General features: G+C 35.6%; 4 protein-coding genes across 7 annotated transcripts; 1 reads left to right on the forward strand and 3 right to left on the reverse strand.

Annotated features, from left to right (window-relative positions):
* Positions 1-13,641: 13,641 nt before the first annotated feature.
* On the reverse strand, positions 13,642-16,565 carry LOC145094066 (Cyclophilin-like peptidyl-prolyl cis-trans isomerase family protein). The gene is made up of 5 exons (XM_079032333.1): positions 16,427-16,565; positions 16,231-16,305; positions 15,811-15,972; positions 14,975-15,133; positions 13,642-13,934 (listed from the first exon to the last, which is right to left on the reverse strand). The coding sequence occupies exons 1-5, from the start codon at positions 16,427-16,429 to the stop codon at positions 13,851-13,853; spliced, it is 483 nt and encodes a 160-aa protein (XP_078888459.1). The 5' UTR covers positions 16,430-16,565; the 3' UTR covers positions 13,642-13,850.
* On the reverse strand, positions 16,434-22,072 carry LOC145094065 (uncharacterized). The gene is made up of 8 exons (XM_079032332.1): positions 21,659-22,072; positions 20,881-21,344; positions 20,386-20,500; positions 19,669-20,256; positions 18,151-18,228; positions 17,612-17,726; positions 17,458-17,540; positions 16,434-16,570 (listed from the first exon to the last, which is right to left on the reverse strand). The coding sequence occupies exons 1-7, from the start codon at positions 21,977-21,979 to the stop codon at positions 17,518-17,520; spliced, it is 1,704 nt and encodes a 567-aa protein (XP_078888458.1). The 5' UTR covers positions 21,980-22,072; the 3' UTR covers positions 16,434-16,570; positions 17,458-17,517.
* Positions 22,073-23,864: 1,792 nt separating this feature from the next.
* On the reverse strand, positions 23,865-40,528 carry LOC145094067 (vacuolar protein sorting-associated protein 53 A-like). Of its 3 annotated transcripts, none has more exons than XM_079032335.1 (27): positions 40,409-40,528; positions 40,137-40,223; positions 39,099-39,193; positions 38,853-38,909; positions 38,605-38,755; positions 37,746-37,816; positions 37,260-37,384; positions 36,021-36,181; positions 35,217-35,358; positions 34,217-34,280; positions 33,151-33,333; positions 33,006-33,047; positions 32,555-32,659; positions 32,410-32,469; positions 31,409-31,486; positions 30,376-30,483; positions 30,215-30,280; positions 29,558-29,635; positions 29,250-29,383; positions 29,008-29,101; positions 27,958-28,035; positions 27,792-27,854; positions 27,370-27,438; positions 27,016-27,111; positions 26,032-26,361; positions 24,680-24,743; positions 23,865-24,055 (listed from the first exon to the last, which is right to left on the reverse strand). In XM_079032335.1, exons 2-25 carry the CDS (start codon positions 40,189-40,191, stop codon positions 26,059-26,061), a joined length of 2,478 nt encoding a protein of 825 aa, XP_078888461.1. In that variant the 5' UTR covers positions 40,192-40,223; positions 40,409-40,528; the 3' UTR covers positions 23,865-24,055; positions 24,680-24,743; positions 26,032-26,058. The 3 variants fall into 3 exon arrangements, with proteins under 3 accessions (XP_078888461.1, XP_078888460.1, XP_078888462.1); XM_079032334.1 differs by having other exon boundaries at positions 23,865-24,115; XM_079032336.1 differs by lacking the exons at positions 38,605-38,755; positions 38,853-38,909; positions 39,099-39,193; positions 40,137-40,223; positions 40,409-40,528 and adding an exon at positions 37,909-37,998 and having other exon boundaries at positions 23,865-24,115.
* Positions 40,529-45,637: 5,109 nt separating this feature from the next.
* SIC (hydroxyproline-rich glycoprotein family protein) lies at positions 45,638-48,627 on the forward strand. Of its 2 annotated transcripts, none has more exons than XM_079032338.1 (3): positions 45,638-45,989; positions 46,772-47,087; positions 47,645-48,627. In XM_079032338.1, exons 2-3 carry the CDS (start codon positions 46,814-46,816, stop codon positions 48,373-48,375), a joined length of 1,005 nt encoding a protein of 334 aa, XP_078888464.1. In that variant the 5' UTR covers positions 45,638-45,989; positions 46,772-46,813; the 3' UTR covers positions 48,376-48,627. The 2 variants fall into 2 exon arrangements, with proteins under 2 accessions (XP_078888464.1, XP_078888463.1); XM_079032337.1 differs by having other exon boundaries at positions 45,639-45,989; positions 46,809-47,087.
* The last annotated feature ends 23,462 nt before the right edge of the window (positions 48,628-72,089 follow it).

Consider the following 72,089-nt stretch of genomic DNA (forward strand, 5'->3'; position numbering starts at 1 on the left):
AAAGTTGTTTTACTATAATTAAGGGAGAGGATATTATACTTCGTTCAAAATCTAAAGCTTAGATTGAGAAATTTTAGTAAATTTAGTCAAAGGATACATAGTGTGTTCTTAAATTTCGAATTATGATTACGGTATCCCTCTACATAGTTCGAATTGTAAGAACGTGACACATAAAATATTATGGCAGAAGATTGATAGAGTATCGTATCTTTATATAAGACATTATGCATCGTGTCCCATACGCTTCGGGTAAAGGATCGATTACAAGTGCTATAATATTTGACCATTCTAAAATTTTCCAAATGTCTAGCGCATTAAGAAGGGAAAAGGACAAGAATTGGCATTGAGTAAGATAATTAAACAACTATCAAAGGACGATTTAAAGTTCGCTGAGGATTAGTCACTTGTGAGTAGTTGGAAGTATGGTATTGAATGGACCATATCGACATTATTATGAATAGATAAGATTCTATTAAGAATGAGTTTTCATATGGTAAATATGGAAATGTTTCCATAATTGGGAGTTGAAAATTAAGAATTTATGTCTAGATTAGAAAATTTTATGCAAAAGGATGTTCAAAGGAATGTACTTTGAGTGAGAGACATCACATCTATAAAATTGTTCTGTAACAATTTTGATAGAGTACCTTGTGATTTCGTTGGCCGAGTCTTTGTGATTTTTGTGTCGTGACTTCACAAGAGGATCATTGCATAAAATATTAGAATTTGACATATTCTAAAAGGTGGCAAAATTTTGGTATTCTTACACTAATTATAAGGTTTGGGGATTGTGAAATGAGTTGCATTTGAAAAGTTTCAATTGATCTATTTCACAAAGTATGAACCATGGGAAACCAAAGTGTGCATGCTTTGAGCATGGGACAATTATAGTTATGATTCGAGTTATAAAGTTGATTATCTGAAACATTAAACAATGGATAATGAGTAATCGATATGGTGATAAATAAAAGGTGTTTTATTTATACTCAAAGGTTTGGGACCATATAGGACTAGTATTATTTTTGTGTTTCACTTGGCATGTTTTGACTTCCTGAATAATTAATTATTTCATAATAATCAAATTATTCGAATGGTCCACAGTCGTTCATATGTTGGAAGTAGGTATGAATGAAGACTGTCATGAATTGGTTTGTAGATTGTCTAAAGTGTATTAGACATAACAAAGGTTTGCTGCAACATTCATGAGTGCTTATGAATATGATTTTAAGCATTGGATTAAACCCACGCTCACTTGGATCGCTTCATGGATTTTATCACGACCGATTGGTGAGACGATAATATCTTGTATTCTTAAAACCGAGATGTGTGAGTTGTATCTTGCGAATCAGTTGCACATTGATAATATGTAAACGCACCAGTAACTTGGTGTTATAAAACTTATTGTTGTGTGTGATTTGGTGAGTGAGTGCAAGCAAACATTGAGTTGAAGTTTATCCGTTCCTTTTACCCAAAGTGGGATAAAAGCGATATATGTGAGCCCCTCGATGATTTAGTGATGACAAACGTAAATGCTCGGCCGGGCTAGGGCTAATTTGATTCGTTCAATTAGTCAGTCGTCATAAATCGTAAATCGAGAAACAACACATAGACTGAGAGAATGATTTCAATCCATGTCTCGTGTCTATACGATATCTAGAATGGAGGAATATACGATCCCTTATCTAAAGGACAGGTTACTGATAAGATCAGAGTTTGACAACGTCTTTGAGAGCTACGATTGCTAATCGAGTTGTACTTACATTTGTGGTTACTAGAATTATCCAAGTGCGAGACTGTTGGATTAGTGTCTAAGCCTGTAACCATATTTGGTAAGTACTTGACCCGATTGTGCATGGTCCTTTTGGGTTGCCTTCACTAAAGCAACTTGACTGGAGAAATAATAGAGAAAGAGGTTATTATGATTTATTAATATGTTATAAGAATAATATATTAAAGCAGAAATCATATTTGTTTAATTAATATTGGTCAATAATTAATTAGGAATTAATTTTGTGATCAAGTGTAATTAATTAAACTAGAGGGGTTGAATTGTAATTATATGATAGTTGCAAAGTAGGGTAAGGATTATCCTAGAATATGGCTGGACGAAATCTAAAGGATATGTATCCTTGAAATCGTCCAAAGGATAAGGATAAGGGTTTTCAAGGCTTATCTTATTGTTACTTGGTGGGCAAGCAACTAGATAAGGATAAGGACTGAAACCCTAATCTCTACACCTATATAAAGACCCCTAAGGCTCATGAATTCGTCCATGCCTTCCCAAGGGTTCCTAGGGACGAAATTCTATTCCTCTTCTTTCTCTCTATTAGCTCTCCATTTGCTCTTGGTGTTTGTGAGCCATTAGAGGTACTACATTTGTGGTACTTGCTTTCAAAGACAAGAAGATTCAAGATTTAAGTTGTTATTACAATATAACAACAAGAGGTATGTATTTCATCTTTCCTTGTGGATTTCGAAATTCCTAGAAGCCTTTTAGGGTTCTTCAAGTGTTTATAATGTTGTGTATCTAATAGTGAAAACATAGATCCAATTCTAAGGTTGCATGCACACATAGGATTGTTTGTACAAAATCCATCATGTTCAACCAACAAATCTACATCAATTCCATCAAGCTCCATATTTAATTACTTCATCCCCAAGGTTTCATCGTTCCATAGTTGATTGATCATTAGACTTCATTGATTTTATGATTCCAATTTGGTTTGTGAATTTTAGCATTAATTCCATTGTTTATATTGAAGTTGTGTGTTTTGTTAATCATATGGAAGGCTAAACCACCAAGGTTACTTCCGGGAACGTTGTAGGATGTTAGGATGAACACGTTTTGATTATTACTTTTATTCTAGTCAATTTCAGTTATTGTTTCGTTCTTAAAGTTATGATTTTTACTTATAGTAATTGGAGTTGGGTTTTCTTATTGTGATATTGCAACTAAGATAGTGTATTGTTAATTCACTAATCATTCTGAATTCAAATAGTCTAGGAACTAAGATGATCAGTTGAACCCACATACATTATTCTGAATTTGTAGTATTATATATTCAACATTGTAGTAGGTAATCGTAAGACACATTATCGCCAAACCACTAGTTGTTCCTAATCCAATTAGACATAGGGAGTAAGACAACTAGTTGGGATAACATATTGTGTGCTCAAAATTATTGGTTGCAAGTTAATCAACCTTAATTATGTCTAGGTAATAAAATTGGAATTTAAGAGAAGAAAAACGTGTAAGTCCAACCATTTAAACAACTGAATCGGAAGTATCTTGTTTTTTTCCTCTTTGATAGCAGTTTGTTTTAGTAGTTCTTGCATTACCAAGTTTTTAGCTTTTTCATCAACTTTTAGTTTAAATACTTTCGTGACAATTGCTAGTATTTTTTCATTAACTATTTTAACACAAAGTTTGACCACAACCTCCTCGTGGATTTGACCCTTACTTACCCTAGCTATCTAGTGTGTGTGAGGTTTATTTTTGACCGAGACAACGACCTCGATCAAAATTTGGCACCGTTGCCAGGGAGATTGTGCGGTTAAACTATTGTGTTGAAGTAGTCATTACATTTTTTTTAATTTTTTGTTTTGTTTTATTTTTAGTTCAGAATCGTCAATCTTTTTTTTTTTGCAGGGACGGTGGTGAGTGAAAGAATATACTTACATGAATAAAGATATGTGGTGGGAGAGAGAAAATTCGGACCAATATTAGTATTATAATGATCTCTACTATGAGTCATATAATTATGATACATGTGATGATCCATATGACGATGATTATTGGTGGACTGACGATTCAACTCAAAGCCAACACCATGAATCACCTTGTTTTCTGGAGGACCATGAATCAGATGAATCTTCATTTAGCAAAAAGTTGGATCAAATGTTGGACATATTGAATGAAACCTTCAACAAACAAGAAGACAACTCCAAGTCAATTTCAGTTATTGAAAAACAATTAGAACATATAGCTGAGCAACTAAATCAACAACCTTCAGACAATCTTTCAAACACTATGCTGGTTAATGAGGTAACTTTTCCATGTAGTGATAAATTATTTGATAACAAAGTGCATAAACTTACACCACCCGAACTAGAGCTTGTGGTGGAGGTTCATGTATCTTTAAATGATCAGGAGACTGAGAGTATTTCTAAAATCAAAGAAGTTGAAATTGAATTGGATAAGTATAATGAAGATTTTCATGAGTTGGAAGAGTCCAAAGTTGGGGAGGGGTTTGTGGAGGATAATACCATCCCTTACCCAATAATTTTGAAAAAACCCGAAACACAACTTTTTGTTCTAACCGATTGTAACAGCCCGGAATCCAGGTTAGCTTTATAACCCTTCTATTTTGGAGAATTGGCTAGTTGGTCCCTTAAAGTGAAAGAAGTAATGGGTGAGTACGCTGGGCGTACTGGGGGTACGCCGCGCGTACTCGCGCGCTTAATTTGTACGCGGGTCATCCGAGTATGCTGGGTGTACCCAAGGTTACGCCGGGCGTAACCGGCTGAGATGTAAAACCCTAATGTGTGCCCTTGAACTATAAAAGGAACATGTAGTCTTTTGCCCTAGCCACCATACACCCTTGAGAGAGCCTTTGAAGAGCTGAGATTCGTGCTTTAGCTTGTGTGTGAGTTTTTGAGCTTAAAGTTGTCTTTTCAAGGTGAAGAAGGAGAAGAAGGAGCCATTGTTGGAGCTAGAAGTTGAAGAACAAGTGTAGATCCGAGTTCTACAGTGGTTGGAGATCCTTCCTGACGTAAAAAGCTCAAAGATTTCCTTGTTCTTCATTAGTTTTTCTTTTTGGACCATTTTTAGGGTTTTTGGTTCAAAGTTGGAGACTTGTTGTGCAAAGAGTCTCCATAAGCTTAGATCTGACCTTTTCTAGTGTAATATATGTTGAGGAGTCATAAAAATTGAGTCTTAGACGTAGATCTTGTGGCATTCATGAGTTATAGTCTCATTATGGAAATAGGAAAGGTGTTTTGAGCTCAAAGTGACCTTTATATCCATGCAAAGGCTTAAAGGCTTCAACTTTATGGATTGAGTCATGTTAGAAGGGTCAGATCTGAATTTTGGATGAAAGTCTTAACCGTTTAAGATCTAAATGAGTTGGATGAGAAAGCAGGGCATTACGTTGGGCGTAATCCCAGTACACGCAGCGTAAGGGGCTGCGTACCCCGATTCTGTGAAGGCTCCGGGTACGCCCAGCGTAACCCGGAGGGTTGACTTTTCTTGACTTTTAGGGTTTGGTCAACTTTAGTGTATTTGAGCCAAGTAAGGGGTAAAATGGTATTTTACCTCTCCTGAGAGTGATTAGAGGAAATGGTCTAGCCTTGGGAATTATGTTGATGACAAGGGATTATTTCATATGATTAGGCAGAGGCTAGGTCTTATTTCCCCGAGTTTAAGATTCCCGAGTCACCGAGTTACACGAGGTGAGTCTTCTCAATATACGTTACCTAGAGTGGTATTATATGTTGACCAGAGGGTCTTATGTGTTATGTATGAGATTATGTGTTATGTGTTATATGTATGTTGTATGATGTTATAGACCGAACCGGAGGGTCCAACGATACAGACTGGGCCGGAGGATCCAACGAGATATGACCGGGCTGGAGGGTCCAACGAGCTACAGGACTGGAGGTTTCCGCTGAGACACATCGACCGGAGGGTCATATAATAGCCTCGAGTGACGTATGTGTTGTATGTTGTATTTTGGGGAACTCACTAAGCATTTATGCTTACAATTGTCGTGTTATGTGTTTCAGGTACTAGCAAGGACCGTGGAAAGGCGCCGGCGTGACCCGTACACACTAGAGAGAGGATTTGATTTTTGTGATCTTGGGATATGATATGATTTGATATCTATTGTTGGATACTTTTGAGAATATTTTCATATGAATTTGGTTGTTGAAAAATGAAAAATTTGTTTTGAAAATTTCGTTGTTACACGGATTCTAAAATAAATTCCAAATACAAACAAACAAATTTAATCATTGACTGTCCCTTATTGGAAACCATCTATGCTCAAATTGGTTGTCAGGAAGGTGCAATTGATATGCTATTTAGAAACCATAAGGTGAGATGTCTTGTTTTTGGACCTACTAATGATTCTCCAATCAGTGGTGATTTGTGTCTAATCAATAATATTCATGATTATGTCTATGAGCATACCGCAAATATGCTCTTCGACACCACCCTCGATTTGGAGAAAATTTTCTCATGTAACAGATCAAAATCATTGGATAATAGTGGGATTCAACACATGGAAAGAAAGTTGTGGAACAAAAAACATGATGCAACACATGCCCACAAATCAAAAATGAAAGTGTTACATGATATCAAGCATCGATTAAAGAAGTTTACCAGATGCAAAGATGCATGGCTCTGCAAAACAAGGTTTAAGCATCATCATGGAATGATTAAATGCAAAATAGTTGATTTGCACAAGGCCAAAAAAGGTTTGCCACATGATCCGGTTCCTCAAAGTAAGGTGAGCAACCTCATGGTTGGCTTTCAAGGAAGTCAACTAACATATGATCCTCCATAGACATCGGTCGAGGTAACCTGTCCCGCTAATGACGTTAAACTTGGCAAATTTTGGAACTTTGTGGGTAAGTTTACTTCAAACCCTCACGAGACTTCACTCGTCCACTAGGGGTAACCTAGGGGTTTAAAAGGCTTGTTGCACATGCCAAGTGCAATCGTGGACCCCGGCGAAATTGATGGCTAGTTAGTGTAGTTTATTTTTATTTGTTTTGATTTGTGTTATTGTAGTTTTTTTTTAATATTTTAGGAATTTGTCTTTGGATTCATCGATGACGAGGCAAGACTCAAAGTTGGGGAATAAGAAAACTGAAGATTGAAGAAAAAGTGAAAAATTAAAAAAAAATCATAATTTTTTTCGGTTTTCGTTCGGGTATAACAGAACATTATGAAAATGCCTCAAGTTAGTGAAGCTTTTCAAGAACCAAAACCTATTCTACCACCGGTACCATCAGGTGTGTCGTCCTCCTTATTTGTATTATTTTTATTAGTTTTGATGATTTTTATTATGTAATCATTTTGGGATAAATGAATGTTATCTTAATTTTTTAATTATCTTATTTTCCCGAGTTGGTCATCATGAAATATGTGGTGAGTTAGTAGCTTCTCTATATCTTGAATGTAACTCATCAAGATGGAAAATGATAGGAGTTTCGTACATCGAGTCATAACATCTAATTAATATTGATTTTGTGGGTTGCTCAGCCAGTTTGGAAATACTTATATTTATTTAAAATTTGTTATGTGAAATACCCAAGTGTTTGAAAAATGAAGTTTTTTTTTGGCTCGAGCCTACGATCTTTCTATTGATGACCCAACCGAACAATATGTGCCATCACGCTCTGAGTACTTGGTCTTACTTACTCCTGCGCCTTTAGGGTTGGGAGGGGACTATTATTGTTTTCACACAACCAAAAAACATCATAAGACATTGAAGAACTTCCAAGTATATATATATATATATATATATATATATATATATATATATATATATATATATATATATATATATATATTCAAGCTCAAGTCAAATACAAAGATGATCAAATCCGATGAAGCCATCAAAGAACTTGAAGAATGCACAATCAAGATAAATATGAAGAACAGTTCAAGTTGAAGACATTGTGTGAAACAATATGTGACCCCTCGATAGCAGGAGTGTATGGGTTGGTCCATTAAGTGTTACTGGCCACGCTAACTATGTTAGTGAACCTTGAAAACTGGACTTTGGCAGTGAGTTCACCTGTTTACTTATGAGGTTGATTATTGGAAAGGGTTCAAAAAGTGGAGGGTTTCAAACAATAATGTAAAATAAGCATAACATGTATTTTGTTTAAAAGTTCGGATAACCAACTAATAATCCCCAAAATCAATATATTGTGCTTATTGAAAATATTTTGATGAAATGTACGGAATTCGTGATTCCATTGAGTTTTTCTTAGGATTAGGGAGTAAGCCTATGCTGATTATTTTAGGCCAACCTCGGGACGAGTTTGGAATAAAGTTGGGGAGGTTTGATCGGTCTATATTTATAACATAATAAATTGTACTAAATATGTTGAATTGATGTGTGATTGCCCAAGAATGGCACTACTTTGATAAGTTGTTGAACTTTATATGCAGGTAAATACTTATTGCTAAAGTGGGCGGAACCCGCAAGAAAAATGAGCAAAATGAAGCTAAGCGTGGGAGACGAATTGCTAAAGGAATGAAGAAAAATGGTGCTGAGAAATTTGACCACTCTTCAATGTTTTGATCATATCTCAAGGTCTAGAGCTCCAATTGAAATGAATGCAGAAGTTCTAGAAACTAGACAAAATTTACTACAACTATCATGTTTTGCGTTTTTACTGGTTCTACTGTTTTCATCACCAAAAAGGGGCAACAAAGATGAGAGACGTCCTAGAACACGTCTAAGACGCCCCCTAGGACGCCTAACCGTTTTAGGCCATTTTCAAGTGCAAATCAAGGAAGACAGAAGGCATGTAAAACGCCCTGAAGGACGCCCAGACATCCTACCTGACATCTAAGACGCCTACTAGGACGTCGACGCGGAAAACAGCTCCGAAAATTAGTTTTTTAGCACCTATTTAAGGGAGATTAAACCCTAATTGACTTAGGACTTCTTCCCTGCGATTTTCCACAGTTTTTGAGGGTTCCAAACACATTTAAAGTTTCTCCAAACATGTTTTTGATCATCAATTTCCGAATCAAAGCCAAGAAATCATCAAATTCATTATCATTCAACGTTTGAAGATTGTTCAACCAACGAATCTACATCAATTCCATCAAGCTCCATATTTGATTACTTCATCCCCAAGGTTTCATCGTTCCATAGGTCTGTTCTGGTTACGAGCGTTCATCGGGGTTGTACTCTTTATTTGCTCAGTGAGCAGTATTTTGTAGACTTGGTTCCCATCCCTTTGTGTGGGAACAAGGTTATCGTGAGCATGGATTAGTTAAGCCGTAATGGTGCGGTGATCAACTGTGAGCATCAGTTAGTTCGGATTCGAACCCTAAGTGGGGGAGAGTTAGTGGTTCATGGAGAGAGAGCTCAGTGTGGGCTGATTTTGTGCTAAACAGCGAGGGCCAGATGTTATATTTAGCAAGGTTGTTCAGGATTTGTCGCCTATGTTATGGATACCCGGGATAAGGGTAAGGCAACTGTGGATGATGTGCCGATTGTGCGGGATTATCCCGATGTGTTTGCAGAGGATTTGCCCGGGGTGCCTCCGGAGAGGCATGTTGAGTTCAGGATTGATCTGGTTCCAGGTGCGGCTCCGATAGCCAAAGAACTATATCGGTTGGCTCCTCCCGAGATGTAGGAGTTGTCTACACAACTGCATGAGCTGTTAGACAAGGGATTCATTCGACCGAGTAGTTCGCCATAGGGAGCACCGATCTTATTTGTGAAGAAGAATGACGGGTCTCATCATATGTGCATTGACTACCGGGAGATGAATAAGGTAATGGTGAAGAACCGTTATCCACTCCCGATGATTGATGATCTTTTTGACCAACTTCAGGGTCCATCTTGGTTTTCCAAGATTGATATGCGATCGAGTTATCATCAGATGAGGGATAGGGACGAGGATGTGTAGAAGACAACTTTATGGACTCATTATGGTCAATACGAGTTCGTGGTGATGCCTTTTGAGCTCATTAATGCTCCATACACGTTCATGGATCTCATAATCTGTGTGTGTAGACCGATGTTGGATCGGTCTATGATTGTGTTCATCGATGATATCTTGATTTATTTCAAGACTCAGGAGCAGCACAAGAAGAACTTGAAGGAGGTGCTGGAGACTTTGAGGAGGGAGAGACTTTTCGCAAAGTTCTCCAAATGTGATTTCTAGTTGCGCGAGGTGTAGTTTCTGGGGCACCTTGTCAACCAGAAGGGTATTTTGGTCGATCCGGTCAAAGACGAGACCGTGATGCAGTGGGAGTTTCTGAGGTCTCCATCCAAAATTCGGAGTTTCCTTGGTTTGGTGGGTTATTATTGGAGATTCATCCATGATTTATCAAAGATAGATATTACTTTGACTCGGTTGACAAAGAAGACGATTATTTTTCGTTGGGGGCCTAAGCAGTATGCAGCTTTTGAGACCTTGAGACAGCGGTTGTGCGAGGCACCGATTCTGACCCTGTCGGAGGGTGTCGATGATTTTGTGGTTTATTATGATGTGTCGATCACAGGATTGAGGGTGGTGTTGATGCAGAGGGGTCACGTGATCACTTACGCTTCGAGGCCGCTGAAGCATCATGAGGCGAATTATCCGAAACATGATTTGGAGTTGGGGTTGTGGTTTTCGCCCTCAAGATTTGGCGATCTTACCTCTATGGGGTCCGTTGTACCATTTACACGGATTACAAGAGCCTGAGGTATTTGATGGATCAGCAAAATTTGAATATGATGCAATGTCGATGGTTAGATGTGGTGAATGATTATGATTGTGAGATCCTTTACCACCCGAGGAAGGCCAATGTGGTGGCCAATGCTCTTAGTCGCAAGGCGGTCACGGCTTCAATCAGAGACATATGTTTGAGGATGACCGTGATTACTCCGTTATTGGAGCGGATTCGTGAGGCTTAGGTCGAGGCTATAAAGGAAGAGCACCGAATTCTATTGTAATTCCAAAAATACAACTGGGTGACGGTTTTTTCAAAATGAGAGTTTTCTTTGGCCTATTGAGTTGAAATAAAGTGGCATAGTAGAATCTCAAAAGAATCCACAATCATAAGGATGACGACATCCAAAGATTTCATTTAGGTAGCATTTAATAGCGAGATTCGATTGGACTGAATAAATAACTGAATATAACTAGATACGACTGAACAAAAACTTTCATATAGTGTTTGCTATAATTACGACAAGACAGAGCTAGATAATAAAATTACTAAATTGCCGTTAGCAATTTTTTAATGAATTTTTTTGTAATATATTATATTATTATATCTTATTATAAACATGAATATTACATGTTATATGTTATTTTGATAATTTTTTGCGTATAAATATTTGAGTATATATAAAATAAAAAGGTCAACATGTATCAATAAAATTTATTTTCTTTCTATCCTTTCATATTCACCAATGCCGCTGCTTCATGTTCCTCCAAATTCCAAAACATAATTTGTTGCCCCGTTAAAAAGAAATAAAGAAGCATGATTAATTTGAGATGGAAAAATAATTATATAATGTTGTAAAACATGGCGGCAGCATCTCACGAGGACAAATAGACAAAAAACTAGCCAAAGTATTATCTAATGTTTAGAAAACTATTATTTAATTATTATCACTTTTGTTGCCAACAAACCATATTTTAGGCTCTTATATATTTGTTTTGAAATAAAAACCTCACGCCTAACGAAGGAGGAAGAGACAAAAAATAAAGTTATCGGTCTTATCATTATCTCATTATCAAGGAGTAAGAAGGAGAAAGGATATGGAAGGAGGGTGTTTTTTTTTTTTTTTTTGGTCAAATGCAATTTATCCTAACTTGTTCCATCCTTTTGTGTAGGACTAAAATTTTATAAAATAGTCTCATTTGACTTAATCAATAACGGATATTGTTTTTTGTTCTAGGCATGCCAAATGCTACTCAAAAGGACATTGTTTTATTCTGTCTTGTTTGGTTCCATCCGTCAAACGCTAGCTTAAGCTGCAACGATATTTGTATCTCCCAACAGATCAAATCATTAATTAATAAATTCAAGGATGTCAATATCCCACCACGAAACAACTTGTCTCCAATTCGCAAGAGCTATACGACTAGGGTTAGCACAATACATAATGTAAGCCTTGTGAAAAAAAAAAGAGACCAAAACTAATACTCTCTCCGTCCCAAAATTATTGTTCACAAACAAAAAACACAAAGATTAAGAAAACATTAATTTTATTAAATGAAATGACATTTATACCATTTTGTTCCATTTAGTTTCATCATTTTGCTGCATTTAATTCTATAATATGTTAACTAATAATGAGGGAAAAATATATTTATTTTTAGAAATAGACTATTAATTTGGGACAAACCAAAAAGAAAACATAGATTTATTAATATGGGACGGAGAGAGTATGGAAAAGTAATTCGCTAGAATTTTTTTAGAAAAACTAACTTATATACCCATGTAAATAGTAATTAGCTAGAATACTCAATTTAAATTAAAAGAAGTCCAAAAAACAATTTGAAAGGATTCGAACAAGGTTTCCAATGGTAACGAGACTTCATTTCTTAGTACCAGTGCGAGACGTAATCCCATCACATATGGCAAAAGTACACGTCAAAGTGTTTTGTAGAGTTGACAAAAATCGATCCAGCCCACCAACCCAACCCAAAATTAACAGGTAGGTTAGGTTGAGATTTTCAACTTATTTAAGTTAAATGGGTCAACCCATCTAACCCATTTAATTAAATAGGTTGGGTCATGTAAAAATTATCAACCCACCAACCTATTTAACTTTAATTTATATTTAATTTAATAATTATTTATATTATCATTTATTAATCTAGGTATTAGTTTATAAATTACAATGTTCCTATTATTATTTATGTTTATAAAAAAATGGAATCTTAATTCCTATATTTTTTTCTTGGCACCGACAACACTAGCCACTCTCCAAAATACTTAGAAATTACATATCTTTAATGCTATTTGAACGATTTCTTTTTATATGTAAATTGAAATTATGCTTTTGTCATACTTTGAAATTATTTTGACTCTATAACTAATTTAAGTTGTGTAATCTTTAGTTACTTTATTTATTTATTTCTATTTTGAATGAGTCAACCCAAGTTTAACCAATTTATTTACTAGATTGAGTTGGAAATTACATAAACCGAATAACCCGATGACAATCCATTTATTTAAAATGTTGGGTTGGATTAGAAATATCAGCTCATTCAAATAAACAGGTTGGGTTGAAATCTTCAATCCAATTAATAAATGGGTGCCGAACCCGAACCCATATCGACCCATTGTCAACTCTAGTATTTTGTAGTAGACATGTATTTCGCAACACTCAGCACTACGAAATACATTGTCAACTCTAGTATTTTGTAGTGGACATGTATTTCGCAACACTCAACACTACGAAATACTTTGGCCTCGTTTGTTTTTCTACAAAAATACTTTTTGAGCACTTTTCCCTTTTGACGAGTAGACTTTTCTCAAGTGCATGTTTTCTTCCGCAAACATGGGAAAAGACAAAAGACATTTAACCACTTCCAAAACAAACAACACCTTTATGTTGGAAAAAATCATTTCACATCAAAAGGCATCTCACAATAGACATAATCGCAAAATCCGTCGCTATGTATGATACAACAAAACAAACAACTTGTGATCTAGTTTAAATTATATTGATTTCTCTTAAACCTAAGTTAACTTCATCACCCTAAAATCAAACCAAACCAACAACTTATGATCTAGTTTGAATCATATACGCCACACACGGTTGCAATAGACTTCAATTCAAGTCACATACAAATGTTCTTTTACTTACAAATACATGAGCTATACATATATGTGTGTGTTCTTTTACTTCAATACATAAAAGAAATCAACATATATAGTTGAGGAAATGTGGGTTTTTCCTGTTAATGTAAAGCTTTTTACTTGGATATTTTTCATACATCATTTATGAAACAACACTTAATGGGAAAAGAAAAGACTGTTATGGATGTGTAAGGTTACATACATGTCTATTTCTAGAGCATAAACGAGAATGTTGTTGAAAAGTTGAAATAGACAATATTCCTATTCGAATAATATTATATCAAGACTAACCAGCAAGAGGGTTAGCATGGATTGTGATACGGTTGATCCTAATCTCTGCCAAAGGTCGATCCCCAGCTCCTGTTGGAGTCTACACCACAAAAAAAAAAAAAATCAAATTTGTATATAATAATACAGAAAAACACAATGTACTTTTTACTATTAAATCAATTTAGCAACTTAACTATTCTTTTGCTGGGATTAAAATCATTAGGCTTTCTTAACTGTTTTTTAGAAACATTTTTCTCTGTTATTCGTTTGGAAAAAAGGTTGAAATATTGAAAAACAAAATGTACTTTTGCAATTATATCAATTTAGCCACTAAACTATTTTTTTTTTAAGATAAGATTATTATTAACAGTTCAATGGATAAAAACTAATGGTTTCATAGCTAGATCGATGTATATACCTATGTGTGTGTTGTGTATTTAAGTGTGTATGTATATGGCAAAATACAGAAAAACACAACGTGCTTTTAGTTTTACTATTCTATTGATTTAGCCACTTAACTATTTTTTCTAGGGATTAAAACATTGTACTTTCTTTACCTTTTTTTTTTAGAAAAAAACATTTTTCTATGTTGCTTGTTTTTGGAAAAATGTTGAAATATTATCAATTTAGCCATTGAACTATATATACTTTTTTTATGATTATTATTAACAGTTCAATGGAAAAACCTACAAAAAATAATGGTTTAGTAGCTAAATCGATATATAGACCTATGTGTGTTATGTTTTAGGTGTGTATACATGGAAAAATACAAAAAAACAAAAAACTTATCGATTAAACCAATGTAGGTTCTTTACCTTTTTATAAGTAAAAAACATTTTTCTTGGTTACCAGGTTTTGTGAAAGATTAAAATTTAGAAAACAACAATGTGCTTTCACCAATTATCGATTTAGCCACTAGACTAATCTTTTTTCCATGATTATTGTTAAGGAGTTTAATGGCTAAATAAAATATAAAGTAATAGTTTAGTGGCCAAATTGATACAATGATGAATGCATGTTATGCGTTTCTGTATTTTGCCCTTTGCCCTTAATGCGATATCAGGTAACTAGTAAAAATAAAATTTCATGATGAAAAGATGTATGATGGATTAATCACTAAAAAACTTGAAGTGAATTTACCTTTTCCATAAGATCAAGAACTTCAAATCCATGAATCACTTTGCCAAAAATGGTATACAATCCATTCAGATGCGGTTGCTTAGCGTAAGTGATGAAGAACTGGCTCCCATTAGTGTTGGGCCCACTATTGGCCATTGATAGCATACCTCTTGCATTGTGCTGAAGTAAGCACAAAAAGAATTAAAAAAAAAAAAAGTCAAAGGCATTAAAAGATGACTGAAGATTTGCTAATAACACTTCAAATTTTGCAAGTGGAGTGTACGTTTATAATAAAAGCAATTTTCAAGCTATAGTCTATATATACTTGGATAGATTTTTCATAATATAATGTTCTTTGTAATAAAATAAATTGAAAAGGTACAATGGTATAATTGGGTAGACTTTTCAAATTCCATTGCCTTAATAAGAAAAAAAAAGCAGAAAGTCGGATGCTATAATGCACAAATAAATGAAACTATGATGCTATTTTTAGCAATTAGCCCTTTATAATATCAGTAGTTAATGTCAACTCAAATAATCATCAATATATCACTATGAGGCTGCATTTGTTATATGATTCAGAATTGGATGATATGAGCTTTGTAAGGCTATTTCCATTTATGAGGATGAGAAAGGGTGTTCCTTTTGACTTAACGCAAAAAAAAAAAGACTTAATAAAGAAAGTCAGGAAATGAGGGTTTCCCTGACTTTTCACAAATTTGTTCTCATTTACTTTTTCCTTCCATTTCCCCAAATGTGCATCATTTGCTTAAACATTATTTACAACACTTAATAGGAATATTAAAGAAACATGGACTTTTTAATAAAGATGAGCACATCCAACATTGAAACTTTACCTTGAGAGAGTCACGTATCTCGTCATTGAACTTTTTGCCCCAAATACTTGTCCCTCCTTTGCCTGTTCCTGTGGGATCTCCACCTTGGATCATAAACCCCTTTATGTTTCTGTGGAAAATGGTGCCATCATAGTATCCACTCGCACATAATGCAAGAAAATTCTGTTGACATCAAGTATTACAATTCCATTAACAAGGATGCATGTTATTTGTTATGTCAAAATTCCTATTGCAAGTAGTATTAAATACTATCAACAAGTCACACGTTGGGATTGTTAATCAGCGTAACCTAACAATCATGTCTACTCTGGGTTGAAGAACTAGGGTTTTGAAAAGAAGTGTTGAGGGATTTGGTTATAGAAATTCGAGATTTTAGTGAAGACAAAAAAATCGAGAGTGTACGTCTACCACAGAACTAACCTCTGATGCTTTAGGTACTTCATCACAAGCTATTTCGCACTTGATGTCGCCGAGATTAGTGTGAAGCGTAACTGACTACAGAAATAGAAACACAAAAAGATTACACAGAGAACGAAGCTTCTTTTAAACTCAATGTAACGATGCAGATTATATGTTCGACGAAATGCTCAAAAAGAAAAAAAGAAGTTCAACAAACCATTTAGGCCTTCGAGTGCGATTGTGTGGATTCGGACGCTTAAGCGTTAGCTTCCTTTGCGTGAATCGTCGATTTCGTTGGGTGGGTTCGTCGTTCGTAAAGCTATTGTCGAATGGTTGGGTAGACTCTTCTGGACCTAATAAACTGCGTGCAACAAAATTATTTGAAGGTTAATATTTACACTTCACCCCCTCGTGGTTTTGGAAAGTGACTAAATACCACCTCAGCAAGCAAGCATTCTTATATTTACATTTTTTACCAATAGTTCTAACATAAGTACATAACACTCACAAAATGTACTTTTTTTCACTCATACTAACAAAAGAAATTAATTAAACCAAGTAACTAACCATTATAAATAAGGTGTTTAACAAAAAAAATCAAGTTTTTTATGTTTTGAAAAAATGCCCCCTTTGTCCTATACGGGTAATTCCATAAATTTGGCAGCTTCACCAAAATCACTAATGGCAACAAACCAAATGGTAAGCAAAATCTACAACAAAGGCTTCCAAAGAGACCAAAACCTGCAACTTAATAGGAGATGTCACATACAAATCAGTTTGTTGCCATTGGTTGATCTGAAATTATTTTGGAACCATCTTTTTTTTTTTTTTTTTTTTTTTTACTTTTTGTTAGATTTTAATAAAAAAACAAAGTATTTTCTCGAAATTCCGGAATAATTTTTTTTTCCTGTTTGAAATCCGCAATATCGGTCTAAGATATATTTGTTAGAAAAAGTAGTTTTGATGATGACATAAAGTGGTTCGGAATGACCTATTCCAGACATGTTGATGATTTTTCAAAACAACTTATTTTTGGGTTATTTTCTTTAATGTTAACTTAAAATGTGGTTAGTTTAGTTAATATACCTAATAACAATGTATTTACATTTCTTTAACACCCATAACAGCAACATACTTAAAATTATCTACGAATATGAAATCTAATAATACATGTGGCATTTTACAAGTTTTAGGCTACATATTGCTGTTATCATATTAGAAATGAAAGTACTTAAAAAAAAACATCACCTTGGTGTATGCTAACGTGGCATTATTCCAATTGATGAAATGGGTGCTGTTAGTCTCCTGTTACCAGATCTTTCTAGCTCTTCCTGCAATAGTGAAAAAAAATGTTGGAACATGGTTTGTATCTTCAAGAAGGGCAACCACAAACACCACCTACCTCTGCCCATTTGAGCAAAGGCAACCACCATCAGACTTCCGATCACCAAAACCAAAACTCCGGCAACCCTGCCGGAGATCCCGTGAGTTCCTTGACCGGAGTTTTGGGCGTCTTCCTGAGAAATATTAGCAAACTGTTGGTAATAGTAACAGTAACAGTAACAATAATAGTAATAATAATAATAAGGACAAATTCCACCGAAAGATTTTTTTTTTTTTCTAGTTTAACCAAAGAGAGTTTGTTTTTATTTACAAAGAAAACACCAAGCTATTACATTAATGAGTTGCAAAAAAACAAATGGAAGACTATTTTTTAGGTTAAAGATGCTTTTAATCAAACTTTCAATGGTTAAAACGAAAAGAAAATTTTCTTTGAAGAAATTCCAAACTATAGTGGTTTTTATAGAATTCAACTTTTAAAAAAAAAATCTTTCTGTGGTTAAACAAAAAACAACAAACTACAACGGTTTTTATGGAATTTGCCCTAATAGTAATAATAATAATAAACCGGTAAGCTGTAAGATTATGAAAAATAAAAACCTGAGCCTTTTTTTCTCTAGCTTTGCGTCGTAGCTTCAGTTCTTTCGTTCTTGTTTTCCTTTTGGCGTCTTTCTTTGCCTAAAAACAATTGAATAAGTGTGTGGATTAGTTATAACCACAAGATAACATATAGCTGGTAACTTATGTCCAAATAATTCATTTATTTTGTGTTTTAAAGGGTATTTAGATGTTTAATAAACAATTTTTGAGTTGAATATTGCAATTCTTTTTGAAGGAGAACACAAAAAGTTATGTTCCACCACATCTAGAATAAAGACAACATAGGTGGATCACCAATAAAGGTGATAATTAGGACAATAAGGAGTTGTTTATATTTGCTGATTGAGACAGATTTGACTGAGTCAAGGTCTAACTGAGTAAGACTTAGCCCTAAATCTGACCAAGTAAGAGATATTTTAGAGGAGTCAGGGACCAAGTCAGAGGCTTCTAAGTGTGGTATGAAACAGTCTGAATCTGACTGAGTCAGACCCAACCTCTTACCAGACTCAATAAGAGGCATATCAAACAGCCCCTTATTGATATTGTCATATATGCATATGTAGATATCTCATATCCAAATTTCTTTTCATGTAATATATTCATATGCAAGTAATAAACTTCATTTTGTTATAATAATCCGATTATAGAAATAAAGGCTAAATGCAAGAAATAGCAATATACTTTCATTTTTTTTTATTAAAGCATCCTACTTTCATTAACTACATCAATAGCTTTTATTGCTTCTTTCTATTAAATCATTTTAATTTCAACTTTCTCTTATTAAAGCATTATCATTTGGAAAATCCACCCAACTATAGCATTGTACTTTCAAATTTTTTTCTTATTAGGGCAATACACTTTGAAAATCTACCCATTTATATCATTGTACATTTGTACTTTCACTTGTTTTTCTTATTAGGGCATTATACTTTGAAAAATTCACCCAATAATAACATTGTACTTCCATTTTTTCTTATTAGAACATTATACTTTGAAAACAACAACACTACTACAATCAAGTGAATTTTTCACAAAACAACATTATCATAACATAAGAAAGAAACAAAAGTAGGTGCTATAAATATAATAAAGAGTAAATTACACGAATGGTCCCTATTGTTTAGGGTAATTTGCACGTTTGATCCCTAGCTTATTTTTTTAACTCGGAAGGTCCCTACTGTTTGTTTTTGTTACGCGCTTGGTCCCTGTCTTACCTAAAAAGATTATTTTGCCCTTGATTTTTTAATTTATTTAAATAAACGCAACCCTAACACCATCTCCCTCACCTTACCTTATCTACCCCACCATTTTTCCCTATTTAAGTAATTCTTTTTAGGTAACACAGGGACCAAACACGTAACAAAAACAAACAGTAGGGACCACGTGTATAACAAAAACAAACAGTAGGGACCTTCCGAGTTAAAAAATAAGTTAGGGACCAAACGTGAAAATTACCCCAAACCATAGGGACCATTCATGTAATTTACTCTATAATAAATAAAACTGCATAAAACTAACCTGATTAGCATTTTGAGATTCTTCCATTTCTTTTGTCAAAGGACTTGGCACTTTAGCAGACTCCCAATCCCACTTATCAAAATTCATTGCCATAAAGCGTCTAAACGCGTTCCTAACTTCCTTATTAACTGCAACCTTATAAGGAGTTTTCCCCCTTTCATCCAACACACAAGGATCCAAACCTTCTTCTAATAATTCCATAACTTTATCCACATTTCCAGCCTTTGCAGCTTCATGTAAAGGTGATAACATAACAAAAACATCTTCAGAGATATCACCATTTTTTGAATTATCCATCAATTTTTCATTTTCAAGTGTGAAGGTTGAATCTTTTTTGATGATCGGGAGGACTTTTTCTTGATTTGGTTCGGTGGAGATTTGTGTTAAGATGTTGTATAATCGTTGAGCTTCCTTGAATGTTGGTTTTCTAACAGTTAATGGGATGTGTTTGATGATGTTTTTTTGACAAATGAAGAGTGGATTTTCACCATTGAATAGTAGTTTGTTGTTGTGTGAAGGGGCGTGAATGAAAATAGAAACTGAAGAAGTGAAATAAGGCTTCCATGCATCGAGTAGTTCTTGGATGTCCTGAAATTTAAGTGAGAATTAATTAGTCAAGTGATTAAAGAAACAAAAAATTTAAAATATTTGATAGAAATAACAGTTTAGTGAGATATTGCAAACAAAGTAGAAACATTGGTTATTCATGTTTAATACCTTCTTTAAGGCATGTTCATTGTGTCGCCTAATTGAAGCACCTGCAGAATTTGAAAATTTACCACTACCATCTTCTGATGATTGTTTTTTACCAGACTTTGCCCTTGTAACATATCTACATTAAACAAGTGGCATTTTTAGCATTTCATTTCAATGGAAAAACCATTCCATCATACCAAACACTACCTAAGATTGCATATAAAATCTGATTGTTTGGATACCATATAAGTTTCTCTTGTTCATACAAGCTTTTTTGTGAGTTGTGACAATGAAAAAGAACTTATTCTCTTCTATAAGCATGAAAATATCATTGATCCTTCTAATTACAAATTCCTAACTAGATATACTAATTATTTAATGATGGTGGAGCTAAATTACATGAACAATATTTACAATCATGGAGGTAAAGAAGGTATATTTTTAGTTCTGGGAAAGGATGGATTAATTTTAAGCTCAATTATTTTTTGGAGGAAATTAAATAGATAAAGAACAGACCTGTGGAATGTTTTGTGGGCAACAATGGAGTTTCCATCAAAGACACAACCAACAAAATGCCCACCAGTAGCAAGCAACATAACTCTGAAACGGGTGTTGTTTCTAGGTTCATGGATCACATTCAGCAGCCTCTCAGTCACTTCCTTCACTGTCACACAAGGGGTATTATCGTCCTTTGTAAACCCATGTAAATCATGTTCAAGGAGAATTTTCTCAGAGTCACCAACAAGCAAGCACTTCCAGAATGAAATTGTTTCTCCATTGGATAGATTCATAAAAATCTTCTGCTTCATACTTCCCAACAATCCCTTAGTTGAATCCCTGAGGCTGTCAAATTCTCTGTTTTCTTCATTTTCTGAACCTGATATGCTTGATATATCATAATCTTTAACTATGGAATTGGAACTCAATTCATCAAAATCATCCTCCCTAACAGTTTCCTTTCCAGCAATGCTTAACTTTATCTGAGATAAAAAAAAAACATTATGCATATAGAAACAAAGTAAAATATCAGAGACTCTAGGAGAAACATTATACTGAATTTTTTTTGTTGTATTCGAGTAAATCTTAAAGGAAAACTTATAGAATTTTAACCAGTAACACAACATTTGGCTTAAATTCTTATACAGTTCAAATATGCAGTGGACAGTCTTTATAAATTGTTGAAAATCACAAACCTACAATAATTAATTAATCATACTTCATGAAGCATATGAAATTTCAATAATATGATATATACGAACTGCACACTTAATTAAGTTAGGTCAAGAGAATTTACATTGAAAAGATGAAAATCGGACTTGAAGTGAGACCGTTGATCATGAAGCGACTCAAAACTGGATGTACAAGTATTACACGTCAATCTCTCACTAGAACTAGCATTCTTCTCCGGCGCCACCTCTGTTTCTTCTACGGTTTTTCCCGGAGTAGTAGCGGGGTTGTTAGCGAGTTCAGGGGTTGAAAGCAATTCAATGAAACCGCAGGAATCAAAGAAATTCGACGGGAGTTCAAAAATTGAATAGTTTATTCTTTTATATTCATTTTGTTTGCCTGAATCGGCGTCGGCGATACGGTTGCCGGAAGTAAGCTCCATTTCCATCTCCAACGCGATATCCGCCTGTGATGAGTGTTATCAATGTGGAAGGAATATCAACTCGTTTGATTCAGGTGGTGTTTGGATGTGAGTTTTAGAATGATTATGTTCAAAAATGGAAACAAAAACAAAACAAAAATATCTTTTTATAATAATTATCAAATTTAAACAGAAACAATCCTAAATTCCTAAATACATTAATAAAACTCTCTAACCTTATCACACCGGGTCACGGCATTAATATTAATTTTTGGATGGTTAGTCCAGACAGTATAATCATATGATTTACTATTTAAATGGAATGGATTAAAAAAATACAAATTGCATGTATGGATCTGATCAAGGTTTGGAAGCAAACGATATTGATACCGAATACTAGGGCTGTGCACGGGTCGGTTTGGGTCGGTTTTGGACCCAACCCAACCCATAAGTGGTCGGTTTCTGGTTTTCAGAACTCAATAGGATTGGTTTCTGATCGGTTCGGTTTCTCGGGTTCCAAGGTCGGTTTGGACGGTTTTTCGGTTTCTTGGGTTCAACCCATACCTTCAAGGGTTCTGGGTTTAAACCCATGGGTTTTGGGTTTTACCTCATTCTCCATAAATGAAGCAACAAGTTAAATATTTCACAAAACACCAAATTTAAGTTAAATACTTCAAAAAACATGAGTCTTACAACAAATAGTCTATTACAAGTTACAACCAAAGCCCGAAATAGTCTATTACAACCAAAAAACAATCAAGTATGGGTCGGTTTCTTGGGTTGGATGGGTCGGTTTCTTGGGGCGGTTTGTCGGTTTTAAGTATGGGTCGGTTTCTCGGGTTGAATGGGTCGGTTTCTAAGTAAAAACTGAAACCGAACCCGACTTTTCGGTTTTTAAAAAATTCAAACCCGAACCATCGGTTTTGCTTCGGTTTCGGTTTTTTCGGTTTCAGTTTCATCGGTTTTAGTCGGTTTCTCGGTTTGGGTTTGCTCACCCCTACTGAATACTGCACATTTGGATCGGATCAAAGCTTGGAGAAGCAATCGTCGTTGAGACTGAATATGGTTCACGATTATTATTTTCTTTTTATTTAATTTGTATTGGGCTATTCATATTGGTTAAAAAAATTAGGCTATTAAAATATAGAATATGAGCTTAATTAAAATATTATGATACTTCACTATAAATATCTAAGGTAGGTCACAAGTTTAATTCTATTTAACCTTTTATGAAAAAAAATGTATAAGGGGGTCAAGTAACCCACATTGGTTACATTTACCATCGCCAATGAATGAGTTTGAAGGAAACACACATGTATAGATCTTATAGAGTTTTTCTCTCTTAGATTTGATGAGTGAGGTTTCACTCTGAGATATGTTGCTTTAAAAGTTGCATCATCCAATGTCACAAAACACAAGGAAATGTGCATAAAAAATCAATGTGTTTTTACCATTCGTGTTTAATATTTTTGCTTTTGTTGCACAAAGTCCCTTAATAGAACCCAACATGTTATGTATATAATGTTATGATCCTAAGATTTATACATGTAGCTTTCAAAAGAATAAGTTTTGTAATCCATAAAAAGGTAGCGACACAGTTTGTTGTCCATTTACCTTTCAGGTCGATGTAAGAACTTTTATTTTAAATATAAATAAAATATAAATTATTTTAACGTGGCAGCTAAGAGGGGCAATGGCTAACCCCTTCACATTTGAAAAAGTAGCTTCACTAACACAAGCCATGACAATTTAAGCACCTAGACTACACACAAAAATTAAATGAATAACCTTTTAACAAAAAACCTAATAGGTGTTTGGCATAATGACACTAACGATATTTTAAAATATATTATTTCATCGAAATTTATTAATATTTTATCAGACCCAAGTCGAGACCAACAAGCATGTAAGATATGGGAAGCAATCTTGCACATTTCAATTAATTTAGGGAAGCAATCTTGCAGATTTCAATTAATTTCCTGCATTCACTAGTCTACTACATCATTAGGCTATGCTTTATTTATTAATCATTTAATGAATGAATTAACACAAACAAATTTAAGATCATGGCTGCTTCAATGAAAGGGGAAAACGAGCGATCATCTGTATGCAAATGCGAGACATATGAACATAATTGATAATTTCGCGTGCATATATTCCTATCTGCAAAGTAATGCAAAAACGTTTAAGATGTGTTTGGTTGTAGAGAAATGTTTTCATTTTCCATGAAAATGTTTTCAAAAAATAGAGTTGAGTTTTCATTTTCAGTTTTCAATGAAAATTTTAGAAAACACATTTGGTTGGAACCGGTGGAGTTTTTATTTTTCATCTTAGAAATTTAGAAAACTTTGAAAAACTAAAAAAAATCACTTTTCTAATTTACATACAATTTGGAAAATTGAAAATTTTTATTTTCTTGGAAAATTTTTAAACACTGAATCAACCAAAGGTGTTTTCAAAATTTTCATTTTCATTTGACATTTTTTATGGAAAACTAGAAAATATTCCCCAACCAAGCGCACTCTTAGCTACTATTTGTTGATATGAAAGCTCAAATTTTGGAGAATCAGAGAACTCGATCTCGACCCTTGGATGAAAACAATTAGTGGATGAGATAACATGGACAGTTACAAAATGGTTGGCCCTTTACAAATCAAAGTTATTGGATGAATTTGATCTGAGGGTCGTGATTGAATTCCTTGGTTCTCTCAATTTAATGTACTTTACCCTCAAAAAATATGTATTCTTGTGACAACTCCTCAAGGGTTCCTGAAAATTTGATTATTGTGGCCTAAAAACCAGAAAATTAAAATGAGAATTAGGTTTTACTAAACACGGTTACAAAAATTATTACTTTTAGGGTAAATACAAAACCTTGTTTTATCGATTTAGCTCCTTTAACTATCTTTTGTAGTGATTAAACTATTATTATTTTTGACCGTTGAAAATAACTATTTTTCATAGTTACTGCCCTACTAGGTTTTGAAAAGGGATACAATACAAAAAACATGAATTAGTGAATTACTTTCACCATTTAATCAATTTAGGCACTAAACTACTTAACTTTTATGATTGTTCTAATAAGAGTTGGGTGGCTAAATCGATAAAAATAAATTAGGGCTAAATTCAAGAAATAGCGACATACCTTCATTTATTTGTGTATTATAGCATGTCAAACTTTCATCTTTTTCTATTACAACACTGTACTTGCAATTTTTTTCTTATTATGGCATTGTACTTTGAAAATTCAGAGAGAATTGTTTTGCATTTGGTTTTACTTGATAGATTTTTCATAGTATGTTGTAATAGGAAGAAATGAATGTGAAATGCTATTATTACCAATTCAATGAAAGTAAGTAGCTATTTCTTGCAGTTAACCCTAAACAAATAATAGTTCAATAGCCAAATTGATAAAATGGTGAAAGTACATTATGTATATATATATATATATATATATATATATATATATATATATATATATATATATTGTATTATGCCTTGATATCAAAGTTAGGGAAAAAGATTTTCTATACACTGTCAAAAAAGCATAATGGTTTAATCACTACAAACAATAGTTAAATGGCTAAATCATTAAACAATGTGCTCATCCCCTAGGGGTCGTTTGGTTCCTAGAATGTTTTTGGAAGGAACGGATTGGGATTCAATAATAAAAAAGTTAATAATTAGTATTAAATTATTATTTTATTCAGATATTTTCGTTTGTTACAAATATATATTGAACTATTTTATATTTTAATTTATTTCAACATATATAACAGTAATATTTTGGTATTTTAAAGATCGGAACCAAATCCCTTCCACCCTCCCCTTGGTGAAATCCATAAAACATGGAATTGGAAGGATTCCAACGAAACTGAATTTCGTCCATTTAGCAACCAGACATGCCACGGAATGGAATTTCAAATTCCAATTCCACCGGTATCCACGAACCAAACAAGTCATGGAATGGAATCTTGAATTCCAATTCCATCGGAATCCCGGAACCAAACACACCCTTACTTTCAACTATTTTGCGTTCATGGGCCCATAAAATGAAAAACATAACGAAAGAATAAAACCTGGAATTGAAACGGTTAAGTGCGGAATCAGGGATTGAAAAGTTTACGGAAGGGTCCATCTTTGCGGTCTTTTGCTGCTTCAGTCAAAGCCAGGAACCTTTTGAATCCAGTTGTGGCGGCACCTCTTCCAAGTGCCGCTGCTCTAGTAAGCACATCTTCTCTTGATGAGATACCTGCAGCTGAAGGTGGACCCGCCATGGGTGGTGGCACAGGAGTTGCCACCGCATGTGCCACCTGGACTGCTTGTGTGCCCATTGGCGATTCCGAAATCCCGGACCCACGTTTGTTGAAATCGTCCAGTATTGTTTGTTGGTCGGCCTTTTTTAGCCCCTGTATGTGAAGTAAAAATGATTCTCAATGATATTGTATTAGTGTGTTTGGTTAGATGTTTTATTTGATTATAATTAATATTTTTTTTCTTTACAAAATGAATAAAACACGAGTAAGATTATAATAATAAAGAAATTAGTAACTTTTAGAATAATTTATTTACATTACACAAATAAAAATAGGTTATATTATAATTTATAATTCCATTCCATGAGAACAAAAAACACCCTTTGGCTAAGGAATGAAATTTTAAAAAATGTAAGGAGGGAGTCACATTCCTTCAAAAATGGTCCATTCCCTTCCAGATAAAACATACAGTTTTTGTTGCTTTAGGATAATACCTTCCCACTTCTCTAATTTGTGGGTCCCATTTCCATTTCTAGTCATGAAAATGGGACCCATAAAAAATGAAAAATAGGAGATGAAATAAAATGACCATAACAAATGAGGAATTTAAAAAAAAAAAAGTTAAACTTAATGAGAAAATCCCATTTTCCCAGACTTTCTTTATCAAGTCGTTTTTTTATTTTTTTGCATAAGTAAAAAAACAACCATGTATAAGCTTACCTGATTAAGTTTTGTCCTCATTAAATTCCATTTAGTAAAAAAAAAGCAGCATCTTAGAGTAGAAGTTAGTGATGAATGACTACAAACCTTGAGCTCTAGAATTCTCTGAAACTCTGAAGGTGTTCCCTCAGGTAGAAGTGCTCCATATGTATCTGCTACAGAATCAATAGGGGACAGTATCACCTATATATAAACATATACAATTACAACAAAGTAAGTACACCATGCCAACCATAATTTTCTTGAGGTTGTGTTTGTAACACATGACAAAACAGAACACAGGGCTATTTTCAATGATGAGGGTAGTCACGTCTTTTGCACAGATGAGAACAAAAATTCTTATTTTCTTTTTCCATTGATATCATCAGTCCAATGCATGCCAAACATACTACAAAGTCGTTTTGTTTTGTTTTGTTCTGTCTTTATTGTTGTGTTACTCACCTTCAGGAGTGCTTCTGCTTTGCTCATTTCACGGCTTACAAATTTTGAATAGCCAGCAGCTCCTATTGCCTGTTAACAAAAAACACTTTCTAATTAGTAACATGACAATCTTATATAAAATGTGACAAATGAGATAAAAACAGCTTAAGATTTACATTTTCTCCATTTAATTCTATTACACGAACAAAAATCGTTGAACCAACTGTTAGTTTATTAAATTGCAATATTCATTCTGACTAGGATTTAATGACCAACCGTGAAATTCCCAAAATACCCTTTCAACTTATGAACATGCATGATTCATATTTGGGTCCTACATGCCGCTAGATTCAAAGGTGGGTAAAGCGAAAAGAAGCCTAACAATTGATGGAGGGTATTCATGTCTTTTTGTATGGGGCATAACAATTGCAAATAAATTTTACCTGTCTTCCAAGGGATGGAATATCTAAAAGAATTGTCTTTACGGCTTGAGTATCCAATAACATCTGCACAAGAATCACATGTTAAATTTCATATATTGATTTATTTGGAAAATGCAAATAGGAAGAAAAAAAGAAAAAGAAAAAGGAAGTTTAAGATGATTGATACTTGTTGAGCTCCGGTTTCTGATATCTGCTTGCATTTGAAGATATTGAGGTAGAAACGTGGACCTAGAGATGAAGCCAGCTGTGCACCATATAATGAGATGATGACTTAAGTCAGGAGCACTTTCAAGTTACACTCACCATAACATGATTTTTAGGTTCGGTTTGTTTGTTTTTTTTTTGTATGAAAAAAAAAACAATCGAACTGAAAAACCCAAAACGCTGTTGTTCTGTGCATAATTAATTAATTAAGTATTTCTAAAACTAAAATAGTGAACATGCCTTTATTGTTTCCTTTGAAATTTAAAATATGAGTATATTACATTTTTTGTCCCTACTGAGTATTGTTTTTTTTTTTTTTTTTTTTTTTTTTTTTTTTTTTTTTTTTTAAATTTGGTCCCAACAAGTTTTCTTGCAGTTTTGGTCCTTATTTGAGATCTTTTTAATGTTTTGTCCTTATTCCAAGTAAAATGACTATACTCTTGGGACCACAATTGCAAAAATCTGCTATACTCAGGGACCAAAAATAGTCATTTTATTAGCAACAGAGACCAAAAACATTACAAGATCCTCAAATAAGGAGCAAAGAAAACTTTTTAGGATCAAATTTGAAAAAATCAGCTATGTTCAGGGGCTGAAAATGTAATTACCATGTCTTTACGATCATCTTGCATTATTTTTAGTACATTACTTTTTTTTTTTTCTAAATACTATTCCAGTGGTTAATAAAAAACATAAAACTGTTAAAAAACCGAAAAGAAAAAGCGAACACTTAGTAAATCCTTTAAGAGTAAATTACATTTTCCATCCCTGATTATAGCCGATTTTTGCAATTTTGGTCCCAAAGATAGTCATTTTACTTGAAATAGGGATCAAAAACCTCAGGGACCAAAATTGTAATTTACTCAACATTTATCAACTTGGAAGTAAAAAAAACAAATACAATTGTCTGTTTTAAAAAAATCAAACTCCAGGAAAAATTTAGTAATGACTGCAAAAGTAGGAAGTGTCTGTGAGGGAAATAAATAATGCATGGAATAAAAAAATCATTGACCTTATCCAAGAAGAACTGAAAGTAAACTGGAGAAAGAAGGCTTCCAAGTACAGGAACACAACCACTAAGAATCATATTTATGCTATTGACATACCTGCAACACAGTGAATAGATCATCAGATCATATTCATTGGATTGGTGTTATAAAATATTAAGAAACTGAAATTCCCTTGTAAAAAAACAAGGGTAAAATGGTAATTTACTCACTCAATCCAAAAAAAGAAACAGGAACAAACCCTTACCCTGATTGGTCACCCACACTTTCAAGCATACCCCAAGGAACACGTGTCATTGCAGCCATTTCAACCTCAAATTTTGTCTCTACACCATGCACTAATGTTACTAATGCTTTTGTTATGACTGATGAGAATTCATCCTGTATAAATAAAATAATCATTCTGAGAAAAGGGTATTTATGTCTTTTCAGAAATTGCAATGGTTGTTGTTCCATTGACATGAGTCCCATCCAATGCAAGTCAAACATAGTACAAGGTGGTCAGGTCATGTCATGTCAAAAAAAGACTTATATATCCTTGGTTTGTAATATTACCTGGACTTCTGATATATCCACTGAATCAGCCAATTGGGAATCTATTATTTTTGAGACATTTTCAGCCAACTCACCCGCCTGTATAAGTAATGAACTCAAAGTTACTGCTAGATTAGTCAGGTAAGGCTTTCCGATAAAGATAAAACATTTGTACCCTTATCATGGGGGTATTTTAGTCTTTTGACAAAAGTCCAAATTCCATAAAAACACTGTACTATGTTTTTTTTTTCGGTTTCACCACTCAAAGATTTTTTGGTTTAACCACTCAAAGATTTTTTGGTTTAACCAATGAGAATTTGTTTGTTTGTTTTTTTTTTCCAAAAAAACCACTACATAAAACTTCGAATTTTATAAAAACCACTACAGTTTTGGAATTTGTTCAGTTTAACCATTCGCAATAATTATTTTACGATTTAACCATTAAAACCTTAAAGTTTAAAAAAAAAAATACAATCTAGGATTCCAATTCCGTCGATACACAAACCAAATGCCCCCTTAGAGTAAAATTCTATAACATTTTGAACAATTAAAAAGTTGGGCTACAGGTTATTCTCATGTTGTTTTTCATCACAAAGTCAAATCAGTCAACTGTTGTTTTATGACTAACATACCCTGATGACACCTAACTGAAACCCACAAACGAATTTGTGAACTAACCGTTTTATGACAATATTCAGCAGTGTTGACTATATAGCATATCAGCCTTTCGTCTTTATTAGATGTCTGTATTTAGAGGCATATAATGTTAGCATAATAGCATAAAAAACAGAAAGCAATAAATTAAATTAAAGCGATGAGAAAAAATTAGTGAATTATACCTTGATGTGTCCATCCATACCCGTGGCAGCTGCAACAATCCCCAGACCACCTTTAGGCAGCTTCATGAAAAGCTTTGTAGCATAGGCTCTAAGAACTCTCTTGAAGACCTGCCACCCAAAAAACATATTTTTTCAGTTATTAGAATAAAAAATAAAAAACACAATTTAAATCCACAAGATATAAATCTTTAATATGCGTAAAAGAAGCTATAGTAATAGCACTAAGTAAGAATATTTAAGAAAGAAAATGTAATGTACAATAAGTGTTTTCCCCATGCAGCCCACATTTTTCCCCATTACACCCCTGTATAATATTTCAATTACCTCTATATTTATCACTTGAAAATTCATAACTTTTTAGGCTAAAACATAATTATAAATTCATTATATATAAAATTTAGATGTTCTATTTAGATAAATGAATTAAATGCTTATTCCTTTATCATTATGTCAGGCATTTGGTAGTTGATATTAATTTACTACTTTGTTGTCACTAATATTATATTAACAAAACTTTTCACATATACTTAATAACATATGATGTATATCAGTTTTCACTGTTCTAATTTTATAAGAGGTTTTTCTAATATGTGAATATAACTTATATATTAATATGATTTTCTTGTCGTTATTCTTAAGTTTTCATTTAGGAATTAGATACTAGAGACTTAGAGCTTATGGTTTTTGTTAGCATAACATTTACTGAATCAGCGTTTCCATATTCATTTTAATAATTTAAAGTTGTAACTATTTATCAAAGGAGATTAGTAGGTGTAGCATTATAAATGAATACATAATTTTATAAATTGCACATTTAATTAAACCAAATACTAAAGAATTAAAATTCTAAGACTCCGAAAAATCCAAACTGATAATTCCTGGTATATTCGGATGATACGTAAGAGCATTTAAAAAAAAAAACTTATATTTTATAAACTAAATGTGTGATTAACACACAAATGAATTCATATTAACTAGAGGTTGATAATTCACAGCCCTCACATTCAAATAATTTATTCATATTCACAAATACCTTGAACAAATTTAGGAGTGTCTGGTTTCTTGTCAAGGCACAACAGCGTTTCAAACTCCTTCTGATAATTAAAAAGACCTTTAGCAAGAAAGAAATTGAACAAGTTAGCAATTTGTCAGAAATACTGAATTTGTGAGACTACAGCCATCAAACAGCTTTCTTGTTAGCTGGAAACTTCCCTTGACCAAACAGCTTTTATATATATATATATATATATATATATATATATATATATATATATATATATATATATATATATATATATATATATATATATAAATAAGCAAGAGTAAATTACAATTTTAGTCCGTGTACTTTAGTGAGATTTTTCGATTTGGTCCAAGAAAAGAATCTGTTTCATTTCCATATTTCACTATTTCATAATGCTTCTGGTCTGTGACACTAACAACGTTTGGTTTAGACCTTTAAGCTCTTGTAAATGACCATTTTTCCCTCCATTTTATGCTATCATTGATTATCATTAATATAGAGTAGGCCCCACCTCCCCCCAACCAAATCCAGAATAGTGTTTATAAATAAAATTATAAAATAGGGGGCAAATTGGTCATTTTACAATGGCTTAAAGGAACAAGCTGTCTTAGTGTTAGGGACCAAAAGCATTATGAAAGAGTGAAATAGGGACTAAAAATGAAAGAAAAAAAGTTATTATTTTTTGACCAAATCTAAAAAACCCCACTAATCCACAGGGACGGAAAATGTAATCGACTCTAAAAGCAATGCCATAGAATTTAGGGAAACTAATTCTGGAAGCTAAAAACATAAAGATAATAGCAACTTTTTGTTACAAAATGGGAAAATTTCACTGCATTAGTGTCAAGTAGGTGTGAAAAGTTCATTTTCCAATAAACTTCCATACAGTGGGAAACTTAACAAAAGCAGAACGTAAATTCGTTAGTAGATTGATTGAAAAAGAAAATGAAACATCCAAATCTTGAATACTCCTCAGGAAAAAATATATCTTAAGAATTTAATGTTGTTACCTGCATGCTACTGGATAAAATATTAGTCTGACTTCCATCATCCATATGCCATGTTTCATCCTGTAATTAATGCACACGTGTCAGAAAGTAAAAGCAAAAGACCGAAAGCTTCCGAATGAAAAGGGAGAGTGATGTAATGTAATACCTGAACAAGCTTCTCCAGATGCTCCATAAGGGTTCTCTCTTCTAATTCTACATATACCATCAAGTGTGGTTCAAAGCAGGATGATATAATTCCACGAAAATTAAACTGCAATAACCATGGAAGCTTATCATTTCTTCATTTTTTTGTTCTAAATCATTTGCCTGATGTCATGAGAAAACACATTCACTGAGCCCATACTTAAAAACAGCATATGATAAGAGAAAATTGTATTTTAAAAACAAACGACCATGTTCAGTTTTTGTTTTTGTTTTCGACGTGGTTTTGGTTATTTTGGTTTATATATTTTAAATATATATATAGTTCAAACCTAACAAATCAGTCATTTTCTGTAAGTACAAGTTCACATCAAACACATAATAATAATAATAATAATAATAATAATAATAATAATAATAATAATAATAACAGTTATAATATATGAAAAACGTACCCCAGCTCCAGGTACTGCTAAATCTTTATTTGCATCTTTATCCTGACATCAAAGAGGTAGCATGTAAAATATGAGCCTGATTAGAATTAAACTTGCAAAAATGAAAATGTAATTAGTAAAAACTAAAGGAACCAGTATCAGATACATCATCCTGGTTTCCTTGATGTGCAGCAAGTTTTCTCTCATATTTCTTTCGAATATCCATCACAATTTGAGTACTATTTTCCCCTTTATCTACTTCCTCAATGTCGCTCATAACACTTTTGGTACTACTGCTACCAAATTTCTCTGCTAACTCTTCCTCAAACTCTATTGTCCGTTGCAATGCCTGCATGCATGTTCAACCAAAATAAACACCAGGAATTAAATACCACATAATTTTTATAATCATTTTGGCTTAGGGAAATAACAACAAACAGAATCCCAGAACGAGCCTAGAAAATGATGAAAAACTCTCATGTCTCATGCATAAAGATATTAATTAACTCAATACCATATCAGGCCAACAAATGTGGAATGAAGAAAACTAATCATCTCTTCATATGAAAAATATACCATTTACATTGCAATAGTAAACATCAAAACAGAATAAACCTCCACTTGGTATGATGGAATGGAATGAGCAAGGTAGTGGAATGGAACATTGCATTCCATTGACAAGTTCAGTTGGCTTGAAGGAATGGAATGTGTACCTATAATTCTAAAACTGCATAAAATTAAATTGATAAATAGAGAAAAAAAATATCAGTTTTGAAAAATAAACATTAGTCAGATGAAGATATATTGGTAACTATATTGCATATGAACATATTTCATGTTGTTTGAGATATATGGTATATGTATATCAAATCGTCAATAGTCACAAAAAATATTTATCATTTTAAGAAAATTGTTTAATTATGAAAATTAAATATTAAATACCATGAACTCTTAAATTAGAATTATAAAAAAATATTGTCAGTTATTTTTATAAAAAAAATATAGTATATAATTTGATTGAAGTTTTGAAATTTGATAGAATCGCTAGTGTTACTCAAGATTGTATAAATAAAAGCAATTCAGAAGAAAAGGACCTTCATATTGTAGATGGAAACATACAAGAAAAGGACCATTCTCAAGTATTAAACTGAAAATCCACCAAATGCCACAAAAAGAATGTGGAGCTGAAATGAAGATAACAGTCAGATAATGTGAATTTAATTAGTATTTACCAGAAGTAGTGTTCCAACGTCTGGCTTCTCTTTCAAATTTTGAAAGATCTCAATAAGTTGTGTCCTGAAATCAAGGAAAATCTGGTATAACAATTTATATAGAAGAAATAATATGAGTAATGATGCATGAGATTGATAGATATAAAACAGCATATGACCTGAAAGGAAAAGAATTTTTAGGTACTTTGAGTTAAAAAAAAAAAAGGATAAAAACCAGCACTAAATTTAAGAACTTATATATTATTTGTGCAGCTAATGATCAATGTGGCAGACATATTGAGCATATGCATACAAATGTCCTTGTAAAACCATTAGCAAATCACAAATTGTTTAAATGATCTCAGACAAATCATGTATACATTATATCTTTGGACGTAAAGATGGAATGGCCTTTCTTCACTTCTAACTTGTTATCTATTTCACATTTTATATTGTATAGGTTTAGGTCATATACACTAAACCTAATATTTAATTACACATTTTTGTTGAAATTATTCTTACATATAAAGAAGGAACTGTGAAAACCAAATGCAACAAAAGACAAACACTTATTTTGTACACAAGAATATATGATTCACACGGATTAAGAAGTATAAATTTGCCCTTACATCTGGGAAGCAAAAAGGGCAAATTGCAGGAAATAGCAACATACTTTACTCTGTTTACTAATATAGGGAAGATACTTTACTTTTTACCAATAATAGCAATATATAACTCATAACAGCAATACACTTACATTTTTTACATGTAAAAAGCAATGCGTATACAGTTCTTTACTCATAGTCATAATAGCAACACACTTACATTTCTTTACGATAATAGCAATATGTAACAAAAAATACAATGCTCATATTGGTATCAAAATGCAAGTACATTGCTATTATAGGAGGGAATAAAAATAATACATTGTTGCTAGTATGACATTGCCCATATTGGTAGTGAGAGTAAAGTATGTTGCTATTCTATGCAATTTTCCGAAGAAAAAACAAAAATATCAAACCTTGTCAATTTGCAGAACTGAATACAAATCAAGTAATCCACATGCCATGAAGCAGGAAATGTTTTCCATATTTCTTCATTTGTCCGTAATCGGCGTTTGATCCAAGCATATCTCCTCTCTGTTTTATCTAACTTTGCCAGCTCTGATAAAATGCAACAAGTCTTCAGTTGGATGTTGTATTATCAAACTAAGACCATTCAATATTCAAAGCTTTTTTTTTTTTTTTTTATTTCCCACTAACTTTGTTTAACAAAATCCTATCCTTATAACTGTTTTTTTTACAATTAAACATTAATCCTCATCTATTTGAAATGTTTTACAAGACCCTTTCATCTATTTTGTTGTTTTTTAAGCACATGTCATATTTGATATTGGTGTTATTTTGATAAAAATATGTTTTCATATAAATAAAAGACTCTACAATATTATATGATCGCTATGTTTTTCATATTTGATATTGGTGTCATTCTGATCGTCTTGACAAATGCCTTTCAATGATTCGATATAAAGATATTCATTTTCATTTGTATACTTGATAAAATGGACCAATCACTTAAAAAATACTACAGATTTAAAATACAAATATGATTAAGGGGGAAAAATGAAAATGTTATTGAGGGGTGGGGGTAAAGTGACAAAAGGATAAAAACATAATAAGCACTACGAAGAAATAATTGTTTTTTTTTTTAAATAAAGTTTTCTTCTCCAATGTTAGTACGCTTTTGAAAAGCTTGTGATAGTAAAAATCTTTAAAAAAAAAAGCTTGAAATGCCACTAGGAAGATAAACAGTTAGAAGTACAAACCAGCTCCTTCAAATATCTGTTTGTAAGAAATAAGCTCCCGATTGCAAAAGTTCTTCACCAACTCTTCCCTCACTGATGGCTCCAATGCATCAACAACCAAACAGGCATCTGATAATTGTTGCAGCAAATTACTTTCCTCAGCATCTTTTCCTGTACCTAAGCTGGGATATAAGAAATAAAGGACATGAAACTTACCAGGGTACATATAAGTTTGACAATATACACAGTAACTTAACATAATATGCATAATAATGCTCTGAATATGATTTAGAAAGAGTGTTTGAAGGGGTAAAAACTAAAAGCAGGAGGTGTTTAAAGGGGGTAGTGTTTGCTATGATGGAATCAGAAAAGCAATTCCATAGAAATGGGAAAAACCTTGTTTGTTTTGCCTGGTGAAATGAAATGGACCAATATGAAGGCATGTGATTCTTTCCAATTTGTTAATGTTCTTTACTTAGTCCTTTTGTTTAATTATATTTTTTATAATATATATATATATATATATATATATATATATATATATATATATATATATATATAATTGAGATCAAATTATATATTGTGTTTACATATAATATAACAAATATATGAAAATTCATTCTAATCGTATAGGCCAACAAAACATGATCATGGAATGTAATAACTCATTCCATCACCTTGCCCATTCTATTCCTCTATCATTCCATTCCATCCAACCAAACTCACCCCAATAGTCTACATGTACAGAAGATTAGCATTTTTTCCAATAAAACTTAAAATGAAAATAGATCAAGTCAAAATCTCTATACTAATAAAAGAGTAGTCATTTTGCCAAGTGTCATAATATTAGAACTCCTAATTAATATGATGCCACTTGTCATTCTATTAATTCTCCATTTTAAATTCATTAAACCTCCTAATTAATGTGATGTTATTTATCAATCTATTTATTCTTTATTTTAAATTTTAAATTTTATATTATTGTTTTCATTAGTTCACAAATAAAAAGAGTCTAATATATATGATAAATCAATTACACATATTTTTGTTTGAATCAATAATTATAATTTTACATAACTAATAAAAAAAATCTCTTAATTAGTAATGTATTTAAAATTTTATATAAAATAATTGATTAATAATTTTGAATTTTTTACTATGAATATTTAATTAATTTTGTAACCGTGGTTTCCATGGGTTATAAACTAGTATGTTACATAATACTAGTAACATAATCCACAGAATTTCAAATTCACAGACCTGGAGAAATCAGAGAACACGTGAGACTTGAGAATTTGTTTGATGTTCTTGAACTTGTCTCTTAGCTCAGTGATCTTGGGAATATCTCTGTAGGCATCAAAATGACTACATAACTGATTGACAGCCTAAAACAAATTAAATCATATATATATTAGACAATTAACACACTTCCTTTTGGCAAAAAATAAAACAACTAGCAACTTAAATACACTAAACTTAATAAACTAATGGAAAAGATAAATCAAATAGCAAAGCTAACTAGAAGAGTTCTTTTTTCCATGTTTTTTTGCATTTTAAGCAACCGACTATTCTTTTGCCATTCAACAAGATAGTTGGTTGCTATTACAAGTAATTTATCCTATTGATAATGCTATCTAGTGGTTAACATGGTAGCATTATACTATAAATCCTTAAATATTTGAATGTGTATGTGATTCTTATGTAATTACTATTCTATTGGAACTAATGTATAACCAGCTTACATACCTCTACCTGTGCAGCAGCCTCTTTATATTGTCGTTTTGAAGCCATTACTTGAAGTTGCTCGATTGCAGAAACTGTCACAATTAGCACAGGATATTGCAGTAAGAGCATGCAGACTTAAATTCAGTCTCTGTATTGGTAAAACACCTTCTGAAGGAATACTTACTTATAAGTAAAAAACATTAAAACACTTTGTCAAATTTGAGATTTAACCAACATTACTTGGAGGTTACATCTAGACAATAAATAATTTGCAGTTCATCCGACTTTTTTTCTTTTTCTTCTGTCACTACCTAACTTGTAAAAAAGCAAGAAAAGATTATTTCTGGAAGTGGTTGAAAGAGATATGTTAGGTGGATATATATCAAATGACTAGTTAGTTCTGTCAAGTAAATACAATGGAAAGGTAGCATAAGCAGAATCAGGTCATTCCTACAATAAAAATACATATTGACAAGATGAGGAAAGCAAAAGCACATAGAAGAATCCACATTGCATGTTGAGGATTAGTAGTCAAAGGGTAACTTTCTTTTTCCTTTTCTTATATTGAATTTTAGAATCAGAGTTCACTTCTCCTTCGACCAAGAATGTAACTTTTTTGTTTGTTTATTTTCTTCAAGTGATTTCCACTTTCATTGTGATGATAACAATTTAAAACTTAATCATAAAAAGATGCTTTTTTACCAGGATTATACATATTTAACCATGGAACCAAAGAAACCAAAAAGACACCCTGTTTTCATCATACATGAATTTCTAGTCACTTGATGTTTTGCCTAATAAAATATAATCATGCATAATGATTACATAGAAACAAAAATGTCAATAAAGTTGCAAAACTTCTTCATACAGAAAAACCAACCTAGCATAGTAAGACGATGGAGGGCTGTGATTGTGGTTGTTATGTGCTTTTTTGCAAAATCCAGTTTTTTAATGTCACGACATATTTCTTGAACCATTGTTTCACTTTGCTCAGCTTTGGTTTTGATTTCTCTTACTTTAAACATGAGTTCCTGCAACAAAACCCAAGGTAGCACATGAAATATAACTCACTGAAAATAAATGAAAAACAATTCTTGATTGCCAACAAAACACTGAATGTTGACACACGTTCACAGCACTTGTAGCTGCAGCAAGATCCTCCTTTGCTTTGGTTCCTGATGTACTCTGCAAATGAAAAGTTTAGCAATCACGTTACTTAGGTCATCCCAATCAAGTAAATGAATGGATACATTGTCATATATTCAGTTTAATATTAACCGAAACTTTAGGGTGTAACTATCTTAAACTCTCAAGTGTAATATACTTATGTTTATAACTTTGAGAAAAAGGATCTAAATGGAAATGTTATATAACCTGTTGACGAACAGCTCCTAGAATTTCAGCATCCACAACACGGATTTCATTGTGTATTTTCTTCATCAGTGGCTCAACTCCCGATAAAGATGCTTCTGGATATGACCAAATGTTAGTCAAAGAACAATAACTTGAATATAAGAAAAGACATAAAGATCAAAACAAGATGGAAGATAGGAGATTATGGGACAGCTTAGTAGCAGTAGCTGCAAATAATATTAGAATGATATATACTAGCAATTGTAAGTGAACTGTAACATAAAACAAAACAGGTCTAATACTATAATTTTCGATTTTCTTTTTGGAGTCTTGAAATTTATTATATGTTTAATGATATAGAGGTTTTCATCTGTGTATGCTGTTAAGCTCGACCTAACTAGGTGCCAATGACACATGGTCTAAAGCACTTTCCACTATCCATCATACTAACTGAGGCAATCTAGGTGATTTGTGGCAATCTGTATTGCTGACGTGGCAATGGCAGCTAGTTTGTAGTTCAATCCTTGCAATTAGTTGGTTCATCAATTAGTTCAAGGAGTTATTATCTTTTCATATGAATGATAGGTCATTTATGCTGGTGGATGGTCATTGGAATCGTATATGAAAACGCATATTCTCTGAACCATTGTCATCTCTATATACTCATGTTGTTAATGGAATATTGCTAGCTAGGCAATTACCTGTAAATCTTGATTACTATCTTTCTAAAATTTACTTCCTGTATCACTGAATGTGTTCAGAAGCGAAAGAACGCTCATACACAGTGAAAGTAAGGTAACAAAAAAGTATGTTACTATTCCTCCACGGTAAATAATACTAATAATAGTCTCAATTTACCAATTATCCGGTCCATCTACTACGTGAAGCATTTCATTGACCAAAAAACGAAACTAAATTCACGTCGTTCAGCTAAGTTCTCTGCGTTATGTCCTTCGAGTACACTATGTTTTATGGATATTACGGAAACAGTATCTCAGTATGATCTGATTTCGAAACATACACGCACACAGGAGCATACAGAAGGTGAAATAAACTAACCCGTAGGAAACATCTTGTTAATGTACTCCACAGTACCACTACCAGCCTTCTCCATTTCGCTGCCTATCCGATTCCAAAATTCTAATTCTGCCAAATTCAGAACAGCAAATACAAAATCAAGACGGATATATCAATGATGAAGAGCGAAGTAATTGAGCTTCAAAAACAACACATCAGATAATGCAAATATGCAATAATGTCGATGAAATTTAACACGATCACACGTATACATATACGAAATTGGCGCCCATAGTATCAGAGATCTAAATCACCTAATTCGCCAAAAAGCAATGCATGCAGTCGTTGAATCGCAATTGAGGACGAAAACGTTGGAATCCGGTGGCCGGTGATGGTTAAGAAAGGGGGGGTTTCAGGTGTGGGAGATTTCGGAATACAAGTGAAACGTGGTATTAAGAAATAGGGCAGATGCCATAATAAAACCCTAAACTATTTGATCATTATCAAATTTTGTCGCAAACTTTGAATTATTTCTCAATTGGACCTTGTACTTTGATTTCTTTTCCAGTTTTCCCACAATCTAAAACTTTTAAAAAGATAATAAGAGGACATTTGGTTTGCTGTATTTCATAAGATTTCACTGGAAGGGGTATTCATTTCTCATCAAATTTTGTGTTTGGTTCAAAAATGCAAGAAATTCATTTTTTTTTTAAATCAATAAAATAACTTACTCCAAAAACAATTTAACAGTCCACCGTAACATGGATGAAATTTAATTCCTACGACATTCTAAGGAGGTGTTTGGATAGGAAAAAAAATAGATGCTTATTGCTTATTGCTACAATAAGCTAATTTAAGTGTTTGGATAAAATCCGACTTATTAAGCTAAATAAGCTAATTTTAATAAGCATCTCCCCCATGCTTATTACTTATTGTTTATTCCCACTACAAATAAGCTATAAACAATAAACTAAAAAGCTAATCCAAACACCCCCTAAGTCATAAGATATTAGAGTAAATTAGAGTGATATTACCTCTCTTTTGCGGGCAGTAATTTGTTTTATTAGGCAAGGGCTATTTTTTAATTTTTTAAATATAGAAACCGTTTCTATAAAAAAATATGCACATGGACCTTTTCTTTAATACAGAGACAGTTTTTATAATTTATTTTTTACACAGGACCAAATCTATCGACATACAAAAGTCTTAAAGATATAAACACTGTAAAATAAACTAAATAGGGACCTTTTCTAAAATTAGTATGCATTCATTTCCCACTTGTAATTAGTATATATAATAATTACATAAATGGTTAGTGTGCTTATTAAGTAATTGTATTGTGGACTCTTTTACATCAAGTTTAGTGGTTGAACCTCGAATGGTCAACGACGTAGGCTGGAACATGGTTAAATTTTTGCCCAACAATGCTCGTTTGGTCAATTGTAGGAAGGAATGCGGAAGAGGCTTTGAATACAAAAGAGAAAGAGGGTTAAAACTAATGGGTATAGTTACAAAGACTGTTGGAGTAAATGACGTTGTCCTCACATAAGTGAGACTTAGGGCCAACCCTAAGCACACATCGGGTGTGCAACCGCACAAGCATGTGTTGTTTATGGGCCTAATTTTGTTTTTCTTCTACTATATATTTTACATATAAACGTTTTTAGAATCATATAATAAAGAACTAGTTATGGAGTAGGATAAAGCGTCCAACTTTCAAAGCTTGTGGTGTAGGCTATTGAGGTAACAGGCAAAACGTTTTTATTCCATCTCCATCCTTGCTATTAGGTGTAGGGTATTGAGCTAACAGACAAAACTTAAATATCATTTAAGGGTTAAGTTATTCTTAAACCTATATTTGCATGTTAAGTTTTTTCTGTCTAAAATCTTTCACTCCAAACACCGTCACAAACACCTAGACATTTCGTCTATATATAAATGGTATAAAAAAAACACAAAAAATAAAAACCGTAGATAATCATATATTTAAATTCTAACAAAAAATAAAAACTATAGACCTTCATATATGTACATTTTAACATTTAGATATACATACTCACTCTTATGCACCTTAGAAAATAAATTTTTTTCTTTGAGTTACGGTTGAACGGGACAGGAATGCAAAATTTTGTGAAAATTTTCGAATCCTCGATTAATATTATTTATCGAAACAACTTTTAATGATTTATTTTTATAAATCTCTTTTACGAATTTACCATCAGTTCTTCTCTCATCTCGCATACAACAGACTCCCACCCTGGTAGGAATGGTAACGGGACGGGTTCGGAGCGGGGCATGGTTTCCCAAACCCGCCCCGATATTTTTCAGGTATCTTATCGGGGCGCCCCATTGGGTTCGGGTTTGTCCGTCGGGTTTCGGGTATCTTATCGGGTTTTTAACAATTCATAACAAAATTTTTATTCCGTTTTAGGGTACCCGAATGTCTTATAAAAATACATGTTCTAGCCTCCCTTTTAGATTAAAAATATGATGCATCACTTTAATAAAATAAACTAGATGTTATATTAAAAATTATTTGATTTAAGTTTAGAATAATACGTCAAAACATAAATAATTGTTGATAACTAAAAAGATTATTTGATCTAAGTTCAATGTAATACGTCAAAACATAAAAAATGATCATTCACATCATATTTAAAAATTAAAATGATTGTCCACAATAAATATTTTATCTTCGAATGCGTGCAATTAACATCAAAAGGATTCATGTGTGTCTCTTTCTCTCTCTCTCTCTCTTTATATATATATATATATATATATATATATATATATATATATATATATATAGAGAGAGAGAGAGAGAGAGCTAGGTTCAAATGTTTCTAGCAAATAGTGTGTGCCTAAATGCACCAATGAGAATTCAGAAATAATAAATCATTAAATAAATTAAAAAAGGGTATAATGGTAAACTTACTATATCTAATTATGGTAAAAACTAAGTCAATTAATCTCTCCTTAATTAGTTTAACCCTACAAAGCCAACATCCCTAACCATCGACGGATTCCTCAAATCATTGATACCTCTGTACCTTAATTTCCACCAGAAATCGATTCATACATCCGAGCACCACCGTCGGCCTTTTATCCGCCATCATGAAAACAACTTCTAGATCCTCTATTCGACTACTCTTCTTCCTAATCTTCATGTTCGTCGCCTTCCATCCACCTGATGCCTCCATGCTTACAGATGGTGGCAAAAAATATATTGATTAAAATAGAATGCCGGAAAGATGTTCGATTAAAGTCGTCGGAATAAGATTATGTCTTTCTTTTCATATATGATTTTGAGTTTTTGAGCCGACAATACTGAACCATAAGACAACTATTGAACAACAAGACCACAGGTTTGATTTAATGTTTATGTGATTATTTTTAATCTATATTTTCTGACTTTGGTTCTTAGTTATTGCATATACGATGACATATACTACTCTAATTTGTATTTGTGTTTTGGTTTTATTAAAATAATGGATATAAATAACACATACTGAAGTGCGCTTTATGTGTTTGTGTTTATGCCTAAGAGAAGACAGAATGACAACTAAGACTAATGATTGATAACTGTATGAATTACAATAGCAGGAAGAGTGAAGCAATGTGGTTAAGAAGTTGGATGATCCTCGAAGGGGAGTCGTTCATCGGGTTTGTTTTTATTTTTATCTGCAGCTTGATCTTGATTTATCTTATTGATAATCAACCTCCTATCCAAGAAATTATTCCCCAATCTAAGTCCGTAGAGACACGATAATTTCTATACACTAATTGTTTATCCCATTCTTAAAGAATCAGATAGTGAGAAATATCAATTATTCTCTTTGACTTTTGAATAGATACTTTGATTATAAAAGTCTAATTCAGTAATTGGTTTGGAATTGTTTTTATACTTGTTATTCTATGTTTTATTGTAGTGATTTTGAATATAAAAGTCAATTTATGTTAGAATCTTGTTTTGCATATACTGGCTTTAGTTGTTTTGTTTTTCTAAACCATTTGAATTGAGTAAAATTATATAAAAAAACTAAAAACTTCTGAGTTTTGTAGATAATAAGAAGAAAACAAAAACTAAAAGTTGATGTGTATTTTTTGTGGTGATGTAAGCAGGAACATGTGCTTCTTTCAAATATTATGTTGGAATTTAATGTATGTTAGGATGATGCAGAAATGATGCTTATGAAAAAAAGATATGTGATACTTCATTCTCAAAGAATGAATAAAAACAACAATATTCTTTCAGAATTTCGGGATTCAACATCCAAAAACAGCAATATTCTTTCAGAATTCAAGAAGAAAACATGGAGAACGAGAGTCTTCTAGCAGAATGTTGTTATTTTTTAAGAATGTTATTCATTTTTGTTGATATTCTTTTAGATTATTTATAACTATATTAAAATGTATAAGACTTTTAGTCTGTAAGAATATGTATGAATTTGTATTTAAGTTCGGATGTATAAGAATATATTAGAATGTTTGTTATTTTTCAACATCTTATTCAAGAATCTTGTTTTTCTTCAATAATATTCTATTAGAATAAAATTCTGAAAATGTATCATTCTAACAAAAAATATTCTGATAAAATAAAATCGGTAAAAATTGAAATTGAATTAATTAAAAAATTCAGATTTTTTTAAATTAAGAGAATTAATCATCCCTAAAAATCCGAAAATTTTCTTTTTTATGTAGTTAATTGTCCAAAATATTTTTTTTTTCTAAAAATTGTGTGATTATATGGTACATGTTAACCCATTGTAATATCATACACTCTCAAATCATGTCCATTGATTAATTTCATCCGTTGGTCCAGTGCATTATGACACACAATGCCCCGTTTGATAGTTGCTAACTGAGAAAGTGCTGACTGAGAAAGGTCTGTCTGAGTAAGAAATTATGACTGAGTAAGAAATCATGTTGTTTGATTGAAAATCTGACCGAATGTGCTGACTGGTGTAAAATGACCATTTTACCCTGATGCTATACACGTTTCTATGCAATATTACAATAATAATAATAATAATAATAATAATAATAATAATAATAGACTTTAATAATAATAATAATAGTAATAATAATAATAATAATAGACATTAATAATAATAATAATAGTAATAATAATAATAATAATTTATACAAAAACCTCCACCATAATAGACATTAAATATATTATTTTAAACACAAAACACAAAACACAAAAAACCCTTTAGCTTGCTGGTAAACACCATTCCTTCTACAAGGGAGACCCAAGTTCTATTCTTGTAGCCTTCATTAGTTGCAAATTTTTATCCAAGCCAATGGTACTATTGGAAAACCTTGCCAACTCCCAACTTCTTTCTCGACATTGCTTTCCGAGTCAGACGCCAAGATTTTGTAGGACCTTAGTAAAACAAAATAACCTAAGCATACAGGTCTGGGCGAAAAGAACCCACTTCCTGCCCCGAACCCATTAAAAAAACCGATAACGACCCGTTACCAACCCGAAATAATCGGGTTTTGGGTTTCCCGTCGGTTCGGGCTTTTTTTCTTACACCCTGGCCTTCTTTCCCTTTCTTTCAGCCGCATCCCTTCTCCCCAGTTCTTAGCCGTCGTCTCCATACATCATTCCCGTTCACCGCCGTCTCCATTCATCACTCCCGTCATCGACTTCACCATTATATCGCTTCCCTTCATCGCCGTTGCCATCATAGTTGATGCAGATGGAAACCTGGCCATAGTTGCATACAATCGATCAGTCCGTTGAGTTTTTCTCCAATATTCTCACCATCGGCAATTTCTTTTCATCATCACATATGCATAATAGTTCTGCAAGCTACAATTTACCAAATACAATTGAAATTTCAGAGAGGGAGACTAGGGTTTCAAGTTAAATCACTTAATTTTCAGGTATGAATTCTGTAGTCTTTGGTTTAGTTTTTGTTGAATCAAATAATAAACTTTGTCACTGTAGTATACCAGAATCCTTTTTTTAGGATATTCATAGCCCGCTTGTCAATTTAGAGCTGGACATCAACGAAACAATTGCTCATTTTAGTACTCTTATTGATGCATGACATATTGTAACATGAGACTCTTTGAAGATTTAGCATCTAAGCAACAAATTACAAAAAATATCTAACCAATATAGGTTGCAATTGGAGACTATGAAATAAATGATCATGATCTCAACTACGATTAATGTATAGAGCTAACGTCATTAAAATAACGATCGAGATATTTAAAATGGAACAATTTAGGATGTAAATACCTGAGTATGCTTTGTTTAGTTTTACCCATTTGACGCTTTATTAATATCATACAGGGCTAAATGCAAGAAAGAGCAAACATACTTCCATTGCTTTGTTCATTATAGCATCTTATATTCATTTCTTTCTATTAGACTAATCTATTACAACTGTGTACTTCATTTTTCTTCTTATACAAATCTATCCAGTTAAAGCAGCATCATGTTTTTAATTTATCTAACTATAAATACTTTGTATATGGACGACACTGCTATAATAATTAGGTTGTTTTTTCAAAGTACAATTCTGTAACAGGAAGAAACAAAAGCAGGATGCTATAATAAACAGATAAATAAAAAACACATTGCTATTTCTTGCATTTAACCCTAAATTGTAACCCAAATCATTCTGTTTTCACCTAAACATGGTTGAAATTTCCATCAGTTAAAGTATCATTGAAGGGATATTGTTATCAACACAGGATCAATGGAGGAGTCAGCACAGAGAAAAGAAAGACTAAAAGCCATGCGAATGGAAGCTTCTTCACAGGAGGGGCCCACTTACAATGAAGGGGGCGAGCCATCAGCGGTTAGCCTCTCGAACCCACTTCTTGAACCCATGGCTAACCCCAATAGTCAGGTGCACCCATCGGGTCAGACTTTTAATTATTACACTAACCCTATGGCTGCATACTCTGGGAACAAACAGAAGACCAATGTCAACCCTCAGATGTCAAACGAATATTCATCAATTCTGCCAAGTAATACCATTTTTTAATCATATATATATATATATATATATATATATATATATATATATATATATATATATATATATATATATATATATAATTTTTTTATGCGTGACTTATCTTGACTTAATGGACTTAGTGGAGATATGATTTAATCTGATAAACACTTAGCTATGTGAGGGTGTTTCAATTATTTTTAAACGAAAGGGTAAAAGAATCATTTATTCATATTAAGGTAGTTCATTCATCCCAAAATAGAATCAGATTTTATACAGATTCTATTGGATAAAAAAAACAGCCCCCGAGTCTTGTCTCTATTAAGTAAAAAAGAGACGACACTTTATTACACTTTGACATAACACTTTATATTTTTACTCTCATTTATTTTTTTCCTTCGATTTCCCTGAGCGTGTCATCATTTTCTTAAATATATTTTCAAACAAAATGGTACCCATAATTTTAAAATATTATATATTCAAAGAATAATAGTCGTAGCTTACATACAATGATAGTGAATTATTCTTGTTAATACTATTAAAATTATGGAGTATATATTTTTTCAACAGGGCCACAGACGAATGACATGTTTCCTTCACCTTCCTTCCGACCCCATTTAAATCACTCATCAATTCCCAGAATGCAGCCACCACCACATGGACAATATCAAAACCCTAATTTTTCTTATACACCCAATACCCCACAACCACAAGGTGGGTACCCTGGCCCTGGACCCTACCGTGGTCCCCACTTCACTAGTGGGCCAGGCCGTGGCAACTACCCTAGTCCAGGGCCAAGGTACCCTTTTCCTGGCCCTAGTCCAGGAAGAGGGTACAGATACCCTAGTCCTGGACCCCACCTCAACCATGGTTCAGGACCAGGGTACCCTACCTCTACCTCTGGTCCTAACCAAGGACGAGGTCAATGGTTCGGGAATAACATGAGCTCGGGCAGGGGTATGGGCAGGGGTAGGTGGTCAGGACAAGGACAAGGACAAGGACAAGGACAAGGACAGGGTGGAGGGCGTGGGGCCCACTATGATGTGACGGCAGAAGATCGGCCGGATCTTTTTTACAACAAGTCAATGGTGGAAGACCCTTGGAAGTTTCTAGAACCTGTGATTTGGAAGTCCCTAAAGAAACCAAAACCATGGCTTCTGTATTCTTCTAACACAAAAAAACAGAGAGTCTCACCTTCAAGACATCAGCAACAGCAGTCTAGTTCTCAACCAAGCCTTGCAGAAATCTTGGCTGCATCGTTTAATGAAGCTGCAACTGGTGAACAGGATGCTGCTCAATGATTTTTTTTAGGGTTGTGAATATTTGAATTTTTGGTTGAATTTGTTTATGGGAAATTAAAGTAATCCAGTAAACTTGTATGGATTTTTTTTTAGTTTGTAGGTTTTGTTGTTTAGGAAATAGTTTAACTCTGACAAGAGTATGTAGAAGTTTATTTGAGCGAGTCTATGGAATCATTCCAAAGTCAATAATAGACTTATGTTAAGATGATGTTAATTTTGTTTAGTTTGTCTGATAAATATCTTTGTTCAGAATGTGACTATTTTTTTATGTTATTTTCCGTAGGTTTTTAAAGACATATAATATATGATTTAATCCTAAAACACAGCAAGACCTTTGAAGTTTTTGGAAAACAACTTTAACGGGTATGAGAGGACATATATCAAATTATCAAGCTTTAGTAATATTTAGATATTTCTTTTAAAATATATATTAGTAATCATCGGCATAATAAAAAAACTAGCTCATACCCGTTAAAGTTGTTTTCCAAAAACTTCAAAGGTCTTAATGTGTTTTAGGGCTAAATCATATATATATATATATATATATATATATATATATATATATATATATATATATATATATATATATATATATATATATATATATATATTTCATGTAGTTAAAGATTTTAAATTCTATTTTATATAGATTTCATGCTAAATGATATTAAAGATGTTAAATTAATTACGTATATGTTGCATTTCATACATGGGGTTCATGACTCAGATGATTTTGTATGGGTCCGGATACTTTACAAGGTGTTTTAAATTAATTACGTATATGTTGCATTTCATATATGGGGTTCATGACTGAGATGACTTTGTATGGATCTGAATACTTTACAAGGTGTTTTGAGTGTGATCACTCATGAACCTTCTATGTTCATATGCATGTTGCATCCCTCATGTTAATGTCCATGATTTTGTTTGTGTTTGAGTGGTCATGGCATTTTTATTAAGTTGAAAGTTTATCGTGGTCGTTGACGATTCTACATAAGTTTTCGTTGGAGATACGGTATATGAGGACGAAACATGCATGTGGATATGTAAGCATACATAGGATGGAACATGTTTAGTAACATGTTATGGGAATATGGATGAAATAAGCTCAACATGCAATAACTCAAAGTACTCATATCTAAGCATACATCATCCCAAGTATCTACGTATACAAACCAAATCCTATTAGTTGCAAACTTGCAATCACTTGTGTACCATGGACATGTCTTATCCCGTATATTATATAGCAGATCCCTAGCAAAAACTTATCTAGAATAGTTAACATCTCAATAAACCTCAAAATCGTCATAAAGTCGCCATTAAATGTTTAGATATCACAAAACATGTCTAATGACGTGTATGAGGCATGAGGGACGAAACATGTCTAGGAACATTCAAAATGCATAAATGATGAACCTCAAAACCTCATAAAATGTCCCGACCAAACAAAATTATTTCACCCATGAACCTTATGCATACGATGCAACTTATACATAATTGACTTAACACCTTTGACATCGTTTATCATGCAATTTCATAATATATAAATTTACCATTTAAGCATGCCAAACATCATAATCATCATAGTCATTACAAACTCATCATCATATAACAATGTCTAGGTTTAAACTGAAAAATGTCAAAATGTTAGATTTTTTGTGAAGAAAATATTGGATCTTTTATTAAAAAAAAGATGATCCAAAATGATTATTAACTTGGAAACTAGCTAAATTTGCCAAGCTGAAAAGGTTCCTTACTTTTGAAGGCCTTTTTGAAAATATTGAAAGTTTATTTTTAATCGAAAATTCACAAATTGTTGAATTTTTGGATTTTTCAATGTAATTAGTCTTAAAAAAAGGAAAATGACACTGGAGCACAACAAAGTTTCGGCTTTGTCCCGGATTGGTCATTGAAGTTATTTTTTGCGCAATTAGTCTCTAAATTTTCAAATACCAGTCAATTACGCCATTTTGAGCAAGGCAACTGGATGATCCGTTTAGATTGCTTACGTGTAAATCAGAAATACGAATAAAAAGAAATTCATAGGCCATGTTATAATGTCACATAATTATCAGCATAAATGAGAGGAACTATGTGACATCCAAAATCTTGAAGAGAAATTGTTGAGAATAACCCTATTTTTAGGTCAACTCGACGAATTGGAGGGACTAACTCGACGTGTTGAAGATGGATGGATCACGGGGGTTTAATGAACCAACTCGACGAGTTGGGGAGCCTCAACTCGACGAGTTGGCAGCTGGGAAGGAAACCCTAATTTTTAGTGTCTTACACCCTATTTAAAGTCCTTAAGTCCTTTTTCTAGCCTCCTTATCAACCTCTATTATTATTATCCAAACCCTAAAACGAGTTGTTGATGGGATTTATGCATAAGAACAATCCTATGTGCTCATACAAACCCTAATGCTTGGATCTAGGTTTCTCTATTGAACATGCATTGAATCCAAGACTTGCAAACCCTAATCTGGCATATATAATTCGAAAATTAACTTAATACATCAGATCTAGATGTTTACCTCTTCAAAGATTGGCTTAGATCTTCTTTTCTTCTTCTCTTGAGCTTAGAGTCACAATTGTAACTCCTCTAATGGATCACAAACACCTCAAGCAAGAAGGAAACTTTAAGAGAGGAGGGAGGATGCTAATTTTCGGCCCTAGGGTTTCTCTTGGAAGCAAGTGGCCGAAAATTGGAGCCTTGGGGTCATATTTATAGCCCTAGCTGCTAGGGTTTCAATCTAAACCCTAATGGATAACTTAGCGACCAAGCAGCCCAAGGAACCTTTTGGAATAAGGCCCTTGGACGAAAATATGATGATCCCTCATCATAATTTCGTTCCCCCTCAGTCCAATGGGTTTCCTTAGCCCAAAACTCAACTATCATACATTTGACAGCTTATGCTCCTTTATTTAATTAATCTCTTTTAGTCACCAAATTAATTCCTAATTAATGTATGACCAATACTAATTAAATAAATATGATTTCTCCTTTAATATATTATTCTTATAATATATTAATAAACCATAATATCCTCTCTCTCTCTCTCTCTCTCTCCTCAAATTACCTTGTCAAGTTGCTTCGGTGAAGGCAACCCAAAAGGACCATGCACAACCGGCTCAAGTACATACTAAATATAGTTACAGACTTAGACACTAATCCAACAGTCTCCCACTTGGATAAGTCTAGTAACTATATCTCATATATGATTTCAGGACCCGATTAGCAATCGTAGCTCTTTTACGCTTCTGTCAACTCTGATCAAAAATAGTCCTTCAGATAAGGGATCGTACAATCATCTGTTCTAGATATCATGCTGTCAATACTAGTTGTCCAACATTTGTTTCTCGATCTCTGATTCGTTCGACATAGAATTTTAGTTGAACACATCAACCTCATTCTGACCGGGCCCGGCACATAAGTCAAACCAAATCATCGAGTGGCCAGATATCACTCTTATCCTCTTAGGATAAAAGGAACAGAAATTTTTTGACTTATATGCTTTTATCATCCACTAGCTAAGTCACACACAATAATGTGTTTTATAACATCAAGTTACTGATGCGTTTTCACATTATCAATGTACGATCAACTAGAAAACAATAACCATATCTCTAGGTTCAAAGATCGTATGATATTATCATCTTGCGATCACTCATCAAAAATAGTGATACCAGCAAGTGCGGGTTTATACCAATGCTCAAATCATATTCATAAGCACTCATGAACTTTGCAGCAAACCTTTGCTATGCCCAAAACCTTTTAGACAATCTACAAACAATTCATGACAGTCTTCATTCACATCTACTTCCAAAATATGAACGACTGTGGACTGTTCGAATAATCCTATCATTCAGGAAGTCAAAACATGCAAAATTGAAACAATAGATAAATAACCAACACAAGATAGTAGCTTTACTCATAAATAACACAACTTTATTTATTCATCAAATGTTAAGTACAAAATTGTTGAATCATGAAAGTGACCCTCTTGAACTTAGCTACCACAACCATTTCTCTACCGCAACTACATCAGCACCCGGAGCCAACTACCGCAGTCAAATTAGCTAGATTACTTTATTTGTCTTTTATGTAATACACTCTATTATTCAGTATGCCTTGCACGGCTGCTTATAGAGTTGTAATCTAGTGTAGTTCTAAGTCTCTATAAATAGAGACTTACTTTCTTTGTATTAAATATCCCCGCATCTTCACTTTCTAATATATCTTCTCTGGATTTATCCTTTCTATGTCTCTCTTACTTAACCATACTTCTTACTTAAACATATCTGATTATAATCACTCTTCGGAGCAAGTCCTTGTGACTTATTCACTAAGTTTGATCTCACTTACTAACATTGGTTTGAATGCATTCCAAGTTATGAATCAACTTATGTGTATACTTGATATAACAATTGTTGTCATTTATATCACTTTACTTTCCGCATCTAACTCTCTAACTTCTAACTATTAATATTATTGTTGAGCTAACAGATCCTTCGAGATTAACTATTCCGCTATATACTTGTTCTAACCGTTTTGTTCAAGTGTGTCTCAAAGTTTTTCTCTCAACAATTGGTATCAGAGCCATTGTGGTTGCTTTTTGAAAATCGGAACTTTGATTTTTCAAAGAGCCCTCTATACCACTGAAGCTCATCTCTAAACAAAAAAAATTCAAAAATGGCACAATCTTATCACTGAATGTTTCCAACAGTGTTGGTGGTTCCAATCGAGCCCCAATACTGGTTGCAAATGAGTATCATCACTGGTCTCAAAGGATGGAAAGATATCTCAGACGACTTGGCAGAGATGTCTGGAGATCCATAGAAGGACCCCATGTTCCAGTCCTTACCCTAGTCCAAACTGATGGAGCCACAACAAGGCTAGGAGGAGGTCAACCAGCTTTGAACCGTCCCACAAAAGATGATCTAGACAAGATGGAAAATGATGCTATTGCCTTTTATGAAATCTCTTGTGGAGTTGCTCCTGACAACTTTGACATCATCATAAATTGCAAATCAGCAAAGGAGATTTGGGATGTTCTCAAAAACTTGTAAGAAGGTTCAGAGCAGGCTCAAGACAAAAAGCTCACTACAACACTCAATGAATTCAATAACTTCAAAGCCCACTCCGGTGAAAGTTTGGAAGATTCTTTTAAAAGGTTCAACTTGATTGTCGCAAAACTGTCCAATGCGGGTACCATCCGCAGCAATCATGAAACAAATCTACAGTTTCTTAATGGCTTAGGAAGACACTGGACAACAGCCAAAATGATTGTACAAGGTGACAGGAAGATTCACTCTTTATCTCTCTATAAGCTTTATGGAGAATTGCAAGCTCAAGAGTCCACTGTACTCAAGGACTGTTCAGACTTCGGAGGACCCCTCGCATTAGTAGCTCAATCACCTCACACTCAAACCTATCCCACCTCGTATGACTCTCCACCACAGTCATATGAAGCTGACTCAAAATATGACGATGGAGAAGAGTTTCAGAATGCCATTGCTCTTATCAGTCAGAAATTCAATCGCTTACCACCTTCATTTCGCAAAAACCAACAATTTAATCGACCACCTTTCAACCGCAACTTTCAAAACAATCACTTCTGTTCCACCAAGAACCCTCTTCCTCCACCGTAGCCTCAGCAAACTCAGTCCAAAGAAGTACCACCGCAGTCCCAATCAACTGAATCCGGTACCTCTATAGAAGACAAGAGTGACGTCATCATATGTCACACGTGTAACAAGGAAAACCATTTTGCCAAGGATTGCAAGGAAAATGTAGTGAAAGATAGAGCATTCTATCTTAGAATGGCTCAAGAACTGGAAGATAAAGAAAAGGGAAAGGCCTACGTTGCTCAAGTGAAAAGGAATCATCAAGTATGGTCATCAGGAGACGAAGATGAAAATGATCTCAACAAAGGGAAAGGCAAGATCTGTATGGTAGCAACTGCTGATGAAGACGACTCAACCAATCTAAAGAAGAACCATTGCTATATGGCTAAAGATGGAACTCTTAGCATTGTGGAACAGGTAAAACTCATGATTCAAACTTTAAATTACAACATGCATGATTGTTAACCTTTCATAGACACACTCAATGACACGTTTGGACAATAAGAGACTCAAAATGGAAATGTTTGAGAAGGATTTAATGCTAGAAAAGGATGCTAGAATGTTAAGTGAAACTCAATTAGTAGCCTTGAATCAGAGAGATCTAGCACATAATGAAATTGTACGTTTAAATCTTTTAATTGAAAAGCTGTTTAATGAAACTGAGGCCATTTAGAATCTTGTTAATAATGGGAATGTTGATAACACCTTTAACTGGGGTTGGTCCAATGGTTACCCAACTGCAACCGACTCCTCACCTCGGTTCACACCAGAACGTCCCTATGTCCCACCAGACTGCAACTTCTTGTTTCCGGTCAATGACAAAACATTCCCTGAGGATATCCAAGCCCACTTTGGAAAACTTCATGATCTGAGTAATAATTGTGTTATAGAAGAAATTCTTCCTGAATTTTCTACTCATGTTGACAACACAGATTCTTAGACTTCATCTGTAGCCGATGAGGAAATTGTTATTGAAAGTCCTGAAGTCTCTTTAGACTTCCCATCCTTGGTCTGACCGCAGTGCTTCTGACCGCAGTCATATATTGCAATCTGTCCCGTTGTCCGATATCAAATGTCCCATAGAAGTGTCCACCAAGACTTACTCTGCGGTAGTCCAAAGCACTTCACCGTAGATTGAAGTCAAAAGTCCTGTGACCATTGAGCCAATTAATCATGAATAACCAATTGAAAATTTTGAATTTGGTCAATGTTCTCAAAGTCATGATTTCTCAAGTTCAGATGAATCGAGTCACTATTTTTCAAAATCCTCAAAAGATTCTAAGAAACCGAAATTAAATCTCACTAACTGCGGTTCTCTTAAGATGAAGCAAAAAGAGCCTTTAAAGAAGAATTTCGTTCTCGTGGCAAGCAATGGGAAATTCGCTCAAAACATAAGAAATCTGTGAAATGTCCCAAGTCAAAAAGTCCTGAAAAATTTGTTTTCTCAAATTATCATTTCAAGAAAACTGTTTCCAAGAAAACAAAAGGAAAGGAGTTCACTGTTTCTGACAATACTCAAAAAATATCCAAACATAAGGATAAGTCTTTTCGATCAAATGGATTTCAAATCTATTCTATCAATGATCCAAAATGGAAAGGTATCCTACCTACTCCAACCTTTCCATTGTCAGTCTTAAAATCTCAAAAGTGGAAATAAATTTTGCCAACTCCGGCACTCAAAAGGTCATCTCAAGTATTTAAGAAATCACATCACAAAAGGTCTGCACGTGTCTTCACACCTGCAAGACCTGCACAAAACACCTTTTCAAAACACACAAACAAAAGGGTCAAATCTTACAAACCTCGAAATGGACTAAAGCATATTTTTTCTTCAAAACCTCAGACAAAGTCAAATGTCAGGGAAAATGACAAAAAGTTATCTTGTCAATGTCAATGTAAAAAATTCCAAAGAACTTCAAACACCCAGAATTTCAGGGTCTCTTCTAATCTCTCCAAAAACACTTGTAATTATTCACAATCTTACAAAACTCTAAAGAACTTCAAACACCCAGGACTAAGCTTGAAAGTTTACTTAAAACCTGTCCCTACCACCTCGCATCATGCATCAATTAACACATCGTATGTGACTCCGGGCTCCAAACTCGCTTGGGTGCCCAAATTAACCACTTAGTTTTTGTAGGCTTTGTGCAAGGAGGATCAAGAAGAAGAATGGTTGATCGACAGTGCCTGCTCCTTGCACATGACCGGAAGGTTAGGGTATCTTTGGGATTTCAAGCCTATATGCAATGGTGGAAATGTCACTTTTGGAAACAATGCGCATGGCATCATACGAGGCTACAGTGTTCTCACCACGGGGAACTTTTCAATTCAGAAGGTTGCTTATGTAGAAAGCCTTAAACACAATCTCATCAGTGTTGGCCAACTATGTAAAGCAGGCCATCGAGTGGAGTTTGATGATCAATTATGTTACATAATGACAAGTGACAGAAGCACTTGCTTAATCAAGTCACGATCCGAAGGCACACTGTATCCTCTGGATGTCTCTCTCATCATTAGTAGACTACAGCTGTGCTTTCTCTCTAAAGCTGTATCCGAAGTCAGCTGGCTATGGCATCGCAAACTAGCTCATCTCAACTTCAGATACATCAACAATCTGGTCACTAGAGAACTAGTCCGAGGTCTCCTTATTCTCAAATTCAGCAACGATACTCTCTGTCCAGCTTGCGAATGTGGAAAACAAGTCAGAGCAAGTCACCCTCTGATAATGGACTCGTCTATTTCTAAACCACTGGAATTACTGCACATTGATCTCTGCGGTCCTTCAATTGTAGCCAATCTCCACCACAAGAAATATATACTGGTTATTGTTGATGACTTCACTCGCTTCACATGGGTCTTCTTCCTCAAACTCAAATCCGAAACACCGCAGAATCTCATAAAATTCATCAAAGAAATAGAACTTCAGATCAAAATTCCAGTAAGACGCATCCGCAGTGATAATGGAACCGAGTTCACTAATCATCTCCTCAACAGTTTCTTGGTGTCCAAGGGTATTTCTCACAACTTCTCAGCACCCTACACACCGCAACAAAATGGTGTCGTAGAAAGAAGAAACCACACACTTGTTGAAGCAGCCAGATCCATGCTCAACTTCTCCCGTCTTCCTCTTTACTTCTGGGCTGAAGCTGTAGCAACCACATGCTTTGTCCAAAACCGAAGCATTGTGTGCAAATGCCTCAACAAGACACCATACGAGGGCCATAACAACCGCAAGCCAAATGTTCGTTTCTTTCATATTTTTGGGTGTAGATGCTTCATGATGAACAACAGAGACAACTTAACAAGTTTGCACCTAAGTCTGATGAAGGCATCTTCCTTGGTTATTCCACTAACAAAGTTGTTTATCGAGTACTTATCAGGCGTACAAGGCTGATCATTGAAAGCTTCGATGTGAAATTCGATGATTCTCACATCTGCGATGCCCTTCCATCCACTGAAACCATCGCAATCATGGAATGTGACATTCCTGCCTCTTCTGGTCCATTAAATCTAGTTGAAGTCAATTATGATGATCTTTTCGATCCTGTTGAAATGGCAAAGCTATCCAAAATACTTGTATCTCCCGCGGCTCAACAACAACACACTGATATTTCTGGACCATCTTCATCCGAAGTAGTATCTATCAATACTTCCACCTCTTTGGTTGAGGGGGAAAGCTCTACTCCAGATCAGGCCGCAACCATCGAGGTTCCAGTACTTGATGTTTAGATTCCTGATCACAGAGAAACATTATCATCAAACGTATCTTCAGATTCGGATGATGAATTCATAGAAAATATTGACACTAGAACCGATCCAAGAATTGTCACTCTCCCATCCGCAGTCCAGAGGGAACCCTCTCAGGTTCTAGATAGACTCCCTTCAACAATCCATGGGGAACCTATCAAAGAAAATGCCTCTCTCTCTCTCTCTCTCCAACAAGTCAAGATGACTCAGCAGGCTGTTCAAAAATCCAGGGGGAACTTCCTCCCCAATCTGAAGCAACCTCTGATATTAAAAAAATTCCTTTAACCGCAGCTGCTGATCATCTGATACCTCGCCTACATGTATGGACGAAGGATCACCCACCAGGCCAAATTATTGGCAACCCATCCGCAGGTATCCAAACCCGTTCCGCCAAAGATTTATCTGATCATTGTCACTATGCAATATTTATGTCCGCAGTCGAGCCTCGATCTATCAAAGAAGCTTTATTGGAACCAGATTGGATTTCTGCAATGCAAGAAGAACTCGAAGAATTTGAAAGAAACAAAGTGTGGGAACTTGTTCCCATTCCACAAGGCCATACTATTGTTGGTACAAGATGGGTTTTCAAGAACAAGCTAGATGAATCTGGTGCGGTTATCAGAAATAAGGCAAGGCTAGTTGCTAAAGGCTATAGTCAACTGGAAGGTGTTGACTACGATGAGACATACGCTCCGGTAGCTAGAATGGAAGCAATCAGAATCTTCTTAGCATATGCTTCTCACAAAAACATCAAAGTACACCAAATGGACGTTAAGAGTGCTTTTCTCAATGGGGAATTAAAATAAGAGGTTTATCTTTAACAACCTCCCGGATTTGAAAGTATCGAGTTCCCTGATCACTGCTACAAGCTTCAGAAAGCAGTCTACGGTCTGAAGCAAGCCCCTAGAGCTTGGTATGAAAATCTTTCTGAATTCTTAGTCTCTCCAGGCTACAAAAGAGGAGTGATCGATCCCACACTATTTAGAAAAGCAAACGGGACTCACCTTATGCTTGTACAAATATATGTGGATGATATCATCTTCGGATCATCTGATCAAGGAATGGTGGATGAATTTGCTAAGCTCATGACAAACAAGTTTCAAATGAGCATGAATAGAGAGATTAACTTCTTTCTAGGTCTTCAAGTCAAACAAACTCAACAAGGGATATTCATTCATCAAGAAAAATACACCATTGAACTTCTGAAGAAATACTCTATGGACAACTGCTCTTCGGCTAAGGTCCCTATGGCCTTCGGATATAAGATCTGTGCTGATCCCTCTGGGGAATCTGTGGATCACAAGACTTATAGAGGTATCATTGGCTCGTTAATGTACCTCACCGCAAGCCGAACTGACATTGTCTTTGCAACCGGTGTGTGTGCAAGGTACCAGGCTGATCCAAAAGTATCACACATGACCGCAGCCAAACAAATTCTTCGGTACCTAAAAGGAAGCAAATCTCTTGGTCTATGGTACCCCGCAGGCAATGACTTCAGTCTTCAAGCATTTACTAATGCGGATCATGCCGGATGCAAACTTGATCGAAAAAGTACATCTGGTGGATGTTAATTTTTAGGAGGAAGACTTGTCAGCTGTCCCTCAAGAAAACAAAGCTGTGTTTCTTTATCTACAGCAGAAGTAGAATACGTGGCCACAGCTAGTTGTTGTTCCCAAGTCCTTTGGATGAAGAAAAAACTGTTAGACTACGGATACATGATGCTGAAGATACCAATTTACTGTGACTCTGAAAGTGCCATAGCTGTCTCTCATAATCCTATTCAACACTCCAAGACTAAACATATTGAGCTATGGTATCATTTCATCAAAGACCATATTCTGAAAGGTAATATTAAACTTGTAACATCCCCCTCTGGCACGTATCACAATATTGTCCGCTTTGGGTCACTCAGCACGAGGACTTCCCAGGGGGTCACCCATCCTGGTGCTACTCCCACCCGAGCACACTTAACTGCAGAGTTCTTATGGGATCTGCTGCCCTCACGGCTTTAAAACGCGTTGTGACATGGAAGGTATCCACACCCCTTTATAAGGAAATGTTTCGTTCTCCTTCCAAGCCGATGTGGGATCAAATCTAACCCACTTTCACCCCCCATTATAGGGTTCGACGTCCCCGTCGAACACATCGACCCGTGCCCTGACTCTGATACCATTTGTAACATCCCCCTCTGGCACGTATCACAATATTGTCCGCTTTGGGCCACTCGGCACGAGGACTTCCCAGGGGGTCACCCATCCTGGTACTACTCCCACCCGAGCACACTTAACTGCAGAGTTCTTATGGGATCTGCTGCCCTCACGGCTTTAAAACGCGTTGTGACATGGAAGGTATCCACACCCCTTTATAAGGAAATGTTTCGTTCTCCTTCCAAGCCGATGTGGGATCAATTTACTGTGACTCTGAAAGTGCCATAGTTGTAACAGCTCGAAATTTCAGGTATTGTTATAATTATGTTTTTGGGGTGTTTTTAGAGGGGACTCGGCGAGTTGGAGCCTAGACTCGCCGAGTAGGATCGCGGATCTGGTCGCGGGTTCGCGACTGGACTCGACGAGTCCGGATATGGACTCGGCGAGTCTGCGCTGTTTAGCGAAAACCCTAACCGTACAGGTTTGGGACGTATATGAAGGACTTTATGGCCGTCATTGTTTACTCTAGCCTTCTGAGAGAAACCCTAATTCGATTGTGTGCATCTGGAGTAAGGTTGAAGACCATTGTTGATTTTGGAAGAGTTGTTGTGCAAGGAAGAGAAGGCTTGGTTAAGGGAACAACAAGAGAAGTCATGTTCTGAGGATTGGGGACACAGAGAGCACATTATTCAGGTAATAATTCGAGTTACATTCTTCTATGTTGATGTGTATATGGATTTAGGGTTTATGGAGCCCTTTTGTGGCTAGATTGAATGTTGCCTTAGTCCCCCAAATGATTGGAACATTGTATTAGGACCTTTGGAAGTCCAGAATGTCCCATGCCTGAGCATTTCGGGAATCAATGGAGGTTTTGGATTGAAATCCTTATGCCTTAGGTCAAAATGTAAATTATGAGTCATGGGGTGTATTATGAGCACCGAAATGGGGACATTACATGATGAATCAGTCTAGGAAGGCCAGACCTATGAATGGTCGGAGCAGTTCTGACCTTAGAAAGCAGTTTGAGCGGTTGCATGGCATGGACTCGCCGAGTCCGATGAACAAACTCGGCGAGTAGCTTGAAGATTAACTGGAACTCGTCGAGTTGTTCTTCAGACTCGGCGAGTTGAGTCGGGGTGGCCCCGCGATTCTTCCAGGAGGAACTCGTCGGGTCAAGAGGGATACTCGACGAGTAGAAAGGGAATATTAGAGAATTGGTGAGGACGTCTAGACTCGCCGAGTCGCCATAGCACTCGCCGAGTCCGGTCAAGTTGACCGTTGACCGTTGACCAGAGTTGACCTATGTCTGACTTCTCAGGGATAGTCAAACTTAGAAGATAAAAGTGTTAATAAGAGATATATGATGTTATAGGGAGATTGTAGCTCGGCGGATCGAGCACGAGTGATTTCGGGATTTGCTAGCTTTCGATATTCACGAGGTGAGTCTTCTCACTATACTGTACCCGGAAGGGTTTGACTGTATGACCGGAAGGTCAGATGTGATATGTGATATATGTGCTATATGTGGTAAGTTATTTGTTATATGTGCTATGTATGTTATGGGCCGGAAGGCGATTATATTATGGGCCGGAAGGCATTATGTTATGGGCCGGAAGGCGATTATGTTATGGGCCGGAAGGCGTTGTGTTATGGACCGGAAGGTCGGCGTGGGTAGGACCGGAAGGTTTACCCAGCAGGGACAGAAGTCCCCTGAGACACATGGACCGAAAGGTCAGGGCCTGGAAAGGCGTATGTGCGTAAGTTGTATGTTGGGGAACTAACTAAGCATTTATGCTTACACTTGTTATGTATGTGTTTCAGGTACTAGCGAGGACCGTGGGAAGGCGCCGGCGTGATCTGTACACACTGACTGAAGTTTTGAGATCTTGGGAATTCTATGAATTGTATTTTGACATAACACTTGGAATAATTATGCCTTGTTTGAATGAAAATACTTTATTTTAGAAATGAAAAATTTGTTTGAAAATTTGCGTTGTTACAAAACTCATCTTTGTTCCTTCTCATGAAGAGATTGCTGATGTTTTTACAAAAGCACTTGACTCTTCAAAACTCAATGTGTTCCTACAAATGTTGGGAATGATGAATCCGGATCCTAAATTCTTCTTGAATTGACAAGCACCGCGGACCTTCCTGGTCCCCATTGCGGTCCTTACTGAAAGTTATTTATAATAGATGGTTTTGGAACATTCCCTGTTCTACAGTCAATGTACCACAACCATATATTATATCTATTTTTCATGGGTCCTTGTTTGTGATTACTAACTTTTGTACAAGTGCTTCTCTCAGTTTCTTACTGCAGTCTTTTCCTTGGTCATCCGCGATGAATTTCCAAACTGCAATGACGTTTTCATCCACAATCGTCGTGATAATTTCTCAATTTTTTTTATTAACCTGTGAATCTTTATGTGCTATTTAATGATCCTTCATTAAATAAAATAAAACATTCCCCTTAGAAACTGTCACCTTCTCTTTTTGAATAATCCTTTTATCAGACCTATTTTAGGGATGATGACAAAAAGAACGTATTTCCAATAAACTCATTCTTAATTTGTCCTTTCCTCTCCCTAACACATCCCATCCGTTACCACTTCCTCTCCCATCACACCCACGACCGCCTGACGTATTGACATGCGTCTGACTTTACATTAAATGCAAACCCCTTTTGGAAATCTCCCGAAATCTTTTACAATCCGTTTTGATTATGTGTGGCTGAGATTTAATCCAAAATTCATAAGATTCCCCCCAAAACCCCAATCGACGTTTTACCCTATTCTTACAATTTACCTAGGGTTAAACATTTTTTTTCTTTCACCCCCTTTTAAAAACTCATCTCCTTCCCTAAATTCACTTTACGCTTTTTGAATATCGATCATTCCCTCTCAAAACCATCAAGAACTCTGTGTTCTACTTCTTCTTCGAACACCTTCAAACTTCAACAATGGTGAAATCAGGAGTATCAAAGAAGCAATCCAAGGATTCTGGTTCGGTAAATCCAACAGGCTCAGACTCTCCTACAACTTCAAGCAATTTCAGAGCAGTATTTGAAGATCATCCTTCATACAAAGCTCCCATCAAGCTCATGATCAAATTTCTCAAGAACCACCCTCTGTTTGGTCCATTTGATGCATTTACAGACGTTGTTCCAATTTCTACTCTCTTCAAGAGTGCTTTTTCTGCTTATCGCCCACTGGAAAACCCCCAAGAAGTTTATCTCAATCTCATTAACAATTCTTTGGTCATCTTGTCCAAAGAAAAGTTCCTCATTGCCATTAACCTTCTGGTTCATCCCTCCACCAAATTCTTCTCACCATCAATGTCTGACGTCACATCCGCACTCTACCAGATGGGGTATCAAAAACCAATTTGAGGGATTGGTGAGTTCAAAAAGAATTAGCTGCCTGCGGTTTGGCAGTTTGTGTGTCACTTTGTCATCCGCTGCCTATCCGGTAGAATCGGAGGCATTGACAATATGGGACTAAAGCTTTTGGAAGTAGTATGGAGCGTTTTCACCGGACACGACATCAACTACGGGAAAATTTTTTGGGACGATTTCATTCACTACATTCCCAAGGAGCACCCAAAGAAAAAACCAACCGAGATCACATTTGCAAGATTTTGGTCTCTATGCATATCAGACCTACATGCAGACGCTGGAATGGATATGGGTAGTGACATTAACTTTTTCGTCACTAAGGATCTTAAAAGGTACCTCCCTTCTTCTGATCAAACTCTTTTTGGACCGATCCGCAGGCTTCCCACTCATATCCTCTCTTTTCTTGGTCCTGAGACTGCTGATGTCTCTGACCACATTGAGGCCACGGAGGGTATTGCCCCATACCCTTCTACCCCTCCTCTTCCATCCGCAGCCCTTAACCCTGAGGGTACCGCAGTCCCCCCTGCCACTACATTATCCAATCTTTCTCAAAGAAGAAAGCAATTGGCATCCAAGAAGAAACAAAGAACACCCAAGAAGGATGCTCCCAAACAAACCGCACCCACTAAGAAACGTAAAACAAAACCTCCCCAAACAGTATCTAGCAGTGGTTCAGATGAGGACATGCAACCAATCTCTATCCTCAAGAAAAGAAAAAAAACCGATACCTCTAGCCATATGCGTGACCGGACCGATGCTGAAGCCTCTCAAAAGGCTCCAGTAGTCCTTGGGGTGGCCACAGACCCATTCATCACCACCATCTTTTTTCAGTCAGACTCAGAAAGTGAGTCTGATTCTCATCTACGTGGAGACTCCCCTCCAGTGCACTCCTAAGAGGATGGCACTGGTTCATGCCCTAAGGTCTCCAGGGCCTCACGACTGCATTTCTTTTCTCCTAAGGAGTTGCGCTCCATCCTTCTTTCTGTCACCCAAACACTACAAAGACCTTCCCATCCGCAAGGCACTTCTTTCGCCCATGCCAGAACTGAGCCGAGGCCAGACTTGACCACAGGTCAAGGAGACCGAGGAAGCTCAGGAAATCCTACTTTGCTTTCATCTCTTACAAGTGGTTTAGGCACGGTGAGCACTAATGTGCCAGGATCCGTGAACCCAAGGGACACCTTGGTGCGAACTCAAGGAATTGACGGTAGTAACTCTAGCGATTCTTGGAGTCGTTATCAACCAACGACCATAGCTGAAATCAAGAGATATGAAGCATTCAGAAGGGCTTTTCAAGCCGTCAAGGAGCAACAAGTCAAGCAGCAACAACAAAAAGAACTGGAGATCCAGTCCGTGGCTAAGTATTGGGCAAATGCCATCAGTAATGCTCATACTGTAGCTACCATTCAAAAAGTTCAAAATTGGATGGATGAGATGGAAGAAACAATTCTCAAAGCACAAGCTTCCGGTGCAGCCGCAGATACCTCCAAAGTTCCTCCTAATCCAACTTCCATCCCATCACATTCTCCTACAGTCAATCCATCACAAGACGAAGAACCCACAATCAAACTCAGTTCAGCTCCCACCTTCGGTTTTGATGATGAAGACATCTAAGAGGTAAACAGACCCTCTCCCTCAGATGATGACTTGATGATGTTTGATGAAGGTGAAGAATCAAGTGGTTCCCATCACTCCACCTCCAAACCAAAGAAGAAAAAGAAGAAGAATGCGGTGACCAGGAAAGAGTTTTTATCTCTACAAGCCAAAGTTGATCAAATCCTGGCCGCAGTCAAGCCAACTCGACCGCAACCAGATGATCTTACAGGACCGCAGTCGCTTATTGAAAGGATTGAGCGACTAGAAGCACGTGAAAGATTGGCAGCAGAGCGTATCTCATTGAAAGTTGAAATGGGGATCCACTCCCTAGACAATAACCGCAAGGCTGAGCACAAGGAATATTTGGCCACTGCCGATCGACTCATTTCTGAAGTCACTGCAGTTAAAAAGGATCTCCAGGCAGCCATCTCGGATCAAGCTTCTGATTCTAAACGGTTTATTGCTGAGACTCACTCAGCCTATGAGTCCGCAATCACTATTCTTCAATCCACAATCAATCGGCTGCAGCGCTCAATAACGACCAAATTTCATGGTCCGAAAATCCTTCTTTTGGTCAAAGACATACATAAACTTCTCTTCAATTCTTCCATTCCCAATAATCAGCAGCTGGCTGATGCCATGAAAACCCAATTTCAAGAAGTCTTCTCTAAGGTAGATGGCCTTCGCTCTTGGCTTGAGGAAGCTCCGGGGATGCATTCCTCAAGAGGGGAAGTGATGAAGACGAAGCCCACCAATGACATCACTCTGAAGACCATCATTCACATCACTCTCAGCACTCCCATCATTCAATCTCACCACATCAGAGTCCTCCCATCATCACTGAGAAAAATCCTTCACCGCAAGCATCCCATCATTCTACACCTCTGAATCCAGAAAAACCAGAAACTCCCCCACACTTCAAAGGCCTTGAGGAACACATGTCCTCACCAAGCCCAACCGATTCCCCTACCACAACCCAAAAGAAGAAAGACTGGAGGTCAGCTAAACTTGCTGAAGAAATCTGGAGGCTAAGTGGTTTCGATACTGTAATAGATGCAACCCTTCTCAACTCTTGGGTCAATCCTCACCAAAGGCTGCAAGATGAAGATTATATTCCCCACCTCACTTATGCAGAACCTCCTTCAAATGGCTACTGGGATGTTCCCATTTCACCCAATGCCAAATACTTCATAGTATTTGAGAAGTTTAACCAAAGCATTCCTGATGCCAAGAGACTGCCTATGGAGTTTAAAAGACTTGCACAATTCTTTACTAAACATGCCTCCCCCATAGAGCACATATGGTCCAATGACCGACCATCCGCAGTTGTAAACTACAAGCCTCGGAGATTTATGAAAGCAGAATTCTTCCAGTACACCCTCACCCGAAGGGGACATGACTACATCCGCACCCAAGCAGTCTTTCCCCACATGAATCCGGAAGAAGTGTTTCTCATAGCCAAAGTATTTCAGAACAAGGCTGAGAAGCATCCAAGAATGAAGACTGCACTTGATCGGGCCAACAACTTCTTGAGAGAAACTGTGTGCGACTTTCCCAGAATTGATGTGGACATCTATCCCATCATTTCCAAGAAGATTGATCTACCACCTCTCGACCCCGCATCTATGCCCACCGAAGGCTTTGCTGACAGATCCTTAGGTGCAACTAACTTCCCAGAGCTTGGCATCATTTTCAAAAGGAAAATTGACAATGTCAAATACTTCATTCCCATGAATGCCATGCATCGGCTCACCAGGAAACAACTTGACATCTGCCACAATGCAGTAGAAAAATCCAAATTCATTACCGCAGAAGTGAAGTTTGAGATCCTGAGGAGAATCACCTGGTTAGAAAATGTAAGGATGTTCTGGTGGATCTTGATCAAATATCTTTGTCTTGATAAATGATCAGAAGTTAAAGAGGTCACTTAGGGGGAAATTGTTGAATCATGAAAGTGACCCTCTTGAACTTAGCTACCACAACCATTTCTCTACCGCAACTACATCAGCACCCGGAGTCAACTACCACAGTCAAATTAGCTAGATTACTTTATTTGTCTTTTATGTAATACACTCTATTATTCAGTAAGCCTAGCACATCTGCTTATAGAATTGTAATCTAGTGTAGTTCTAAGTCTCTATAAATAGAGACTTACTCTCTTTGTATTAAATATCCCCGCATCTTCACTTTCTAATATATCTTCTCTGGATTTATCCTTTCTATCTCTCTCTTACTTAACCATACTTCTTACTTAAACATATCTGATTATAATCAAGCAAGTCCTTGTGACTTATTCACTAAGTTTGATCTCACTTACTAACATTGGTTTGAATGCATTCCAAGTTATGAATCAACTTATGTGTATACTTGATATAACAATTGTTGTCATTTATATCACTTTACTTTCCACATCTAACTCTCTAACTATTAATATTATTGTTGAGCAAACAGATCCTTCGAGATTAACTATTCCGCTATATACTTGTTCTAACCGTTTTGTTCAAGTGTGTCTCAAAGTTTTTCTGTCAACAAAAATATCTATTACACGTTTCTTATCTAATCCAAACTTATATCATCCTTCAGCCCAATGCTCCTAGTGTGCTGGAAGTGTTTGACCCTACTCAGTCCCTTCGTAAGGGGATCTGCTGGGTTTTCTTCTGACGATACCCTCTTCACAATGAGGAGTCCCTCTTCTACCCGATGTCTGATAAAATGGTATTTTCTGTCGATATGTCGAGATCTACCATGATCTCTTGGTTCCTTGGTTAAGGCAACCACTCCTTCATTATCACAGAAAATTTCCATTGGCTCCTTTATGGATGGCATAACTCCAAGGTCTCCAATGAATTTCTTCAACCATATAGCCTCCTTTGACTCTTTGCTCGCCACAATGTACTCTGATTCGCACATTGAATCAACTACGGTCTCCTGCTTGGAACTTTTCCAAGTCACTGCTCCTCCATTTAGGGTAAATACCCAACCTGACTGCGATCGGTAATTATCCCGATCTGTCTGAAAACTAGCTTCACTATACCCTCGTACCCTTAAGTCATCACTCCTACCGAGGACTAGAAACCATTCCTTGGTCCTTCGTAGGTACTTAAGAATATTCTTAACTGCAATCCAATGAGCTCTACCAGGGTTCCCTTGATATCTGCTGACCATGCTCAAAGCGAAGGCCACATCAGGGCGAGTACAAGTCATAGCGTGCATGATAGAGCCTACTGCGGAAGCGTAATGCACCCGGCTCATATAAACTATCTCTGCCTCTGTACTCGGGCTCTGAGTCTTACTCAGGTTGGTATTGCTTTGGATTGGAAACTCCCATTTCTTGGAATTTTCCATACTAAAACGCTTTAGTACCTTATCCAAGTATGTATCCTGACTGAGTCCTATCAGTCTCTTTTCCCTGTTTCTCACTATCCTTATTCCCAGAATATAAGCAGCCTCTCCGAGGTCCTTCATAGCTAAACATTTCCCAAGCCAGGACTTGACCTCCTGCAAGGTTGGGACGTCGTTTCCTATGAGCAGTATGTCATCGACATACAATACGAGGAAGCTTACTATACTCCCACTGGCTTTGACATATACACAAGATTCATCTTCGCTTCGCAGAAAGCCAAACTCTTTAACTTTCTCGTCAAAACAAAGATTCCATCTGCGAGATGCTTGTTTCAATCCATAAATGGATTTATCAAGCTTGCACACTCTATTTGGATGCTTCGCATCGACAAAACCCTCTGGCTTGTTCATGTAAACATCCTCAGCTAACTTTCTATTAAGGAAAGCGGTTTTCACGTCCATCTGCCATATTTCATAATCATGAAACGCAACTATTGCGAGCATTACCCTAATAGACTTTATCTTCGCAACTGGTGAGAAGGTCTCATCATAGTCAACTCCGTGAGTTTGAGTAAAAACCTTCGCAACCAATCGCGCTGTAGCACCTGGTTCCTGGTACGTAAAAATTTATCTATGTGTTTTGCATTTTGGCCTTGGACTCGGCGAGTTGTAGGCCCGAATCGCCGAGTAGAGACGGGTTTGGGAGCACGTTTAAGTTGGCGACTCGGCGAGTCCACATTCTGGACTCGTCGAGTCCCCACTGTCTGATGAAACCCTAAATTTCAAGGGTTTGCACCCTATTTAAACCAACCTTATGCGCCCCAACCTTGCCCCCTTCACCCTCAGAGCTCCCAACATCGTCCAAACCCTTATTCCTTGAGAGATTGAAGTGTTTTTGTGTGTTCTTGAAGATTTTGAGAGAAGAGAAGAGTAGATCAAGAAGAGAAGAAGGAGGCCAGGCACCTTGGTGTTATTGCAAGTGATTCCCTTGAGGTATAACTCAGTTTCCATCTGTTTTCATGCTTGTAGACCTTTATAGCTCCATTAAAGTCCTTCTTGAGCCATTTCCAAGCTTGAATATGAATTAGGGTTTGTAATAAGTTGGTTAACCCTTAGATTTAGGCATGATTGAGCTCCTGGAGCTCAGATCTACTGCCTTTATGGAACCATATTGCATGAAAGCCCTAGATCTACACTTTTAGTGCATTTTGAGCCCTAAAACCTTCATTGGTGTTTATTTACACGTAAAGTTGGAAACTTTACGTGTTAATCAGGCCCTAGAAACCCAGATCTATGAATGGCATGAGCTGGATTCAAGCAGAATCGAGTATATAGTAATTGCATGTGACAGACTCGACGAGTCGTTCATCGGACTCGGCGAGTCGAGTTGCGAGTCCCCGAGTTTTCCCCCTTTTCGTGTTTGCGGGGTGGAGTAGTGAGTCATGGGGTGTGACTTAGTGGGTCGGAAGCCAGACTCACTCATGTAGGAACTCGGCGAGTCAATGACTTGACTCGGCGAGTTCAAGGAAATGTTCTTGCCTCAAGAACAGACTCGACGAGTTGTTCTTACAACTCGGCGAGTCTCAACATAGCATGTTCTTCAGATGAAGATGAACTCGTCGAGTTGTTCATACAACTCGGTGAGTAGGATGAAGGACTATTGGACCTTGGGTTAAAAGGAAAACTCGTCGAGTCAATGCCTAACTCGACGAGTAGAGACGGGGTTGTGGTCAGACAAAGGGATAGGGACTCGAAGAGTTGGTAGACCAACTCGGCGAGTCGGGTCAACTGGAAGTTGACTTTGACTTTGACTCTTGGCTTGGTTAGGGGTAAATGGTCATTTTACCCTGAGGATGATTAGCAGTATTTGACTAAGTGTTTTGTGGGGATTTTAGCCGGAGGACTTCCGGGACAGCAACAGAAGAAGAGAGTCAGTTCCCACGCAGATCAGCAGCTACTTTGAGCCGAGTTACCTTCCAGTAGCGGTGGGTCTAAGGCCACAATGCCGGCCCACCAGTAGGAGACGTATGATAGATGATTGTCTCTGTGATATCATCTAGGTTTGCTACTACCTGATATGTTATATGCTAGCATGATATGTTATAGGTGATAGTAGTAGAGTCCGGTTGTTAGGACCGGAGGGTAGTCAGACACTCCAGATACGTCTGACAGTATGTGATGTTATGTTTATATGCTAGCATGATCTGTTATATGAGTTAGAGGTAGTAGGAGGGGAGCAGTCCCCGAGTTCGGTTGTTAGGACCGAAAGGTAGTTCAGACACCCTAGATATGTCTGATAATTTGTTATGTTATGATATGTAATAGTAGTAGTAGTAGGGGGTGAAATAGTCCCCGAGGTTCGGTCGTTAGGACCGAAGGGTAGTCAGCACCCCAAAATGGCTTGACATGGGTAGTCAGCACCCCAGAATGGCTTGACACAGGTAGGTCGGCATCCCAGAAAGGCCGTTCCAGGTAGGTCGGGCACCCCAGAAATGCCTGGCAGTATGTATGATATGTGGTAAGATGAGGGAACTTACGAAGCTTCGTGCTTACAGTTTTCAGTTTTGGTTTCAGGTACCTCTTCTTCGAAGGGGAAGGAGCCTGCACGGTAGCGGCACATCACACACGCTTTGTATTCCGCACAATGAGATCTTCCTGGGGATTTGTACTCTGACAGAATTATGTTTATAAAATGGTTTCCAGACAAGCAATATCTTTTATGAAATGATATGATCCGTGAATGTTTTATTTCTAATGTTTTGCAAAGTGTATGTTTTAAAAATGAAATTTTTGGCTCGTATTTTTGGGATGTTACAAGTTGATTTCAGAGCCCTGGTTTGAGGGATCCGGACACGCCTTCGGGGGTGTATGAACTCAAATCGAGGGATTTAAAAGATTTTAAAGAAGAAAATATTTTCCGAAAAGCTAAGTAAAGAGTTTTAAGAAGGAACGAAGCGTGTGATGTGCGCGACCGGCCGAGCTCAAGTAAGTATTCCCCAAAGTACCCATACCAGCTTATGTGATGTTTATCAGTTTCAGTAGAACAACATGCTAGAATAGGACTAAGGATCTAGGAGTGATGCCTTATTTGCCTGCCTTATGTGCTTCAGTGTATGAAAATTGCATGCTAGAATTGAGTAGACAGCAGTAGGATAGCCTGTTAGGGTTATGCCTGATAGTATGAGTTTAGCATTGTATGCTAGTACAACTTTCCTCTATGAGGACAGATTTGCCTGAGATTGTTTCCTTGTGTCTGAATGCTGCTTGCTTTGTGCTTCGTGGGGACTCTGAGTGATGGGGGTTAGACATTAGATGAATACGTCACGTCACATGTGATCAGGGTTGAATAATCTTAGAGTGCTGGATTTGGCCTTACTGCGCGGCTTTTGTCTGAGACTAACCGTGTAGAGCCGATTCTGTTACTCGAAGGATTATCTGAGCCTCACCACATGTGATGGTATTCAGGTAATGACTAATTGGCATTACAAGGAGGCCTTCAGCAGCTGAGGACCGGGTAGGGTGGAGTTAGAGATTTTCCTAGGGTAAGCCTAGGATGAGTATAACAGTGAGCAACGGTAGTCAAAGGGACCTGGTGGAGTCAAGGCAGTCCTTGGAAAAGGTACGGATAGATGTGGAAGGTAGTATGGGCCCGTACTACTGAAAGCAGAGGATCCATACCCGAACCAAGGAAGGCCAAGGTAAGACCAGGGAACTTGTAGTGGGTGTGATTCCTCCAGAGGTATCAGTATCGCTAACAATTATTATCTATGTATTTCAGAATGGTGGTACTACGCTCGAGGCCAGCAGTTGGTAGTTCGGGTTCGGGATCAGGTTCCGAGCCAGTAGATGAAGGGCTACGC

This window comes from Lactuca serriola, chromosome 3 (assembly GCF_051521515.1).
Source record: "Lactuca serriola cultivar US96UC23 chromosome 3, Lser_US96UC23_V15, whole genome shotgun sequence".
NCBI lineage: Eukaryota > Viridiplantae > Streptophyta > Magnoliopsida > Asterales > Asteraceae > Lactuca > Lactuca serriola.

Coding starts and splice junctions, on each gene's coding strand:
- LOC145094066 (XM_079032333.1), bottom strand. Junction 15,134..15,810: donor AGATACGTGACTCTCTCAAG/GTAAAGTTTCAA, acceptor TGCTTACTTCAG/CACAATGCAAGAGGTATGCT. Junction 13,935..14,974: donor TTCTTGATCTTATGGAAAAG/GTAAATTCACTT, acceptor TTTGTGGTGTAG/ACTCCAACAGGAGCTGGGGA.
- LOC145094065 (XM_079032332.1), bottom strand. CDS start 21,979: ATGGAAATGGAGCTTACTTCCGGCAACCGTATCGCCGACGCCGATTCA. Junction 20,501..20,880: donor GCCCACAAAACATTCCACAG/GTCTGTTCTTTA, acceptor TGTTTAATGTAG/ATATGTTACAAGGGCAAAGT. Junction 17,727..18,150: donor CTAGAGAAAAAAAGGCTCAG/GTTTTTATTTTT, acceptor AATATTTCTCAG/GAAGACGCCCAAAACTCCGG.
- LOC145094067 (XM_079032335.1), bottom strand. CDS start 40,191: ATGGAGAAGGCTGGTAGTGGTACTGTGGAGTACATTAACAAGATGTTT. Junction 29,636..30,214: donor CTGAATATTGTCATAAAACG/GTTAGTTCACAA, acceptor TTACTTATACAG/GCGGGTGAGTTGGCTGAAAA. Junction 26,362..27,015: donor AGAGAATTCTAGAGCTCAAG/GTTTGTAGTCAT, acceptor CTTCACATACAG/GGGCTAAAAAAGGCCGACCA.
- SIC (XM_079032338.1), top strand. CDS start 46,814: ATGGAGGAGTCAGCACAGAGAAAAGAAAGACTAAAAGCCATGCGAATG. Junction 47,088..47,644: donor ATATTCATCAATTCTGCCAA/GTAATACCATTT, acceptor TTTTTTCAACAG/GGCCACAGACGAATGACATG.